The 54557-nt window shown below is 34.5% G+C and overlaps 1 pseudogene across 1 annotated transcript; it reads left to right on the plus strand.

The window, feature by feature from the left end:
* The first annotated feature begins 9798 nt into the window (after positions 1 to 9798).
* Positions 9799 to 47170, plus strand: LOC143236613 (neuropeptide CCHamide-1 receptor pseudogene; annotated as a pseudogene). The gene is made up of 2 exons (XR_013019600.1): positions 9799 to 9963; positions 44802 to 47170. The product of XR_013019600.1 is annotated as a neuropeptide CCHamide-1 receptor pseudogene (transcript).
* Positions 47171 to 54557: the final 7387 nt, after the last annotated feature.

Consider the following 54557-nt stretch of genomic DNA (forward strand, 5'->3'; position numbering starts at 1 on the left):
TGTCATAAAATCTTAGGGTGAATTTTGTTCTAGCGGATGATAAAGAAAAGGATTTTCGATTCACGCTCTTGCTGAAGTCAACATTTTGCTTTTCAACGCACAAAACCTCATGTAAATTTTGACTTTGTTTATTTGGAAGGATATTAGATGCTGCAATAGATGGTGTGCTTTCTGTAGTATATGCATTACTCTGGCCATTATTTTCTAAATTTATAGACAAAAAATATTTTCTCATGCCATATTCCTGCAAAAAAGACATTATATTTTAGTTACCACGCAAAAAATACAAAGAAAAATAATGCCATACAAGAATACCGAAACATGAATACTATACATGATATTTATTTAATATCAAGATTTAATCTTACTCTACCTTTCAGTTATATGCTTCACAGAATTGAAATTCTGTATGTTATACACCATGTAAATTATTACACTAATATACTCTTTTAAATTTCTAATCACTGTGATAATATTTATTCACATATAAGTATCTTCAATTCTTTATAAAACGCAAACATTATTTTTATGTACAATGTTTAATTTAATATCTCTTCATTCAACATACATTCCACAATTTAAGTACAATACGCTGTCAATATGTTAAATTAAAGCCACAATACCTACCACAACACCATCAAAACATTTTGCAAGGACGTAACGCAAGCGAATGTTTTGTTCCAGTAGTTCCGAAATTTAAAATGTTTTCAGCGAGTGCTATGCATAATGAAACGCATGCTGGTATTTAAAAAAACAACAACAAATTTATGTGTCTATAAATAACCACTGAATACACGCAGTTTTTACTACGCTAAGACGTCCAAGATCACTCCGCTATGCCAATATTTCCCTGTCAGTACCCAGTTGAAGCAATTATAAGTCGAATAGAAAATTGTTGATTTTTTCCTGCACGTTCTGTTTTTTTTTTTCCTCCAGCACACAATTCAGTGAACAGATATTTTGCCTTTCGGTGTATGTGTTCCAGTTTAGCAAAAAATTAAAAAAATATTATTGCTTACTAACAGTTTCACAGTCATAAGGTAACAGGCAAGTGGCTGGTTACCCCAACTTGTGAAAAACGATATTACACGAATTTCGCGGTGATGATAATACATTGTTGTATAATGTACTAGTAACTTATCAGCAAATGAAACACGGGTTTACTTTAGCAATTTATCATTATGTATTGTTTGAAATTGAAATTAACCTTGCCGTCAATATTAACTTGCCTCCAGTAGTTTCTGAAAAAGTAGGACAGTCTGAACAACCATTTTATTTATATCGACATTTAATGGCCATCACTTTTACCAAAAGTACGTGAAAAGAAACAACACCTGCAGATAATGCCCTTGTTATCTTGTGAGAATAAACATATAGAACGAAAAAATATCTACAATTTTCACTTGAATTTTGTGTGCGAAAGCTATTGTTAGAAAGCTATGGATATTATTATTTAAAATGATTTGTCCTCAAGAATAACTCTCCAATGGCTTAACGTAAGTCTGAAAGCATATAATGATAAATTATCTGGACACAGCGCAGAAAGCCATTGTGTAGTTTTGAACTTAAAAACAAACGAACAAACAACTTTGAAAATATCACCTTCTAAAGTCTGTCATAACTGATTGAAATTCAGTACTTCCATTTGTTCCAATATTATTCCCTAATTTCCCTCGATGTAGATTACTGTACGTGGTGAGGAAACCCCTCAGAATAGGTTATGCTTTTTCAGTTTACCACCTCTGGGATCTAAACATCCACTCACCTGTTTACCTTGCGTGACGACTCGTAAAAGGGAGGAGAGGGACCTGATGGTTAAGGATCTAACATCAGCACAGCATTCTGGCCTTATATTCTTGTAAATAGAAGGCCTCCTGGGTTATTTGGCTGGTTCTTTGAGGCTAGGGTCAACTGAATGCCAGTATTTGACGTTCTTAACGGGTGTTGTGGAATTGCTAGTGTTTGAATATGGTGCTAATGAAACCTTGTCATTGCTGCATTGGCATAGTAGTGCACCCCCTTGTAGGACTCCATTTTGGGTTGGGTCAGTGGACATTGAATCTTTCTCCTTTTGTTATGGATCCCAACCATCACACTACCTCCCACATGCATCCTTCACTTTTCTTCTGCTGGACGGACAACCTATGCTTGTTCAAACTTGGACTCATCCATCCGTAACAACATTATCCAATTATCAACAATCCAATTTTATACTTGTTAGTAACTTTCAGCCTCTTGACAGTATTTGGAGATAAAAGTAATTTTTGTTTTCAATTGCTACACAACTAAATATTCCATTCTTGTTGAATCTTCTTGATATAGTAGTTCTCGATACTTTTATGTCATTTGTTACATGGTCGTTTATCTCATGCTTGAGATCAGTGGCAGTCTTTCTTCTGTTCTAAAGGTAGCGTTAACGAAGATACATGACACAATATCACTGAGTTTAGGTGTTCTGTCTCTTTCTTTCCTATTTTCAAATTTTTATGTCTCCGTCTCGCGATATAGGGTCTACTTGACAGTGTTTGGGGGACATTTCAATTCTGTATAAATTTTTCGGAGAGTCCAAACAGCATCACGTAAAACTTGAAAGGTCACAGGGTAAAATATGTTATATTATATTTCATTCAAAGTACGAAACCTATTTCTGAATTATTAATATTTCACCTTCCTTTAGGGAGGATCTTCTGATCGCTTTTTTGAAACCGATGTAAAACCGCGCGTCTAATTCGTCTTTCTTTCTTAAATCTAGTTCCTTACTTGTAATCCTGTATTGCATGAAGATATCCGGCTTGCATAATTATCCATTGAAATGTAAGAAAAAGGTTTCTTTGTTTTGAATTTCGCACAAAGCTACACGAGGGCTATCTGATTTAGCCGTCCCTAATTTAGCAGTGTAAGACTAGAGAGAAGGCAGCTAGTCATCACCACCCACCGCCAACTCTTGGGCTACTCTTCTAGCAACGAATAGTAGGATTGACTTTCATATTATAACGACTTTCGGCTAAAAGCGCGAGCATGCGTGGTGTGATGGGGATTTGAGTCCGCGACCCTCAGATTACGAGTCGTGTGCCCTAACAACCCGGGTCTGAAGAAAATGAATAAGGTTAAAAAAATTAACAGAAAGAGAAGTAATAACAAAAACTCATATTACAAGTAAATAATCACGTAGCTCAAATAATTTTATCATTTTAGCGTCCATTTAATGAGTAATTACTTTGAGGTCCGTATAATCCTGCTAGTTTAATATACTGTCGTGATAACTGAAATAACTTCATCGAAGTAAATAAAAAATGAATATTAAAATTCACTTATTTCGACATTAAACAGCATGATACTTATGAATTTAGTAAACTTCAAACACTTACAATAATAACCGTAAGTATCAAACTTGCTTATAGGTACATACACCTATTTTAATTACAGAAGATGTAGAGTATAAGATATATTATCAACCTTATTCTTCCACACTGTGATCAGTAAGCTATACTTCCATTTGTACCCCACTCACTTTCCTTTAATTAGGGAACCCTGGTAACAACATGAATTTTTAGTGACTAAAAAATAATCGTTATGGCTGCTCATATAAAGACGATGCAACAAAAACAATGAGTTTTGAATGCTGTTCTTTAAAAGTAAACTGTCACTAATATAATAAAGTTCCTCAGTGAGTCAGTGGATGTTTACGAACTTACAACAGAAAAAATCAGGGGGTTCGATTCATGGCGGTTCACACAAAGGATAGCTCTCTAAAAATAAACAATCAAACAAAGTTAGATTATTATCAGTTTTCTTTCAAAAGTTTATATAAAACAATGAAGTGGTAATACGTGCTATTGGTATGAGAGATTGAAGTTATAATAAACTCAATAAAGGTTTATAAAAAGAAAACAAACGACAAAGTAATGTATGTTCGTATGTTAACTTGTTAAATATTTTTACATAAGGATTTTTAAAACAATTACACGTTTTACCGAGTTTTTGATTGCAGCAAAATCAATAACGCAAATAATAACGACTCCTCAAGTTGGATTACGTCGATATGCGTAGCTCATGATGACTCTTCAAATCGGAGTATTTCAAGTTGGATCACATTTTTCTGTTATGTGAAGAAAAGTTTTAGAGTGGCTTATAAACACTTAAAATACACTGTATTTGCAGTATTTTGTTGACAAAAAATAGTTATTTTGCTTATCTGTGTTCTAAACATAGTCTCTCCTAAACTTATTTTTATACAATGAAGTGTTACAAATGTGAATGATAGGTTGTGCTTTTATTTGTTTAAAGTAAAGCACAAAGTTACGCAGAGGGCGTATGTTTCTAGTATGTAAGTCTGCAGACATGTCGCTGTAAAACTAGGGGTGTAAGTGATAAGGAGAAAAATGTTTAATTTTGATTTATTCTCCTGTTATTTACTAGGAATTTTTATATGAGGACCGCGATTCAACATATTCTGTTCGCTAAGTATGATCGTGTTGTTCGCTTGAAGTACTTTTATATTTTACTTGAAATATTTCTGCATCTTCAGGTTCAAGCCTGGCATCTAACCAAACTGACCCAACATAATATAAACCCTCCCATATTTACAGCCAATGCAACTCAAAAAATCGCAGTATATCTATAGAAAACACTATAATTTTAAACAAAGAAACAAACATCAACAAACAGAAAATAAAAGCCAACTTAATTAAACAAATTTGTTCTATTCTATACCATAACCCCAGTCTACCAAAATACTTTTATTAAGCTGTTAAACAATTTCTGGTCATGTGATCTCTTTACTCCAGATTTTGTGTGTGTATATATATATATATTCCTGTTTATACTTAAACTATGTCTTCCCAATGATATAATCTTGTCCACACGTTGTCCATCTGTAACAAAGTTTATTTCACTGCCCATTCAAGCCGTCCCCAAGCTTGAAGCTTTTGGTAATAAGAGCTTTTCAACCCATTGTATCGAATCATCACCATGTAATAGTTATACTTAAAATGTCAACTTGATTTCAGAGAACGTTAAAAGCTTATGTTGATAAGCAAAAGTTTGTAGATAGTGTTAAATTATCTATTTTATTAAAATGGCGTGGATAAATTATTAATTCAGATAAAGGGGTTATTGAATATTTATTTTATGTTGACTTTATCAACAGTTTTTTAGTTATATTAATATTTTTTTATTCTGTTGATATCTGATTCTCTTCGAGTGTTTCTAAGTCTAAGATTTATTTCTATTCCGGTTTCTCTGATATAAAAAGGTTTAAATAAATTGCGTTTATTTTGTAGATGACTGCGTTGCTTTTATTTTCAGTGGGATAATTGTTATTAATAAATTTCTTGATTTTCATATCTGGCTTTTGTATGATTATGATCTTTATATCTATGCTGTGTTTCTTCATAAGTCCTTTACTTATATAATCGAGTTAGGCTTTCACTAATGTACTCAACACAGAATTGCAATGGTGATAGAGAGAATAAAATCCTAAGAGAATCCTTAAAAAGAGTTTAGTTTCACAGTTTATCAGAGAAAGATGTTAACTATATTGACAATAAGATTAGAAGAATAGGACAGAAGGCACTATTTGAGACGAGAATATTTTAGAAAACTAAGTTTTTATAATATTGTGGGTTTTGAATGTTATTTGGTTTTGTTATTTTTATCTTTAGGAATTAGAGATGAATAACAAAAATAAATAACCAGATTTAGTAATATTAGGAACTAAAATAGTAGGAATAAGCTTTTAATTTTGATTTTAGTATTATAGAATAACGTGTAATATAACGTTAGATTAGGCTTAGTACGTGTAACTGTTCTGTAAGCTTAATTATAATTCAGCTTGTAGTGATATTGTAAGACAATTTAAATACAGTCTAAAAAACTAGTTAATTTTCAAACTCGGGCTTAAAAGTGTAAGCAACAGGTTATTGGTATTTAATCATAGTATAAGGTATTAATTTTACTTATATAAATAATATAACTGTTATGACTAGTTCGAGGGTTAACCGTTTCCAGTTTGTTAGGTATGATAGACTCAACGAATGGGTTTTATTTCGGGACTCTGGACTACTATACACTTTTAAGGAAGCTATTGGTGAGAATGTTCAGTTTAAATGTAAAGTTTGCACATTGGAGGAAACGTTAGAGGCTATCCTAACTAAACTGAGGAAATATATAAATACAAACTATGGAAAATTACAGCAGAACTTCAAAAGGAGTTTAAGCTTTTACATGCAAAGGAAGCATCAGCTAAGATTAACAATGACATTCAGGAAGTTAGAAAAGGTAGCATTAGGGTTAAAAGTAGTGAACAACAGATTTCAGTTCCGGCATGTGTGAACGAGGAATTATCGGAGAAGCAAAATGAATACAGGAGAATATGGATTATGAACTTAGAGATTATAATTATAGGTGATTCCTTAACAGGACATCTGGATAGAATAGTCTGTGAAATAAATAAGAAGAAAAAGAGTTTATGCCACCCTCGGACGCAAGTGTAAGACAAACTTGACAGAGCAAGAAATATAATGAAGAGGACTGGCAACGATGCAGTCTCTCTTGTGCATGTAAGGACTAAATATAGAAGGAAGAGTAAATCAGAGGAGCTAATTGAACATAAATACAATGGGTTGATAGAAGCATTTAAAAATACAGACCACAAATGAATTATGTTAGGGATACTGCCACGAATTAATTGTAGAGATGATATGTTGAATAGGTCACTAGGGCTAAATGCTGTGCTGAAATTAATATGCAAAGATGAGCATGTTAGATGGTTGGAATTGTAGGATCATTTCAGTGGGATGATCGGTTTACAATTAAGTTGGAAAGGGTCTGGCATATTTACAAAGGCTCTTAACTCAGCTGTAAGAGAAGTTTTAAATTCTAGACAGTGGAAAGGCCAAAGATAAACTAAACGAAACAAAACTGAGATGTAGATGAAAATTTAGCACTATAAATCAAAATAAAACTACTTATAAGAATAGGCTTAATTATTACTATTGCAATGCTAGAAGTATAAAAAATAAAATAAATGACTTTAGGGCCCTTTTAGGAACAAAAGATCCTGATATAATGGAAATAACTGAAACATGGTTAAATGGTTGGTTACAGAAATGTCTTTGAAATATATGGTTACAGGTTATTTAATAGAGATAGAAGTTGCTCTATACATAAAGCGTCAGTTACATCCTGTTGAAGTTGAAATTATTAGGGGTAATAGCAAGGAGATTGAATTTTTTTGGGTTTTTGTTGGTGGATATCAAATGAAAACGCTCTTAGTAGGAACTTATTACAGACCACGAGGTTAAACTGGTGAAATTATGAGTGAAATTAAGATTTCAGTTGTTAATAAAGTCATAATTAGCAGTTATTTTAATTTCAGATATAATTTATCAGAAATACTAGAGTCAAACAACGATGGATAAAGAATTTTAGAAAATGTTCAAGATTGTTGTATTCACCAATTGGTCAAGGGACCAACTAGAAATAATGCTATTTTAGATTTATTTTTAACTTGTAATATAGAAACGGTTGAGAGGATGAAAATTGGGTACAATTAGGTACAAGTAATAATTGATATGTTAGGTTTGATGTTTTACTGCAAATTGAAATAAGAAATAATAATATTTTGATTCCAAATTTCTAAAAAAAGTAAATTTTTAAGGGATGCAACAATAATTATCTGTTGTGAATTGGGTAGCTGCGTTATTTGGAGATACTGAGCAAATGTGGATAATTTTTAAAGAAAAAGTGTTCAATACTTAAAATAAATATATTCCTTAGAGAAAAACAACAAATGTTAAAAACAATTTAGCTTTACGTGTAAAAACAAAATAAATGTTTATTGAACGCTTTGATAAAAATAATTTACTTTCACGTGTAACATTAAAGCAAAGGTTTCTTGGTTTCTTGGGGATTTTGTTAAACATGATTTAGTTTTATCAATAAATACTAAAAATGTTTTATTGAATGCTTTGCTAAACATGATTTAACTACATATGTAAAAATATAAAAAAAATGCTCTTTAATGTTTACTTAAAATCGATTTAGTTTTAAATATCTTAATGCAGAAATTGTTTCCAGTTTCGAGTAAAAGTTACTTTTCTTCATTAAAAACTTCTTTCCAAGTAGACTTTTAAGACAGAAATAGTTCCGATAGAAGTATATAAGTTTTGTCTGTGTTAGGTATATTCTTACATTTTAAAAAATCGTGAATATGTGTGAAAACCAACTGGCAGACATAAGTATTCAATAAGTAATAAAACAAACCAGTATTGGTTTTTCTACGATTCCATTGTAACCATTAGGAGATACTTCAATGTTATTGTTTTTGTTATTCTTAACAATGGTCAGTATTCCAACATCACCACAAAAAGACGAACACAGTAGCCAAGAATTTTTATAGACACTTATAGAAAGAATGATTAAAACTCAGAAATAAAAGAGCGGAAACATTTTCTCAAAGTCTTTGGACTTTATAATATGGTATTCCTCGTCTTTTCTCTTTTGAGTTTTTTTTCAAGTGCAGTAATTAGTATTATACCAATACTGTAGAGCAGAAATAGTTGTTTATATATATATATATCTTATTTTCTTGTCATTTTGTTAGCTGAAGGAGCCACTAGACAATTTCTAAACGGCTTATCAATATTTAGGTTAAACACATCAAAAATATGAAATTAAAAACAGAGGGCAAGACAACTGGAGTCTATCTTAATATTTATATTCATTAAACAATATTCAGAAATAAAACACGTCTATAAAACTTCTCAAACAATGTGTGATATCAAGTTTTTTTCAAATTATTTAATGATATAATTCTACTTGATGTATAAAATCTTCCAATAGTTATCTTCATAACACTATTTGATATATGAAACCTGCCTATGATTATTTTATTTATTGTACAACCTGATGTATAGAACTTACATATAGTTATCTTTATCGTTTATAATACCCCCTGATATAAGTTTGGTTTGAATTTCGCGAAAAGCAATACAAAGGCTATGCTCTCTAACCATCATTAATTTAACACTGAAAGACAAAAGGAACGGCAGCTAGTCGTCACCATCCAGTGTAAAATCTTAATCTACTTTCTTAACAACAAATAATAGGAATAACCATCACATTATAATCCTCCTACGGCTGAACGGACGAGCATGTTTGGAAAGAGGAGTATTCGAACCCTCGGCTCTCAGATTGCGTATCAGGTACTCTAACTATCTGGCCATGTATGCTCTACCTGATATATGAAACTTGCCTGTAGCTAATGTGATTCTTTATAACACCATCTGATACATGAGACCTACCTGTGGATATCTTGATCTGTTATAACACTTCCTGATATATGAGACTTGTCTAATGTTATCTTGATCTTTCATTACATTACTTTATATATGAGATTTGCGTTTGGTTATCTCGGTCGTACATGACAATATCTGATAAGTGTGACATGTCAGTGGTAGTTATGTTTCTTATTCATGCAGAATACAAGCAAATGTATTTATCACATGATCCTTACAACGTATTCGTTCTTCGATGTTTCGCAAAAACGTTAATAAGTGATTGTAGAATGTACAGTATTTTATATTCATCATGCCAGTTTGAAAAGCAGAAAAATAAAGTATAACTACAAATACAATCTTCTAACTGGAGAACGTAAATAACTGATTACTCAAATTTTCAGTACGTCACCGAAAAATACAAACTGTACATTTTAAATGCAAGTATTTCGTCATATTAAATAAACAGAGAGGGCGCTTTGCTCAAAGTTAAAAACCCGTATCGCTAATCGAAAGCTACACACTGGATGGGAGGCACCCAGTAAGAATGAACGAAAAAGCATGTATTTAAAATTTGATTGAAATTAAGTTTTAAATTTCATAGAATACAATCGCAACTTCCTAGAACATTTGTTTTAGCATCATCCAGTAAAAGCTGAATCTTCATAACTGAGAGATCTCATACGTAAGTTTTTAGTATATATATATTAACGAAGTGCTGAGAGCTCAGTTTTTTATATTTTTCTTGTTGTTGTTTGCATGCCCACAAATAAACTCATATTTATACATATAGTAAACGAGAACAAGTCTAAGAGAATCATATCGTTTAAATTAATAGCACATTATTTGAGACTCAGCAGATAGCCCGATGTGGCTTTACTATAAGAAAATACACAGACACACATTATTTGAAATATATTTATTTTGTTATACACATATGTATAACAGCCATTAGTAAACTCAGTAATGTTTGAATTCACACACTTCTCTATAAGTCATTTCACTTTATTAATATGAAGAACAACATTCGGAGAATAAGATGAAATGAAATCTAACACAACAGTGTTGATAATGGAACAATATTTTAGATAGCGGACCTAGAAGAGACGTTTTGGTGCAAAATATTAGATTTATAAATAGAGCTTTCTGTAATTTATAGTCTTGAGGTCAGGCATATTGGTATCAGAACAGTAGTAGACACAGAAACTGGTTTTTTTGTGTTTCTAAGAGTTTAACCAAAATAACCGTCCCAGAAAACACAGTTCTGTATACTAGAACTTTGCACCAAAATGTTGTAATTGAGACAAGTGTGGTAATGCCAGACTTTTATCATAAAGGATAATTCTAGAAAAACAGTTGTTAAAATCGAAACATTGTCCTAAAGACCAATTATAAAATCAGAGATATTGATGCCTAAACACTGTCGTAAACGATAGTTTTAAATTTTATGTCAGAACATTGTGTTAAATTGTAGTCTTACGAACAAATAAATTAATAACATGTGTTTATAAAATGTTATTAAAGCGCTGATTTAACGCTATGTTAAATACTAAAGCTAGAATTTGAAGTGTTGATTTCAAGAATTTGTTCAAGGTAGCAGATGTAGAAACATAAGTGTTCAAGCAGAATGTTATCGTTAATGTAGAAAGTCGTTTTGATTCACTTGTATCTGTGTTGAACTGCAGCTATATAAATAGTTGTTTTGATTCACTTGTATCTGTGTTGAACTGCAGCTATATAAATAGTTGTTTTGATGCACTTGTCACATTTTTGTACGGTATTTTGCTTCTCATATGGTATTGGTCTGAATTATACTTGTACGTGATAAATCTGTTTTCTGGCAAAATATAAAAACTTTCCATGATCAATGACTTTTAAATCTATCCCTAAGATATCACATACAGCTGGGTACCATTTGTCATAATGATACTTTTCCTAAGAGTTTTTGATACATAAAAAAGATTGAGAAAGATCCTGGCAATTCTACAAGAAACATAGCTGTTCGAACCAGTCATCATGGCATGAGATTGGAAATCAGACACAACTCTACCTCCACTACTTTAAACACTATCCACTGAAAACATGGCTGTTCGAACCAGTCATCATGGCATGGGACTAGAAGCCAGACACAACTCTACCTCTACTACTTTATACACCATCCACTGAAAACATGGCTGTTCGAACCAGTTATCATGACATGGGACTAGAGGCCAAACAGAACTCTACCTCTACTACTTTAAACACCATCCACTGAAAACATGGCTGTTCGAACCAGTCATCATGGCATGGGACTAGAAGCCAGACACAACTCTACCTCTACTACTTTAAACACCATCCACTGAAAACATGGCTGTTCGAACCAGTTATCATGACATGGGACTAGAGGCCAAACACAACTCTACCTCTACTACTTTAAAGTAGTCAATGCAGCCGCAGCTGTATTTGTTGTTAACCACCATGCATCTAAGAAACTGGTGAACCTGACACTCATGTTATTCAATAAGATACGGACAAGTAAAAGTTCTCGCCTGAAACAACACATCTAGGATAGGTTCTATAAAAGAGGGTCTTGTGTTTCAACATTGCAGTAATATATTTATCGTTTCTTTCAACAGATATATTATTAAGTTTTGTCTGATACACACAACAAAGTTTCGTGTTGCTCTTCTGGAATATAATAATTGAACTTGAACTAGAAAGTAGTAGTGATGGTTCTGATCTAGCTGCTACTTGACATGCTCGTCTTAGAGATGATGCTATGATATACTAATATCTTCTACTGTAAGGATATTTCATTTTCAACACAGTGCTATACTTAACACTTCAGTCAGGTGTAACAGTTGGATACAGGTACATTGTGCAAACAAAATCTCCACATAAATTCATATGTTCATTCATTTGACCTTACTGTAAAGCTGGAGATCTTAATATTGTTATATTTGTTAATCTTTTTGGAAGCTTACGCGTATCGTTGTGCGAGATTGGTTGACTTTACTATTTAAAATAATTCTATGATACCTGAGCTTTAACTAAGGTTGAGGACTCACTTGTTCCAGTGTAAATTCTTGTCTGAAGTCTAGAATTAGGCATTTTTTCAAATAACATTGTTAAATTACTTAATGCATTATTATACAAAGTTAAAAATGTCAAAACTTTCTGATATCTCAAGAGCTGTTTTACTTTATAGAAAAATAAAAATCAATCATACTGAGTTAACAGACCCTTGTTACGCTCTCGTTTTGTTTATCGTTTTATTAGTCCTTATCGCATTTGATGTAATCTCAACTTCTCATATAGGTTTTCAATTTTCTTATAAATCATCATGAAAAAGATGTTTGCAATAGCATTGCAGCAAAGTATTGGGGTAGAATAACTCAGTTGCATGTTGAATCCATCAAACAGAACAGTTCTAAACCTACTCCACTGATGCCATAGTAGCTATGAACTATGACCTTTAGAAGCGTTTACAGCAATGCAGCTGTTGGTCAAAATTTCGGCTGAGACTTGAATTCGTTACAGTCCTCCAAGGTTGCTTAAGGTCAGGGACAGTAGCTACTGTTGCATCTGATACTAGCTTCTCCTCCTCACATACATAGTTTGATGAAATCTCGAAAACTGTTATCTGTCTCTAGGACTCGTATTTGGAAATTCCTTAAAGAATTTGTTGACTAGCGTCTCCTATCGATAGACAGTGCGCATGCTTAAGAAAATCTTTTCATGCGACTTCATTACATTACCAGCACAATCTTATATATTCTCAGGGTCCCTAAATGATTGAATTTGAGGCAGAACTTACTAAACTTCTCATCATGAAATCCTTCACACCACTAACATTCTGACATGATGTAGAGAAGTAACTACGACTAGCGTTTCTATCGTGAAAAAGAAACTTAATTAATTTTAGAGAGAAGCCTTCTTCTTTTTCCTTGATTATACGCAAGTGTATTAAGACCAGGATTTTATATTTTATGATTTATGATAAACCTAAAAACGAAGGAATTAATAGAAAGACATTATCCTAAATGATAAATCTAACATCAGACGTTCTGATGCCAGAACATTATCCTAAATGATAGATCTAACATCAGACGTTCTGATGCCAGAACATAATCCTAAATGATAGATCTAACATCAGACGTTCTGATGCCAGAACATAATCCTAAATGATAGATCTAACATCAGGTTCTGATGCCAGAACATTATCTTAAATGACAGATCTAACATCAGACGTTCTGATGCCAGAACATTATCCTAAATTATAAACCTAATAATAAAAGTGTTAATGTCAACACCATTTCCTATATACTAAATTATAAGCAAATTTTAAAATGCCAAAGTTTTATCTTAAATGTTAATCATAAAATCGTAGGCCTAGAAAAACATGTTTATTCAATTTTGCGCAAAAATACCCTAGGGCTATTTTTAAAAGCCTTTTCTAACTTTTGAATTGAGATGACAGTTTAGACAAAAGGCAGCCAGTCAACAAAACACCCCCGCTGCCAACTGTTGGGCTAATCTTCTCACACGCTGCCAACTGTTGGGCTAATCTTCTCACACCGAAAAATTTGGTTTTGTCAGCACTCTTTTTACGTATCCGGGATTTTTTTGTTTTATTTGGAGTTAATGGGACTCAAACGTCGGGGTCTCAGATCCCAATTCGACATACTATTGTCCTCCCAAATAGATTCTTAATGTCAGCATTTTATTCTACAATTTAGTCATACAAACCGACAAATAATAAATCTACAAACAAACGTATTGAAACCAACATTTAATATCAAGTAGGAGTCCATTCGAGAAACAGCTGTTTGAATGCTAGAATGTAATCCTGAATGGTAGAAGAACATAAAAGTGTTTATATCAGAATTTTATCCTAAATAGTAGTCTTCAAAATAGTCCTATTGATTCCTGAACTTTTCATGAAAACGATAATAATCATAAAAGCATGAATATATATACATGTGTGTGTATGTGTTTCTTTTTTTTAATAATGTTAAAAAATGTATATTTAAAGCATATGATTATGAACGTGTTTAATGTTATGAAAATAAAATACAGTATTCACTTTTAGACGAGAAAGTATTGATATCAAGTCTTTGTTTTTTATCGCAGGAATGTCGCACAAACATTCTTATATGAACTAATAGAAAAAAAAATCACCAGTTAATCAACAACACTTACCGCCAACTCTTGGGCAGCTCTTTCCTAATAAAATAATAGAATTTGATTGTCACTCTTACAACGCATCCATGAGTCCAATGTTTGAAATACATTTTTTCAACGAGCTGCGACCCGTGATCTTCGGGTTCATGATAACTACTAACTCACGCCTTGTTTTGTTTGTTTGTTTTTTGAATTTCGCACAAAGCTACTCGAGGGCTATCTGTGCTAGCCGAACCTAATTTAGCAGTGTAAGACTAGAGGGAAGGCAGCTAGTCATCACCACCCACTGCCAACTTTTGGGCTACTCTTTTACCAACGAATAATGGGATTGACCGTCACATTATAACGCCCCCACGGCTGAAAGGGCGAGCATGTTTCGGCGCGACGGGGATGCGAACCCGCGACCCTCAGATTACAAGTCGCACGCCTTAACACGCTTGGTCATGCCGGACCTAACTCACGCCTTAACGTAGGCTAGAAAGACTCAAATTGTATTTTTTTTTTTTTTCATATCGTTCACATGTTTGTTGTTGAAAAGTAAATAGTTACACCCACTTCTAAACTAAACTTCATTACTTGTTCATTTTGGGTTTCATTCGTTTTCAAATTTCAGTTAGTAAACAACGAACACAACCTAAATAATGTTCTTTGGAAATAAAAAAAGCAGTAATAATTACCCAACCTTTCTTTAATAAGAAACTGAATTGAAATTTATCCTTTACGTATTAGTGCCAAATGACTTAGAAATTTTAATAGAGACAAAACATGCACATACTGAGAAGTTCTTAAACTGAAGTGAATTGATCAAATAAGCCAGAGGAGATTTTCAAAATCCAGCAGTTTGACGTAACGATTAAAAATATATTTTAAATCCTAGTAGGCTAACACAAAAGTGAGTAGTATAAAAATCTGGTAGGCTGGCAAGTGTGGCTAAGAAAGAGATTTTAAACTCACAGAAGACTTGCACATTATCCATTATGGAGTGCTTTTATGATATAATAGTGTAACATAACGTAACAAATTAAGGGTCTATAAAGTATAGCACAAGGGTTTCGAACATGCTACCCGTGACATAAACCGCTTATGAGATAGTTTTCAAATGACGTCATGATTTTGTACTCTTGTTCTCATCCACCATTTTGTGGGTCAAACAACAAGCCTTAGTTGAACAAAAGTGTCATGAGTAACAACTGTCTAGTTCAAAGTTACGATTGAAATATTAAATCTATAAAAGTGACTCAGGTACAAGGCGGTAGTTTTTCAAAATGTTGTCCTTTCAGATATAGCTCTTGGGCTGTGGATAGGACGATGCTCTGAATGGCTTAGGTTAAAGTTTAGAAACTCGTTGCTGCTCTAAACACTTTTTTGTGCGATTTTTCAGCTTCTATAGAGACGGGCCCGGCATGGCTATATGGTTAAGGCACTCGACTTGCAATTCGAGGGCTGCGGGTTCGAATGCCCGTCACACCAAATATGCTCGCCCTTTCAGCCGTGGGGGCGTTATAATATGACGGTAAATCCCACTATTCCTCGGTAAAAGAGTAGCCCAAGAGTTGGCGATGGGTGGCGATGACTAGTTGCCTTTCCTTTAGTCTTACACTGCTAAATTAGGGACGGCTAGCACAGATAGCCCTCATGTAGCTTTGCGCGAAATCCAAAATAACAAATAGAAGGAAATAAGTACGTGAAAAACATGGCGCCAAAACTCACGTTCCTCTACAACGATAAGCAAATGCATTTTATTATTAACATCTGAAGATCATTCTTAGAGAACGACTTTAACTCACTTCAAATGTTCATGTAATGTATATTTATTTACAACATCTTCTTTAATTACTTCTTTATGATGTAATATTGTAAATGTATATGTGTGTAGAACAACAAAATCATTGTCTGTTTCATTTTGAGGAGGGAAAGATAGCTTGTCAGTGCCGTTATTGTGTGAATAGGTTAAGTAAAACAAACGAAGTGTCACGTAATACTATATTGATACGGTTGGTGTTCTTATGTATGTTAAGAAATGTATAAGTTTTTTATAATTAGATAGTGTTCCTATCTTATATATATAAACTTTGTATATAATTAAAGTTTGCCGGCCAAACAAAAGAATTAGAAAGAGTGAGTAAAGTGAAGAATAACCTAATATAATCGTGTTACAACTGACATGAGCTACTTAAATGAAAGGAATAGAGAAAAAAGGCAATTCGTTAGTTAAATAATAGTCATTCAACAGACGAAATATGAACACAAGTAACCAGAAAGAACATTAATAGAGACAGACTGATAGTTCATGAAAAATATTGAAACTTTAAGGGAAAAAAAAAGGTATACAGATAAAAAATAAATCAGCTAATTAAATTTATGGCCCCCCTGTTAGTACAGTAGTAAGTATACAGATTTACAACGGCAAAATTAGGAGTTCGATTCCCCTCGGTGGTCTCAACAGATAGCCCGATTTGACTTTGCTATAAGAAAAAAACACAAACACACAAATTTATAGAGAAAAAGAGAAAACATGAATAAGACAATGGAGTGAAATAAACAGTAGACGACAGTCAGTAGAGAAATGGAAAAAATAGTGTTTAATGCGAAAAAAGTATTTTATATTTTTAAAAGAGGGAGACAAATAGTAAATATTCATTAATGAAAATAAAGACAGTCAGCTGAAGGAATGAGGACAACTAGTAGACAGATTGTGAAGTCAAAAGGAGAGAAACCCGTCAATACAGACTCGTAGAATCATTGTGTTCCCAGTACTGACAGAGAATCAATAACAAGTTTTAACGGTAAAATCATGGAACCGATTAATGGGAAATTCAAACATTACAAATCAAAATAAATACAGTTAAACACCATTTAACCATACATGTACAACAGTTAAATTGGCAAGCTATTTTCTTCATCAGTAAACGTCATTTAAATATATCATCTCTGAAAAATAATTAATGATTAACTTTAGCAATGTTCCTTGAAACACCATTAACCTCAGGTGATCAGGATGAAGATATTGCTCTTATCTTGTTTTGGCTCTTGCTAACAGCTTTCAGGCGCATTACTACTGATTTCATCATTACGCTAGAGTAAAGTAACGGTTATTAGAACAAAAGGGAATTCCTCAATAGCTGTAGTTTTAATTACATATCAAATCGGTCTGGAGATGGAACTATGAGCTACTAAAGAGTTTGTACGTGAAATGAACAATAATACCTGAGAGCCATTCTGCAAGCCATTTTGCCGCGACTAGGAGTTATGTTTATGACACATTCACATAAAAGCAACAACAACATATTTTGTAAGCATTACGTCGAGAGCGGCTTAAATAGATGAATACACAAAGAAAATAATTTTATCTTAATGACCAACATACAGAGTTAGGACAATAGAATGTTTTCTCATTCATTCCTGTTTGTGGGATTTATTCTTCCATGTCATTACAGAATGTAAATTTGAACACAATGATAACGTTTCAATGATCATTGACAACTGAATAGTCTCAAGTGAGAATACTTACCATTCTTTATAATTTCCATATATTTGTACCAAGGGCATGTCATCAGTGTTTTATCTGAATGAATATACTGATCATATTTATGGTATGAAACAATTGTAATGGCATTTCATGCAATGTTTTAACTATATAAAAAGAAGATAGAGTTTCGTACCAGTATATACTATGATAAATCAATTTGATAGCACTGCACAAAAAAACTTGGATAAAAATATTGTGTTGAATATTATATATGAAGTTTTGTTGCCATACTACGGTCCAAAAAGCATAAAATATTGTCAGTAGAACAGACAGATTGAATAAAATCTTTACTTGATTGCTGCAGACCAGAAACATTCCGAAAGAGTAAAGTACACATTAGACCTTGAGACCGAGACAGGTAAATCTGAAAATAGGAAAGGAAAAGGTAGAACACCTAAACTCAATGATACAGATGTTAAATATCTTCGTTTATGCATCCTCCGGTACAGAAGGAAGACTAACACTGATCTCAAGCACGAGATAAACGTTTATGTAACAAACGACAGAAAAGTGTCCAGTTACACTGTATAAAGAAGACTCAACAAAAATGGAATATTTGGTTGTGTAGCAGTTAAAAAAGAAACAACTTTTACTTCTATCTCCAGATATTGTCAAGAGACTGAAATTTGCCAACAAGTATAAAACTTGACTGTTGATAATTGGATAATGTTGCTATGGACTAATGAGTCCAAGTTTGAAATATTTGATACAAATCGCAAGTTGTTCATCCGGCCGAAGAAATGTGAAAGATACTTATTTATAATGCACAGCACCTGTATAATGAAGCATGGGATAGGTAGTGTGATGGTTTGGAAGTGTCATTTTGCTAAGGCGACAGAAGATACTTGCAAAATAAATGGAATAATGGACCAATACAAATACCAACAGTCACTGATCCGTCATAGTAAATCCAATGGTTTGCGTATTATTGGTAAATGATTCTAATACCACGAAGATAAAGAGCCAAAATACTCATCCAACCTCTGTAGAAATTATTTAACTAAAGAAGAAGATGCTGGAATCATTCAAGTGATGCAATGTTTCCCACAAAGCCCCGATCTCAACACAATTGAGCAAATCTGGAGTTTGATGGATCAAAAACTTGATAAATCAAAAGTTACTTCCAAACAAACTTTACGGGAATGTATTAGAGACATTTGGAGTAAAATCCAAAAGAACGCTTTGATTAAATATGTTGCAACAATGCCTGAAAGACTCTGCAGTTATTAAAGCAAAAGGGGGACGTAAAATATAAATTGTTTGCTGAGCTCAAGCACTTCCATTGAGTTTTTCAAATAAAATTTTGATGTTTCACCTGTGATTTACCTTCCATTGTTTTTTTGAAAGCAGACTGAAATCTAATTTTTGACTTTGTTTTAACACTTTTATACAATAGTATAAATTATTATATTTTGACGTTTCTTCTTGGACGTCGAAAGATGAGTTTAACAAACGTAGATTTTGATTGTTGGTGGTTTTTGAGCGCAAAGCTAAGCAACCTGGTATCTGTATTCTGTTCACTCCGGATATAAAAAACTAATTTTTGATGACGGAGAGGGTTATAATTATCTTTCTACCATCTACAGTTTAAAAAAACGATGATTTATGAAGAATGGCTGTTGTGCACTGTTATATTTGTTGCGTACTGGTGTAGATGTCTCTTTGTTGTTAACTGTTGAAGAAGTTTATTTGCTGTGAACTCTTCTAGAAGTTTATTTGTTGTGTACTATTGTAGAAGTTTACTTGTTGTGTACTGTTGTAGAAATTTATTTGTTGTGAACTGTTCTAGAAGTTTGTTTGTTGTGTATTGTTGTAGAAGTTTATTTTTTGTGAACTTTTGTAGAAGTTAAAATCTAATAGACCTATTAAACGCTAAAAGCTGGTAAAAATGATAAACCAATAGGCCTAACAAACTAATAAATAAACCTAAGTTTGTGTCCGTTTCTTCGTATCTCACAGTTACACATTCCTCATACGTTTCCGCATTTCTTGACTATCAGCACTAAACTTGACACAGTGAGGAAGAGCATAAGGGATGTTGGACCCTCATCTGATTTTACTTTGATATAACTCTTGGAAACAGCATGTCATTTTTTTTCGAGCATTGGCAGCTTTATGTAAACAACACTAAACTCGCATGTAGCTTCCGAAACAAAATTAAACATTACATTAAATAGAATTTATATGGGCTTTCTGACTTATTCAGATCTAAAATACTTTTATACAGCTCGATTAAAACCATATTCTTATCTCTATATGAATACTTTTTGAGACGTTTCTGCATACGATCTTGTAAATTAATTGATACAGAACTGTAGTTGAATAAAATAAGGTATGTTTACATAAACACACCTCTAGAAACAGGGTTTCGATATTCGTGGTGGGCAGAGTATAGATAGCACATTGTGTAGCTTTGTGCGGAGTTCTAAACAATAAATTAATCAACTGCATATCAGATAAGTTTGCCAACTTTACATTTACTTTATATCACAATAAACTGTTATAAACACTATTAGATTACAACTTACAGTTTTAACAGTAAGATTAATTTTGAAAACAGGTAACACGTTTCTATCACTATTACCATAATTATCAAGTACACAAGTTTTTAAATTAACATTGAAAATGCGACAATGTATTTAAATTATAGAATTAATTTTAGTTATTTATTTGGCCCCCTGGTGGCACAGTGGTATGTCTGCGGACTTAAAGAAAAATACCGTAGAACACAGATAGCCCATTGTGTAGCTTTGTGCTTAACTCAAAACCAAACAAACAGTTACTTATTTATATAAATATTAATCAACGTGAATTGTACAATTATATATCCAAGGCTAAACACAAAACAGAACAAATAAAAATAAACTATAAAATACTTTATGTAAGATATTTGCATAAGTTTAGGAATGTGAATTAACGATCAAAGATATATAGAGAGAGATGTGCCTGGGTGTTTGTTAATTGTAAAATGTTTGATTTTATTAATAAAGCTTCTCTGATTATCCTGGCCTGGCATGGCCAAGCGCGTAAGGCGTGCGACTCGTAATCCGAGGGTCGCAGGTTCGCGTCCGCGTCGCGCTAAACATGCTCGCCCTCCCAGCCGTGGGGGCGTATAATGTGACGGTCAATCCCACTATTCGTTGGTAAAAGAGTAGCCCAAGAGTTGGCGGTGGGTGATGATGACTAGCTGCCTTCCCTCTAGTCTTACTGCTAAATTAGGGACGGCTAGCACAGATAGCACTCGAGTAGCTTTGTGCGAAATTCCAAAACAAACAAACAAACAAGCATTAAAAGTGAGCCAGTCTGTTTTAGTGTAGGTGTATGCGGAGGGAGTCACGTACGCCACGGCAGGGTGGCGCGGGTGAATCATACATGACATGGAGAAGTGGTCACTGGTGATTTCATCATGTACTTTAAAGTTAGATATTCTGTTACCATGTCCTTGGGTGCGATGATGAAATCGAGTACATCGTATGAGCCGTTGGCGACTGAGAAGTGTGCGAGCCGTTTTTACATATATACAGTAACAATGTGCTCAAGCAATGGTGTTGACTAACAAACTGATTATCCTTCTGTTAAGGTCAAGCTCATGTTTTAGTTCTTTGACGTTCCGTTCAGAAAAAAAAAACTGTGTTATTTTTTACTCATATGATATGGGCTTGGATTTTGATGTTCTTTAGGAACCATAGGAAAAGTTCAAGTGAAACTTTTAAAATACTTTAAAGAAAAAACGCAGAAAAGTCTCCGTAAGAAAGAATTGAGCATTCACAATAACCTTGCAACTTAACTACACCCGAAGGTTACAACGTACTTTTATCATTCATACATAAAATCAGTTATTAAAAAGGCTTAACTATCAGTTGAAAGCTAGACAGAAAACTATTAAAACTTCGCATGTAAGACAAAAATCAAACACAGACCAGGCACTTCTCCCCATTCCAGTGCTGGATTTAAAAACTAATCTTGAAGACTTCTGCGGGAAAATAATAATAAAATCAAATCTCAAACACAATCAAAAGCAACTAATTCAAATCCAAAAACGACAACAACAAGAATCCACATCTAATTCATCTGAAGACAAAGAACAGCCCTCAGTAACATTCAACATTCCAAAAAACGAGGACAATTTAATGAAGCAATTTTCCTACCAAACCAACTCAGCAGGTAGATAGTCCAATGTGTGTTTGCTATAAGCAAAACACAAAAACACACACCGACCAAACCAAGATGAGATCCATTAAAAAACTTCCAAGATTAATTTGATCAAAAAATTTCAAAAATACTAAACAAAATAAAGCCTATAAAACAAGGTCTGTCATCAGCAGAAAGAAAAGGTATAAACTTCTTAGGAACAACAAAGAAATTTTCATCCAAAAAAGCGATAAAGAAAACTCGATCGAGATTTTAACAACCAAACACTTGACTAATGGTAAATATATTGAATGATACTTCTGACTTTACTGAGACAAATACTGACCTTAACCCAATATACAACAAAAAATTGAGAAAACAACTCAAAATACTATTAGAAGAAAAAACAATGATCTCTGCATTTTATAATTTTTGCATACAAACCAACCTAGAAGACCAAAAATCTACGGTTTACCAGAATTCCATTAAAGTTTAATAACCATAAGTCCAATTACGTCTTCTTATAAATCTCTAAACTACAACCTTGGTAGATACTTTAACTGGAATTTGGAACCTTATTTTTCCTAAATAAGCACTCAATTAAAAAACACTCTACACCGTCTATAACACTTACATAGTTTAGACAGTAATGTCATTATGTCCAGCTTTGATGTCGTAAACCTATTTCCTCAAATTCCTTGTCATGAAACAATATAACGTACTACAGAAACTGTTTCACATGGTCCAAAAATAAAACAGGAACATCTGAATGAATTGTTACACTTAGCCACATTTATTTGTTTTCAATACAAAAATTTGTAATTCTTTCAGTTACACGGATTTGTCATGTAAAATCCTGTTCCAGGTACTTTGGCCGTTCTTTTTTTACATCACATAGAACAACATGCTATAGTCACCTTCATATACAACTAAACGATGGATTTTTCAAACGTTACCATCACACAAAGTTCCCAAAGTTTCACCACTAAAATTCATAGAAAAAAACACATACAACGCAAATTACATAAACTGGTTTTTTAATCATGTAAACCACCACAATCTAGGCACTATAAAATTCTTCCTAGGTTTAACATACATCATATGCAGCACAAAAAACATAGATAAAGAAGTTATACACTTAACTCAATGTTTCATTAACATTAACCAGTTCTTACTAAAGTAAATATAAAAACTGTTAATAAGTTTTAAAAAACCACAGACAAGAGACATTTAACAAACAAACCCAAGCACTCTACGAAACAAATAAAACCTAATTGCTTTCATCATCCCATACATAGCAAATATTAGCGTACATCTATCAGAAATTTCTAAAGACTAGCACATTAATAAAACGCGGCCCAGCATGGCCAGGTGGCAGTCTGAGGGTTGCGGGTTCGAATCCCCTTCACACCAAACATGCCCGCCCTTTCACTAACTAAACTAAACTAAACTAACGTGGCAGGGGTTCAGTTTAGAGAGAGAAATCAGAAGAGTTCTCTCCCCAACCGGGGTGTTCAGGAGCGTTGTGGTTCCTCTTCGTCCCCTTTCGTGGATTGTTATTAAGATTAAGTGGTAGTTTTTTTGTTTTTTTTATTTAATAAATTAATTATTGTTATTATTCTTGACTTTTTGGGTGGAGGATGACTCTCTAAATGTTGTCTTGGGTGGAGGCAAAGGCAGCAGCGGAAAGAAAGGCCGGGACCTGTCTCGAAAGGAAGAAGTTGAGCAGATGTGAACATGAATATAATTCATTCAAATCCAGATCAAATCAAACGGCACGATTCAGGGTCTGGCAAAAGAGTTGCCTGGGCTGGGATCTAGAACTCCAATGCCTAAAGATTTTGATGTGGGGGGAAACGGGAGTGCCCCGAGAAAACCCACTTTCACAGGACAGGCGCCGAAAGTTTTGCCTGTCGTGTGCCCTGTACCTGAAAAAAAAAAGGAATTCATGTTAATAACATGGATTTTATTTATTTAGATTCTTTGTTGAGTGTATTGTGATTCTTAAAATATGTTGTAAGGTGATATGTATTTTGTTGGTGCACTTGATAATTTGTGTAGTGATGCCGTTAGTTTGTTTCTATTTTCTGCTTTTAGATAATATTTGAGAGAAAGTTCTGTTATTCTATCTCTTATAGTTGGTAAATTACTAATTTGGTGTAGATAATTTGTTGGCGTAAATGATGGTAGGCTGAATGCAGATTTTAATATTCTGTTTTGTTGCACTTGGATTTTTTGGAGTGTGTTGTTTGACATGTTGTATGTTACTTGACATCCGTACTCTATTAGTGGACGGATGTAAGCCTTGTATATTTGTATAATGGTGTTCGGTGCGCATTTCGATTGTTTACCAGTTATAGTCTTTAGATATGAAATCCTTTTTATGATTGATGAGTGTATATTGTTTATGTGTTTTTTCCATGTTAGTTTTGTGTCGAAAGTGACGCCAAGGAATGTGATGTTTTTGCTCATGTTAATGGTTGTGTTTCCAAGTGATAGTTTTATTTTTTCTAGATTTTTTCTTTGCTTCTTTAGTTTTCTATAGAAGGTGATTGCTTGTGTTTTAGTTGGATTTAACACGACTCTCCACTTGTTGCTCCATGTTGAGACGTTGTTTAATGATTCTTGTACGCGGGACATGGCCATTACTGGGTTTCTGGAGGTGCTCCAGTTTGCGATGTCGTCTGCGTATTGTGAATTGTGTGTGTATGTTAGATTTGTAAAAGGTATGTCACTGACGAAAATTATGTATAGAAGTGGAGAGAGGACTGATCCTTGGGGCACTCCTGCCGTTATATTAAATAATTTAGATATAGTTTTATTGACTTTTACTTGTGCTGTTCTATTGGTTAAGAAATTTGAAATCCATTTGACTATCGTGGGATTTATTTGTAGGTGATTTAGTTTGTATATGATGGCGTTGTGCCAAACGCTGTCGAATGCTTTTTTGACATCTAGGAATACCCCGATGGTTACTTGATTGTTGTTGTAAGCTTTGTAGATTGATTCGGTGAGTCGTGTGAGGTGATCTGTTGTTTGTCTATTTTTTCTGGAGGCATTTAGAGATTCTGGAAGGATGTTGTATGATTCGCAAAAATGGAGGAGACGGTTGGAGATAATTCTCACTATCAGTTTGCCAAGGCATCTTAACAGACTGATGGCCGCCCTTTCAGCTGAAAGGGGGGGCGTTATAAAGTGACGATCAATCCTATTATTCGTTGATAAAAGAGTAGCCCAAGAGTTGGCGGTGGGTAGTGATGACTAGCTGCCTTTCCTCTCGTCTTACACTGCTAAATTAAGGACGGCTGGCTCAAATAGCTCTCGTGTAGCTTTACGCGAAATTCAAACCAAACCATTTTCACCCGTGGAATAAAAATTAAACACATATTTAAAAAATGTATAATGAATCCATCTCATCAGAAAACGTTTACAAAGTACAGCGTAACAGTTGTCCAGCCTTTTATGTAGGTGAAACACGACATAATTTGAAGATCAGGTTAAAAGAATACCAAAAACCTCAAGTTTTCTGAACAGAACGTAGCAGTACTAAAACACAAAAAAACAATTCCCCAATTAACGAACACCCATACACATCTCTGTATGTATCTTTGATCGTTAATTCCTCACATATTCCTAAGCTTAAGCAAATATTTTGGATACAATATTACATAATTGTTTTCGTATTTAGTCATCTTTGTATTGTGTTTTTTTGTTTAATCATACATAAACAATCTGTAAAATTCACGTGGATTTATAGTTGCATGAATGAATAATTATAATGAATTATAGAGTTTAAATATATTGTTGAATTTTTATTTAAATACGAAAACTTTGTTTACTGAAATATTAACGAACTGAAGTATTGGTGCATTGTTTGGTGTTTTTATTGTTTTGGTAATGCCAAGGAATGAAAGACTGCTATTTGAAAGGGTAACTTAGTTACAACTATCAAAATAGTTCAAAAATATTCTCAAGAAGAAAGGGAACTCTGTCATTGGTCGTAAAAACAAAACAATAATCCTGTGACCAAACCACCCACAAAGTTGATGCTCTCGTTTGGAAACAACAACATCTCTATTTCTAAGAAGGTTTAAGACGATTAGAAAGAAGATCAGGAGCTTTACACGAAATGTGATGATATTCAACTTGAACGTTTAAACAGTTAAAACGTGACTGGCCATAATGAACTTTCTAGAAAGCAGTTGACTTAGTCATGTCATTCACGATAGACGTATATATTTCTTTTAAGTGTTGTCAGATATTCACATATTTAAAATCTCATATCACTAGGCTTCCTACAGTATTAAAAGAAGTATATAGTATTTCAAACAATACTACATTGTGGTGACTACCTTATCTTCGTGACAAACATTTAGAAATTCTATACGGTTATCCCTAACAAGACTTACGTGTTGGTATTAACATTAAAAAAAATGACCATGAAATACAAAATTAACAAGACTAAGCAACTAGACTATTGTTCTCAAGTTAAATGATTTTCATTTATATAATTTGTTTTATCTATAAATTAAATTGGTTGCTGTAAGAACCAGAGTGAGCCCTTCGCACGCCACAGTTTTTAACAGTTGCTTTGATGTAATCGAAAGCTACGTATTTTAAATGTATAAGTCCATTTTCAAATCCCAAAGTAATTTGTCAAACTCAGAATACTTTTTCTCTAACAACATCACATTTAAAACTGTAGTAGATATACATGTTTTCTTGGAAAACAAAGGGCACCTTGAACGCTTGGTATCTGAAGTCAGGACAGATGATCGAAATGTTTCGCGTGAAAGTGTTTTTAAAAATCAAACACGAAACAACACATTTCTGTGTTTTTAAACAACGACGTTCTTACAATAAACATATGTTTTTGTTTTCTTTCAATGAAGTCATATATTTATGATTTATTTGTATATTATTCTTCCTATGATGCTATTTTCGTTCTTTCTTCAAACATATTCTTAGGCGGTTAAGGCGCTCGACTCGTAATCTCTTCATTTCATCAAACATGCTCGACCTTTCAGCCCTGGAGGCGTTATAATGTTACAGTTAATCCCATTATTTGTTTGTAAAAGAATAGCCCAAGAGTTGGCTGTTGGTAGTGAAGACTAGCTGCTTTCCCTGTAAGTTTACACTGCTAAGTTAAGGATGGCTAGTGCAGATAGTCCTCGTGTAGATTTGCGTGAAATTCCAAAAACAAACAAACTAATATAATATATTTCGCATTTTATTCTTTATTTTCCTATTGAACGCCCTCCCCGAGGGGCACAACGGTCTATCTTCGAATTAACAACGCTAGAAACCGGGTTTTAATATCCCTTGTTGGCAGAGAACAGATATTTTGTAGTGTAGTTTTATGTTTAATTGCAAACAAAACTAACTTTTAACGTGAGTTCTTATAACTTTAATATTCAAGGAGCACAAAAATAACCCATTGTGCAACTTCAAGAGTTGGGCATGGTCTTATAGTTAGGGTAATCGATTGTGAACCTTAAGGCTCACGGTTTACGTCTCGTTGCCAGAATGACGTGTATGCGCTTTGAAGCCGATAGTGCGATCAAATAAAAGTAGTCCAAGAGGTGGCACTGGATGGCGTTGATCAGCTGTCGTCCCTCTATTCTGTCAGTTCAGAATGAGGGTAGTTCTTATGTAGCTTTGTCCAAAAACTAACAAATTCCGATATTATACATATACTTCAATAAATTTGTATTATCAGTTACTTCAGTAAATTTTATTTTATAACATGATGTTTTAATCAGTATTTCATTTAACACCAGTGCTTGAGCATATTGTAACTGTATATATGTAAAAACGGCTCGCACACTTCTCAGCCGCCAACGGCTCATACGATGTACTCGCACCCAAGGACATGGTAAACAGAATATCTAACTTTAAAGTACATGATGAAATCACCAGTGACCACTTCCCCATGTCATGATTCACCCGCGCCACCCTGCCGTGGCGTACGTGACTCCCTCCGCATACACCTACACTAAAACAGACTGGCTCACTTTTAATGCTTGTTTGTTTGTTTTGGAATTTCGCACAAAGCTACTCGAGTGCTATCTGTGCTAGCCGTCCCTAATTTAGCAGTGTAAGACTAGAGGGAAGGCAGCTAGTCATCACCACCCACCGCCAACTCTTGGGCTACTCTTTTACCAACGAATAGTGGGATTGACCGTCACATTATAACGCCCCCACAGCTGGGAGGGCGATCATGTTTAGCGAGACGCGGGCGCGAACCCGCGACCCTCGGATTACGAGTCTCACGCCTTACGCGCTAGGCCATGCCGGGCCTTACACTTTTAATGCCTCTCTGGACTCTTACCTACCCCATCCAATTGAACATGCTAACAACAAAACAGAACTAGACAATTATGTTGATCAAATGACAGAAGCCATAAAGAAAGCCATAAAAAACACAATTCCTAAAACAAATAAAAAGCAATCACTTATTCAATGGACTCTAACACCAGAAATTCACACACTAATAATAAAACGCAGACAATTAAGACGAACGCACTACGTTACACGCGATCCACACATTAAAACAGAAATCAATAGAACAAATACAAAAATTAAACAAGAAATTAAAAAAGCAAGAGAAAACAATTGGCAAAACTTCTGTAAAAACTTAGAAAAAACCAAGAACAATCCAAAAGAATTCTGGAAAAAATTCAAGAGTATTGCTTCAGATAAAAACACAAATCACATGCTACAACATATCACACACAACAATAAAATCGCAAGGACAGACGTAGAGAAAGCTGACTTATTAGCTGACTATTACAAATTCTCATTTAGCGACCTAAACTCAGTAGATTTTGACACACAACACCAACACCATGTAAACAACTTCATAAATACAAACCAAGCTTTATTCTCACCACGATTCCCTGGCGAGACACTAGAAGCATACTCAAGTTCAATCAATAGAAAAATAACCATAACCGAACTAAAAATTAATATCAAAAACTTGAAGAACACTTCCCCCGAACATGACCAAATACCAAATATTATTCTGAAAAAAAGCTCCACTCTCCTACTACAACACCTCACAAACATCATGAACATTTCACTAGCGACCGGGTACTACCCTGACACGTGGAAAAAAGCCATCATAACAACGATCCCCAAGAAACAAACTAATAGAACAAATCCAGATAATTTCCGCCCCATCAGTCTGTTAAGCTGCCTTGGCAAACTGATGGAGAGAATTATCTCCAACCGTCTCCTCCATTTTTGCGAATCGAACAACATCCTTCCAGAATCTCAAAATGCCTCCAGGAAAAATAGACAAACAACAGATCACCTCACACGACTCACCGAATCAATCTACAAAGCTTACAACAACAATCAAGTAACCATCGGGGTATTCCTAGATGTCAAAAAAGCATTCGACAGCGTATGGCACAACGCCATCATATACAAACTAAATCACCTGCAAATAAATCCCACGATAGTCAAATGGATTTTAAATTTCTTAACCACTAGAACAGCACAAGTAAAAGTCAATAAAACTATATCCAAATCATTTAATATAACGGCAGGAGTGCCCCAATGATCAGTCCCCTCTCCACTTCTATACATAATTTTTGTCAGTGACATACCTTTTCCAAATCTAACATACACACACAATTCACAATACGCAGACGACATCGCAATCTGGAGCACCTCCAGAAACCCAGTAATGGCCATGTCTCGCGTACAAGAATCACTAAACAACGTCTCAACATGGAGCAACAAGTGGAGAGTCGTGTTAAATCCAACTAAAACACAAGCAATCACCTTCTATAGAAAACTAAAGAAGCAAAGAAAAAATCTAGAAAAAATAAAACTATCACTTGGAAACACAACCATTAACATGAGCAAAAACATCACATTCCTTGGCGTCACTTTCGACACAAAACTAACATGGAAAAAACACATAAACAATATACACTCATCAATCAGAAAAAGGATTTTATATCTAAAGACTATAACTGGTAAACAACCGAAATGCGCACCGAACACCATTATACAAATATACAAGGCTTACATCCGTCCACTAATAGAGTACGGATGTCAAGTAACATACAATATGTCAAACAACACACTCCAAAAAATCCAAGTACAACAAAACAGAATATTAAAATCTGCATTCAGCCTACCATCATTTACGCCAACAAATTATATACATCAAATTATCAATTTACCAACAATAATAGATAGAATAACGGAAATATCACTCAAATATTATCTAAAAGCAGAAAATAGAAACAAACTAACGGCATCACTACACAAATTATCCAGTGCACTAACAAAATACATTTCACCTTACAACATATTTCAAGAATCACAAATTACTCAACAAAGAATGTAAATAAATAAATCCATGTCATTAACATGTATTCCTTTTTTTTCAGATACCGGGCACACGACAGGCAAAACTTTCGGCGCCTGTCCTGTGAAAGTGGGTTTTCTCGGGGCACTCCCGTTTCCTCCCCCCCACAGCAAAAAACTTAGGCATTGGATTTCTAGATCCCAGGCAACTTTATTGCCAGACCCTGAATCGCGCCGTTTGATTTGATTTGAATTCTATTCATGAATTGTATTCATGTTCACATTTGCTTGACTTCTTCCTTTCGGGAGAGGTCTCGGCCTTTCTTTCCGGTGCTGCCTTTGCCTCCACCCAAGACAACATTTAGAGAGACATCCTCCACCCAAAGAGTTAAAAATAATAATAATAATTAATTTAAAAAAAAAACACTTATTCCTAATAACAATTCACGAAAGGGGACGAAGAGGAACCACAACGTTCCTGAACACCCCAGTTGGAGAGAGAACTCTTCTGACTTCTCTCTCTCTAAACTAAACTCCTGCCACGTTAGTTTGAGTTTTGGTTTGAGAAAATATTTTACGTAGAGGAGCGAACAACGTTTCGACCTTCTTCAGTCATCGTCAGGTTCACAAAGTAAAAGGTAACTGACCGGAAGCTGACCACCTGTTTGAAAGGGGTTGTGTAATTGAGTGTCGGCATGTAGAGGGCGGTGTTAGATGTTTGAATATGTAATTTTATATTATTAATTATATTATTTTTAATATAGGTATAAAGGTGTTCCTTTGTATTGGTTTATTTTGGGTTTAAGTCTTTGTATAAGTAAGGCTTCTTTAATTTTGTGTTTGTTTATGTTTGTTTTTTTATTTAGTATTTGAGTGTTTTCTATGGTTATGTTGTGTTTATTTGACTTGCAGTGTTCGAAAACGTGTGAAGGTGACTTTTTATGTTCTTTGAATCTGGTCTCCATTTTTCTATTTGTTTTTCCAATATAGAAGTCGTGGCAGTTATAACATTGTATTTTATAAATAATGTTGGTGTGGTGTTTGTCAGTGTAGTTTTTACATAGTATAGACCTCAGATTTGTGCCTGGTTTTTGAGTAAATTTGATATTAACTGGAATGTCATATTTTGTTACTAGTTTTTGCGAAATGTTGGTTATTTTTCTGCTGATGTCGAGAATATATGGTATGCAGCAGTATATGGTTTCGTGATTTTTTGATTCGTGAGATATATTTACTTTTCTTGGTTGATTTTGCTTTCTGTGTAGGTGTGTGCGTATAATGTTTTCCACGGTTTGTGGAGGAAACTTATTGATGTTGATGAAGAATTGTTTTATTTTGTCTAATTCATCGTTAATTTTATCTGGTGAGCATAGTTTTATAGTTGTGTTTATTTGGTTTCTTAGTATGTTGAGTTTTTGTTTTGTTTCATGTGCTGAGTCCCAAGGAATGTATAGTCCAATGTGGGTGATTTTTCGGTGGATTTCTGTTTTAAATTGTGCATCGGTTCTTGTAATTTTGAGTATAATTTAACTATTTCATCCAACACCATTGCCTGAGCATATTTTAACTGTATTTCCCTTAACAATATTTTAGACCTGTGTCTTTCTTCCAAAATATTCATCCATTTACGTGTGTCTATGTTGTATTCACCAACATTATCCAACCTCTGTTTTTCGTTTAGTGTATTGTGTAAACAAATTATTTCTTATACTTTTTGAGGTTGTTTCATCATAACGTACAATTTTTAAGCTGTTATTACAGTATAAAATATCTAGAAATCATTAAATAGTTGGAATGCAGCTCTTTATGTAAAGTTTAGAGATTGTTTAACCATGTTTATATATCTCTCCTGTAAACTTTCACAATAACCATGATAGGCAAGTCCAGGTAAACAAGTAATGAGTCATTACCTTTTGCATGTCGTGTCATCTTTTATCCTTGATAACTTTTTAATGGTAGTGGAAACGTGGTCTATATGGTTCAGTACTTTTTCGACGAATCAAGCGATGTCTTTTTCCAGGCATGAACATAGTAGTTTTTCAAAATAAGACTGCGAGGTGCAAAGCCTCCACCATAGAGTTTTAAAGCCCCAACAGAAACCTATAAAACCGTATGTCTTCAGTAATCATCAAGGTATGTTTTCCAGCTAAACCCAATTTCAACCAACCCATAGTAGCGGCTTAAAATTGAAAATAAATACAGTTCCCTACATGAAAGGCTAAAAATATCAGGTTTGAACAGCGGCAGATTTTAAGACTATAATTCCTTTCCATTTTATGTGTTGGTGGTTGTGAAGGAAACGTAGATTCACCAGAAAACTCAACTCATCAGTCTAAAGCTAAAAGCAGCTCCCTAGTGTGCGGTTCTGTTAGCTTTCATCCTTACTTATTTAGTTTAGCAACCGGAAGACATTACACTAAAAAGATGATAGTGCAGTTTTAAAGTTACACTGTGTTAAAGACGTTGTGATTTAACATAAGGAAATAAATGTGCTTCCAAAAGTTGTCGCACGGTATTTGAGTGAACATTTCTTTTCCTAATAAGATAAATTTTCTTAATGATTCTTGTAGACACACACAAATATATACATGTACATACATGTGTAGAGAAACATATGCAAGTTCTACATAAAAATAGAATATAGAAAGTTTATAATTATTATTACTCTTCACTAGCTCCCTGTTTCCTTCTCTGTTTTATCCTATAGCTTTTAATCATCATAATCTCCTTTTTTCTCTCTTTTTCAATTTACGTGGAAATTTTATCTCATTCTTGTCACGATTCATGTTTTTTGTTGTTGTTGTTGTATTATTTTGTGTGTATTCTAAGGCCCAAAACGTAGCTTTAGCGTTGGGTGCTCTTTTTTACTTTCGCATATTACATCTACTTTTCCACAGTTCATAGTTTGACAACAGAGCACAGAACCTCATATTTTCAGACTTATCGGTGAAATTTGTTGATTCTTCTATTGCAGTGGTTCCCAACCTTTTTTATGCTCCGCACCCTTAAAAAAATTTAATATGTTGTGGCACCCCTCACAGTAATTATTTATTTAAAAATAAAGGTGAAGATGGCCAAACCAAATGTTATCTCGCACCCCTTGGGAGTGCGAAACCCCTTGTTGGGAACCACTGTTCTATTGGCCAGGTATTTTTTTACATAAAACGATTTCTCAATCCACAGTATTTCCACATTAAGACTACATCCTATTGTCTTAAAGTCTTGGTTACCTTCTGATGTTCCACGTTGAACAAGAGACTGTTGTTATTTTGGTGTCTATAATTACATTATTTAATGTGTCTCAGAAGTTCCAGCTGGGTTCTCTCAAATACAGATAGTTGTGACGTGTCAGTTTTTAGTATATTTGTTAATACGTGGGATCTGTAATTTACCTAGTCCACTCATTCCTAATTAAGTTATGACTTCTTGGCGGTTAATATTTACTGTATGTTCTCTATAAAAAGATGTGATAAACTTGTTGTCAGAAATTTCAGGAATTTGGAATAAACATACTTAAAACTACAAAACATCTTTTGAAAGAATGAAAATAAATAGTAAATTGTGTGTTAAAACTCAATCAAATTCGTCAATATCGAAATCAAAGTAAATCAAATAGTATTACAATCTTTGTCGTTGTAGCATTTGTCTGTTTGTTTTTAAATTCCGTGCAAATCTATACGAAGGCTATCAGCACTAGCCGTCCCTAGGCCCAGCATGGCTAAGTGTGTTAAGGCGTTCGACTCGTAATCTGAAGGTCGCGGGTTCGAATCCCCGTCGCACAAACATCCTCATCCTTTCAGCCGTGGGGACGTTATAATGTAACGGTCAATCCCATTATTCGTTGGTAAAAGAGTAGCCCAAGAGTTGGCGGTGGGCGGTGATGACTAGCCGCCTCCCTCTAGTCTTACACTGCTAAATTAGGGACGGCTACCGCAGATAGCCTTCGAGTAGCTTTACGCGAAATTCCAAAAAACAAAACAAACAAACCAGCCGTCCCTAATTTAACAGCGTAAGACTAAAATGAAGACAGCTAGTCATCACCACATACCACTAACTCTTGGGATACTCCTTTTACCAACGAATACTGGGATTGACGGTCACATTATGACACCCCCACGGTTGAAAGGGCGAGGATTATAACCCATGACTCTCAGATTGCGAATCGAGAATCTCAACCACCTGTCAATGCCGGGCCTTTTTTACTGGCTAAAATGAAATAAAAACATGAAAAATTAGCAGTCTTATCCTGTTTGTTTGTCATAAAGCACAAAATTAAACAATGGACTATTTCTGCTACGCCAACAACGGGAATCAAAACCCAATTTTTAGTGTTTATAAGCCTTCAGACTTTCTGTTGAGGCACTATGAATCAGCCTTATCTTTAAAAAATGAAATTAAATAAACGATTAAGTTAACAACCACGAATATTATATGATCTATGAAGAAAGTTAATACAGTAAGCGCAGAAATTATAGATATACTAATGATCTCATGAACTCTCTATGACCTAGTTAGCTATGAGGAAATAAGGAAATTTAACATCATTGTTTCAGCATGTATATAGAGTTGTCAGACTTGTAGATTTCATGTGACTTAGAAGACGTTTGGCACTCTATGCTTACAAGAATAGAGGTTGTATAGACTCTATTTCATCCGGTGACTTACAGGAAATTAACACACTGTACAACATATATGGAGCTAGTTAGCAAACAAATAAACTCGAACTCTGTATGGTCTATGGAGTTACAACAACTTGCGTCAACATGTATACAACTAAGTAAATCAACAGGTATATAGACCATATGATCCCATTTATTGTACATGACCGTGATAAGTTATGAAGTAGGTTAACACTGTTTCAACAAGTAGCAAAGCTGATGCATCAACAGTATAATAAACAAAATTATCTATTTACTTATAGTGTTAGTAGATTCATAGATTCTATATGACCTAGTGACTGACGAAGTTTATCACCTGTGTTACACGTATAGAACTGGTATAGACTTTATACAATCTTGTAAATTACATAGAAGATTTACATCTTGTGCTGGTAAGTAAATCAAAGAACTCGTGAAGTCTATAATCATAAGTGTTTCAGAAACTTTCATTAAAACAAAGTGTTTAAAGCGTTAATACATGTTATTTTGTTTCACCGTTTTTTAGTATTAATCGCAATGTAACATCTATATAAAGTAATATTTGAATCAGATTGAAGATTTTCACATATTGTACAAGTAGTCCTAACTCAGTTTGGAACTATAGGTATTTCAGAACAGATTTGATACATTTAGAAATTTTAAACAAAGCATCGTTCTTGTTAAATTTTATATCCTATCAAGTGCTTGGGAGACGAGAAAGGTATGTTTAAAACTTCAGACAGCCTAAAATGTTTGAATTTCTAAAACTTAAAAATAAATATTTTTTATTCTTATTTTCTTTTTTGTGAAGCACTAAGCTGCACAGATAATTATCTGAGCTCTTTCAAGCAGGATTACCGAAATGCAACTTTCAGCGATTTATACCAAAATACTCACTGCTGGCTCACAAGGGACTTGTTTTTATCAATATTACAATTTTTCTTTATAATAAAAACATTGAATCAACCATGTTAGTCTTTATTTCTTATGGTCCTTATTATTTTCGTTTATTTTATACAAAGGTAGATGTTACTGTACGCAGATGGTAGTATTATACTTCCATAGGATTGCATACAGGTATCAAATTACTTAAACTTAGATTTATAAAACTCAGCTGTGAGAATTGATATTACTAGTAATTCAATCAATTGTATTCGGCAAGTCTTAATTTAATATAGAAAAAACTGTTTCACAGGTATTATGACAATCATAAAAGAACTGGCAGAAGAATTATCAGTTGTTCCAGATTAGTCGAAACCCTTGTCAAGCGAAAGTGTCTTGCCAGTTAGGAATCAAAGAAGGGACCAATCACTGCTGAACAAAACATTTTTATAACGTCTTAACAAAGCTGGGAACATGTTTCAAAAGCTCCATGATTACACTTTAGTTTCCGAATTCCTGTGTGACGTCAAATAAAAAAAACAAGCAAAAGGATACATGAATTTAGTGATAACCTTCTCCTGTACAAATAGAGACAATTCATATATTGAGAAATTTGATTTAGAAGTTAAACTTCTTCGTCTCCTCGACATCAGTTTTCATTTCTTTTGGTCCGTGTTCACAATACAGTTTCACTTAGCAGTCATGCATACAGAGACATAATCCTATGTTTACATCCAAAACTACCGTTTCACTTAGCAGTCATGCATACAGAGACATAATCTTATGTTTACATCCAAAACTACAGTTTCACTTAGCAGTCATGCATACAGAGACATAATCCTATGTTTACATCCAAAACTACCGTTTCACTTAGCAGTCATGCATACAGAGACATAATCCTATGTTTACATCCAAAACTACCGTTTCACTTAGCAGTCATGCATACAGAGACATAATCTTATGTTTACATCCAAAACTACCGTTTCACTTAGCAGTCATGCATACAGAGACATAATCCTATGTTTACATCCAAAACTCTTTTAAAATTTCACTTAGCAGTCATGCATACAGAGACATAATCCTGTGTTTACATCCAAAACTACCGTTTCACTTAGCAGTTTAGTGTAGCACTGTTTGCAGTCTGTACAGAGACATTTCTTAATCATTATGTTTAGAGGAGTTTAGTGTAGCACTGTTTGATCTGTAAGTTTCTTAATCATTATGTTTAGAGAGAAAAAGTACTAAAGATGATGTTCATCATGTATTATGTAATTCTAGTTTACTCATTGGTTCTTTTCAATCAATATTTTCATTATAATATTGAACTAGTTATCCTGGACGTAGAGTCCAATAGTGTTAGCATGTTTGAATAGTTGTGTAGAAATAATGAATTTGTTGATCGTAGTATTGTACATGCTCTCTTTAAAATATAGTTTTGTATTTGCTGTAGTTTATTGATGTGTGTTTTCGATACATTTATTCATGTTATAAACATTCTTTTGTTGTGTATACCGTCACTAATATTCGGTATTACAAAGTTCTGCGTCGGGGGTTCGAATCCCCCAAACATGCTCGCCTTTCAATCCCACTATTCGTTGGTAAAAGAGTAGCCCATAAATTTGTGGTATGTGGTGATGACTAGCTGCCTTCCCTCTAGTCTCACACTACTAAATTATGGACGGCTAGCGCAGATAGCCCTCGTGTAGCTTTGAGCGAAGTACAAAAACAAACAAGCAAACAAAGTTCTGCACTTAGCGAGGAGTTCGGCATATTCACTCAGCACGCTTTACTGGGTTTATATGTAGCTTAAAAACATATTACAGGTAATATCTTTTTAAATGTCTTCATCTTAGTCCAAAACTGGTGTGAGTTTTGTGGTCTAGCGTTAGGTGACCTTATTAACCACCTATTTTTAAAATATGTATTAACAAGCGATAGATACTTAGGTCGACTTCCATCATGTATGCAATAGCAATCAAATTCACAAAGAAAGTCGTTCTTTTGCCAGATTTTTTCAGAGTAATTTATAGAATTAGGTAAGAGTCTCTAGGCGATGGTTTGCGTACTTGTGCATAAATTTTGATGAGGTGCTACATGGAACTTTAAATACTGTAGTAATTTAAACTTTTAGTTTATTTATGTGTTTCGGTGCAATTACCTATGTTTTATCTATTTTTATGATATTGTCTAGTGAGGTTCAGTGATTTTTGCCGATCACAGTTCTTGCATAATTTATGAGATTGCAAATTTTGAATGCATTATTTGTATGTTTAACCCAAGGTAACATTGAGTCGAAGGTTAAACCTAGAGATTTTGTCTCGGTTGTGGTCTGGAGAAGTGTTCCATTCGTATATAGTTTTGGTGGGTGGTTTGTTTGTTTTTGTTTTGTGAAAGTTAGTGATTGGCTCTCAGAAACATCCATTTTCATGCTATATTTTGGCGGTAGCCCTCTATATTATTTAATCGTGGTTGAAGATCTGTTACTGCTGTAGATGAAGTGAGAATACTTTTCCATACCGCAACATCATTCGCGAATTGTGAAGAAAACCTAAAGTTTGGGTTTTTTTAGAAGCTCACATACATAATGAATAAAATAGGGATAACTACCCCACCTTGTGGAACTCCAACCCCAAGAGTAAAAAACTCCAAGATGGTTTCCTTAACATTTTCCAAAATGTTGGATGACAGCCAGCGAATAATTCCTCACGGTAGTTACACTTCTGTCATACGGAACCTCAGTCCATTGTGCCGTAAAATGTCGAAAGCTTATTTTTGTGTTTTTATTAAGATCGGGATTTAGGTCATTAGCTACCTGGGATGGTCAGGTTCTAAGTCGACCTCTTTTTCCACCCTGTACTGTAGTTATAGAATATTCTGATCTTTAGAATAGATAAGCTAGTCTGATAAGTAGTTATTTGCTTCTATAACTACATTCCTTTTCAGGACTATGCACATTTTATGTCTTTAGATTCACATATTTTATTTTTTTCTGTTTACTATGTATTTGTGGTAATACGAACACTGGTATTATGTGTGATAGTACTAGAGTTTTTTGTTATTTTGTTTATTACTTGTGTGTTCTTCATTTGTTTTGGTGTGTGTGTCTTCAGCTTGAGTGTAGGCTTTTGCTGCCTAAGCGAATGTATGTGTATCAGATTGGTAATTTGTGCTGTGGCTTCTTAGGGTGTTGGAAATAGTGGTGTTTTTCCTTGCGTTCTGTTTGTTTCTTGGTTTTGTGTTTATGTTATTTTGTATGCTTAAGTTACGTTCTTCAATGTTTTTGTGCTTTTCACATATCTTATAGTGTGCCGTGTGTAGCTGTTGCCAGTTACAGCAATGTGGTTGTGTGTTAACTTTGGACAGTCTGTGCTTCTGTGTTTTCCACCACACCCATTACAAGCGGCTGCCACATGTCCATAGCTATAGCAGCTGTAACGCTGTATTCTAACTACCACTGGTGTTTTGAATGTTTCAACCGTGTATTTTCGATACCAAATAGTAATACCATTTGATATCAAGTTCTAGTTATCTTGTGTTTCGTGTACTTATATTTTAACTAAATTGATAAGTTTCTGTGTTCTATTACAGAACGTACGTTCAACTTTAGTGTATATTATGTGGTTCTGCTTCTATATATTCATTTGTGATGCTAGTGGGTAAAACTTTTATCACAAAAGAATTAGAGTTAGGTTTGTCTCCTGGAATGTATATGTTAATATTTCTTGGTTTAGAAGCGTCTTGCAACTATTATTCTAGTAGTTGGTTGAGGTCAGAGGTCTCTAACCAAGGGCGGCTGATAACAACTATGTTAACCTTCGACTTACATCTTTTTATTTCTGCTGCTAGCTGAGGTTCTCTGTACCGAGTTGGGATTCCTTGTATTATGGTTGAGAATTATGGTACATTTTCATGTGATATGTTTGTTTCTGTCGTCGTGTTTGGTTTTCGAAATTGTAGTTTTATTATTTTCAGGGTGTTACCAAGATGAAGTTGTTTGTATATTCTTGAGTGGGTTTTTTATTCTCTTCATTTTCTCCTTTTTTGTTTCTCGATTTTTGTTATTTCGTGCTCTCGCGTGCTTCTTTATATTGTGTTTGAGTTTGTGTATGGTTATGTTCTCTTTATGTGTTCATGTTATTTTGGTGTTTGTATATGTTCTTATTCTGGTTCTGAACGTATTCGTGATTTCCATATTGGCTCTTGTGTGGTTGTGGTTCTTTACGTTTTGATTTTCTTTTTTCAGTGAGTTATTCTTTTTAATGTGGTCAGTCAGATGTTGTAGTTGTATAGTTATGTTGTTTGACTATTCTAACATTCCATCAACAATTATCAAACCAGACTTCGTGCTTTAAAGATTTGTGATATTACTTACACTGATTTGTGATATTACTTACACTAACAAGTTTGGTATTTAGAGGTATTATAAATTAAACCTTGGTATTAAATTTAAGTGTTTGATATTATTAAAAAACATCTAAGTGCAATTTATCATTTAAAAATCTAATTAAATTCATTTTTTCCATTGTCTTTAAAGCACCTTCAGTCTATTACTTATTGGCAACAGGCTCATACTTTCGAAGTCTAAAATTGATATATTTTAAAAAACAACCTAAATATATCATGTCAAAAAACACAATTATGCACACCTTATAAAATGTACAGTAAAATATATTTAAACTTAAACTAGTATAGTTTCGGCTTCAATGGATTATTCTTGCCTCTATTTGGGACAAAGGATTGGCTATTTTCCGAAGCTCAAACATTTTTGCATCCAAGAAACAGGCAAGAGTAGTTCATTATACGAAAATTCTACGATGTCTACATTGCCCAAAATACCATTGAAACAATATTTGCCTGATAAAATTTCAGTAGTGTTTTTAATTACTAATGATATTTATGTATGACGGGGATCAATAAACATCATGACTTTTAACATAATTGACGTTACACATTGTGTGAACTTGAAAATGAAGATTTTCAGTTTATTTTTTAATATTCAGTATATTCAATAGAGTAGTAATTGAATATTTATCTTACGATTTTTATAAATCTTTAAAGCAATTTATAACTAATAGAACAGTTTATAAGGTAAAACAAATATTGAATATTGCAACAGTTTTCAACCTCAAGTAAGTGGAATAGTTCTGAATATAGGTCATTAAATGTAAGTAAAGACGAAGCACAGGCATTGAAAAATCTTAATAAAAATGATAATTCTGTTATACTTAAACACGTTTTGAAAATATTACTATTTATTGGATAAATTATATTATTGAACAAAGCTGATAATCTTGAGCGATATAAGTAAAGTTTGTTAATATATATCAGAAGCTATAAAATACTATATAAATTATGTTACATTGATATTTAGTAAAATTAAAAAGAAAATTAACCTATCCAAACAGAATAATCAAATACTATGCAATTGTGGAACTATTAAATGTTTGTTTTTATTGGCTTCCTAAAGTACATAATCGTTACAGATGTTGGTATTTATAATAATAGTTTAGCAGTGTTTTTAGTTTACTTCTGTGACACATTTACAAAAAAAATATATACATTGGGACGCTCAAGTAAAAATACAAACCAAAAGCCTGATAACTGAGTTTATCCTGCAAGTTTTGATAGATATCTGGTTATCTGCACCTCTTTAGGAAAACTGTACTTGCTGATGCAGTATATATAATGACAGTGGATGAGGATCATGCACTACTAAACACGTGTATGTAAAACTCGTAACTTTTTTTACCACGAAATCCAGCTTTTTATCTCATTAGTTTACATGGATCAAACAAAGACTTTTACTACGAATTTAAGATTATGATGACCTCCCTTAACTGTCCCCTGCTAGTACAGCGGTAAGCCTACGGATTTACAACGCTAAAATCAGGGTTCGATTCCCCTCGGTGGACTCAGCAGATAGCCCAATGTGGCTTTACTATAAGAAAGCCCCCCACACACACTTACACCTCTCTTAACTAGTATATTTCTCTGATGTCATGAAAAATAATAGTTGGAAGCAGTGCCGTTATATTACTGAATATATATTCATAGTAGGTGTCTTTCGCTCCACCTAAGAGGCATATTTTCCCTGGCATTTCTCCACATTTGACAGTCCTGGGTCAAAATAACCCATATTTGTCCCTGATATTCAACCCAGCTGATATCTGCAGTACTGTCTAGACCAACCAATAAGACACACGTCACCACTAATGTACCAGCCATTTTGTTACTCGTCTTATGCTCCTCTCATCCTAGCTTGCTTAATTTCTTTCTTTTTGCTGCTACAATGAAGTCTGGTTACAAATATTACGTATTGTAGACGCACACTACATAGCCAAAGGTATGTGAACACCTCTTCTAACTAGTGGGCTCAGCTATCTCAGCCACACCCATTGCTAGCAGATGCATAAAATCAAACATACAGCCATGCAATCTCCAAAGACAAACACTAGCAGTAGAATGGGTCGTACTGAAGAGATCAGTGACTTTCAACGTGGCACTGTCATAGGATGCCACCTTTCCAACAAGTCAGTTCATCAAATTTCTACTCTGCTCGTACTGACCCGGTCAACTGTAAGTGTTATTATTGTAAAATGAAAACGTCTAGGAGCAAAACAGTTTAGCCACGAAGTGATAGGCCACACAAGCTCACAGAACGGGATCACTGAGAGCTAAAGCGCGTAAAAATCGTCTGTCCACAGTTGCAACACTCACTACCAAGTTTCAAACTGTCTCTGGAAGCAACGTCAGCACAAGAACTCTTCTTCGGGAGCTTAGACACAAGTCTAAGATCACCAGGCACAATGCCAGACGTCGGCTGGAGTGGTGTAAAGCACACTGTCATTGGACTCTGGTGCAGTGGAAACGTGTTCTCTAGAGTGATGAATCACGCTTCACTATATGACAGTCTAATGGACAAATCTGGGTTTGGCGGATGCCAGAAGAACGCTATCTGTCTGAATGCCTAGTGCCAATCGTAAAGTTTTGTGGAGGAGGAAATGGTCTAGGTCTGTTTTCATAGTTTGGGCTAGGTTCTATAGTTCCAGTGAAGCAAAATCTTAATGCTACAGCATACAATGACATTCTAGAGAATTATGTTCTTCCAACTCTTTGGCAACAGTTTGGGAAAGGCCCTTTTTTGTTCCACTCATGACAATGCCCCCGTGCACAAAGCGAGGTCCATAAAGACATGGTTTGCCGAGGTTGATGTGGAAAAACTTGTCTAGCCTGTACAGAGCTTTCACCTCAACCCCATGGAACACCTTTGGGATGAACTGAAACTCCAACTGAGAGCCAGGCCTGTTTGCCCGACATCAGTGCCCGACCTCACTAATGCTCTTGTAGCTGAATAGGAGCGAATCCCCGCAGCCATGTACCAAAATCTAGTGAAAAGCCTTCCCAGAAGAGTGGAGGCTGTTATAGCAGCAGGGGGGGAACCAACTCCATATTAATGCCCATGATTTTGGAATGAGATGTTCAACAAGCACATATGAGTGTGATAATGGGGTGTCCACATAACTTTAGCCATGTAATATATCTGGGAATGTTTATATACAACTGATTCTACTTTTTAATATTCTAATGCTGTCATCAGTAATTCGAACATTAACAAATTAAAAATTTTCTAATAGCTTACAACCATCATGCACAGAGGCCACTAATATTTCTATACCTACTCTTCTGGTTGATTGGAAAAATATTCATTGTCTATTGTTAGGAAAGCAGCTCTAAAACCAGCTTATCCAAATAGCTGATAAAAGTATAGATTAGATTCAATATATATAATCATCCTTGAGAACACCCTGTAGACGACTGAAAAGAAGCTGACTGATCTGTTGTTCTTGACTTCAGTCTTGATTTTTTTTTGGAAAACAGAGTGAAAAAAAAAATCCAAACCATTTGACTTTGTTTCCAAGGCCAGACAACTTACATGGGATATTAACAATAAGCTTCCTGTCTTCCTTCCTTCAGCATGTATATTACGATGTAGTCTTCTCTTGGCAACTTGCCTCTCATCTACCTCTTGATGGCTGAAACTGTTACTTTGGACAATGCTGATAACTATGGAGTTGAAGATACATTTTTGGCATTTTATAATTTTGAAATCTTCCAGACGTCTTGCTCAGCCTTAGAATAAAATAATGGTAAACACAGTATTATTTAGCTTATAACAAATACAAAACCACAGACTTACTCCTTTAGACAAATTGGTTCATAGCTATAAACCTAAATTAGAAACTGAAGTTCACCATTAAACAAAATAAAGACCCGACATTGCCAAGTGGTTAAGGTACTCGACTCGTAATCCAAGGGTCGGGTTTCGAATCACCGTCATACCAAACATGCTGGTTCTTTCCATTATAAACTAAGCCAAGTATAAAGTTCCTGAACCTTCACATCCATCATTTTGACTTATATCATTAAAGATCTTAAAAACTCTATGATCTTGTTTATAAACCTTACTTGCATATACAGTTAAGTACAGTAAATCAAGATGTCTTTTATAGTCTTGTTTCCATATAAAACAACAGAATGTTATCATATAATATAGATAATCTGGTTTATTCATCTATTTTTCCTTGTTGCACAAAATTATTTATCGTTTTTGCCATAAGATAGTAAATGAAGTAGCATGTAGATATCAAAGTTAAAAATCATGACAAACACCAATGTAATAATTGTATAAAAGATAGGCTGATTATCCACAGACTGAGTCTATATATCAAGTGAGTGAATTATGCATGTTATTTTAATCATAAGATGATGTCACCTGGTTTTGGTAATGTCTGTTCTACATTGAAACGTTTTCATTTTAGTATTCAACATAACAATAGATGCACAAATATTTTTCAGGTAAAACCCAGAACTATGGACATCGGTATCTCTGACTCTGAGACTCCAGCACCTAACAACAACCTATCATTCAGAAACAGTGATTATGTTTCTTACGACCAAAGAGCAGAAACGTACCTTGTACCCGCGGTGTTTGGCGTCATCTTCTTGGTTGGTGTAATCGGGAATGGAACTCTAATCTTCACCTTCGTAAAAAACAAAACGATGTGGACCACGCCCAACATCTGTATTATCAGTCTTGCCGTTGGGGACTTTTTAGTCATCACGGGAACTGTTCCTTTTGTAAGTACAATCTACGTTTTCGAAAGCTGGCCCTATGGGGTTATCGTATGTAAACTTAGTGAATTCCTGAAAGACTTGTCTTTGGGAGTTACAGCCCTAAACCTTGCCATCCTCAGCATTGACCGCTATATAGCTATTGTAATGCCTATTAAAAAGCAAACAGGAACATATCCTAAGGCAATGATCTTGGTATCTACAGTGGCCATCTGGATTGTGTCTGCTGCTCTAGCTATCCCAGGTGCTTGTTTCGCTTTCATGCTGAAATTAGATGTTCAAGAAAAGATCATATACATCTGCTACCCATACCCGCAAGATATGTTTCCCTGGTACCCCCAGACCATAGTTTTAATCCAATTTCTGTTACTGTACATGATTCCACTGTTAATTGTTGGAATCTGTTACACCTTAATGGCTCGAAGTTTAATTTACAACTCACAATACATGAGTGGCCAAAATGAAAGACATGCTCGTCTCATTAAAACCAGAATCAAGGTTGCCAAGGTAGTGTTGGCCTTTGTGGTAGTCTTTGCACTCTGCTTTCTCCCCAGTCATGTCTTTATGATGTGGTGGTATTTCAGTCCCAATGCTATGGAAAAATATAACCAATTCTGGCATGTGTGGAAGATTGTGAGTTCTGTCCTTTTCTTTGCTAATAGCTGTCTTAATCCTATAGCTCTCTACTTGTTGAGCGATGTATTTCGCAATTATTTTCGGCAATACTTATTATGTTGTATTTCGTCATCATCTCTCCAGATGAAACGTCATATTCCTGCTAGATCGTTCACCAGCACCACTGTTGCCACACAGTTACCTCACACGTCTAACACAATGTTGTAAAATTGAACGTAGTACTATAAGTATTATATCGTTGTCTGCTTCAAAACGATTATGTACTTCCTTTTTATACTGTATTTTTAGAACGATGCTTGATATTTATACAGGGCAAATAAGTTATCAAAAATTTCTTTACTGCTTGAACTGTACAAAAACAGTAATCAAACCAAAAGAAACGGGTTAAAAATAATGTATTACCAGTCAAGAAGATAAAACCGTTTAGTTGAATGGATACTAGATGCATTAAGTTCCACAAACTGAAATTTATTTACCAATGTAATGACTAAGGAAAAAGAACTGAAACATCAACTTTCCAAATACATTAAAGAAAATTATCTTGATTTGCAGTCTAAAAGAATAGAAAGTTAATTTTGTATGGAAGATTTAATACCATAGTCTTTGTTTGACACTGTAGTATCCGAGTGGTCAAACTATCAAACAAGACAGAAATTCAACTTCTTAAGATTTGATAAAAATAATAGATGTTTGACACTGTAGCAGGATAGAAATTTGACTATTAAAGATACACTGAACAAACTGATCACTGTTTTATGTTCAAGCAAACGACTAACCGACTCAGCAACTGAATACTTACTCTTTAAACTAAAAATAAGAAAACTAATAATTGATCAGTATTGTAGAATGTGAATTATTTTGAAGGACTGAGACTCCACATTTTAATATAGTCAAACATCAAGCGGAACAGAATCTTGGTTCTTCAAGAGACACTGAAGAAATTGGTTTCAATTTGACAATGTAGTAAGCAAACCACCAGGAGAAACAGAAGCTATGCTCCTTAAAATATCTGAAAAATAATAATAGTTCTTTAACGTAGCAGCCTAGTGGCCAAGCCATAGGGCATTACAAAGTCAACCCTTTGAGACAGAATAAGGAAAGTTAAAGTTATTTGATAAAGCATTAAGCTAGTGTAAAAATTATTATATAAAATAGAAACTCTACAGTTTAAGTCAGACTAAAGACAAATATTTGTTTCCCGATGTGTTTAAACTAACAGATAAAATAGGATAAACTGAACAAAGTATTTGTTGTTTTACAATGTATCGACGAACAAACAAGCAAACAAAGAAAACTGATCTATGCTTTTCATTAGGATAAAAAATTAATCGCACTTTAACAAAAAGTAAGTAATCATAAAATAAAACAGGAATTTGACTCTGAAAACAGGCTAAATAAAGCTGTTGTCACTGTTTAACAAAGAAATAAGAGAGTAGCCAAGCAAGAAAGAAGAAAAACCCAACTTTTCAAGACACCTGACAAAGTAGTCATTATGTTGACAACAGATCAAGTGAGTGTCTAATCAATAAGTGAGAATAGAATATAATCTCTTCAATAATGACTGAGAAAGCGCTTAATGTTTGATAATAGAGCAATAGAACAATCGAGGAATTAAGAATATAATTTGGACACTTTAAGGCAAGCTAAAATAAAGTAATCGTTGTTTGAAAATATGGCAGACGAATGATTGAACTAATAAACGAAGCAAAACTATTTTTGAAGAAAGATTTAATAAAATAATTATTACTTGACGGCACAGCGAGCGAGAAATCAAACCACTAAAAGATTAAAACTAGAAATTCTATAACAGGTTGGTTTATGTTAAGCACAAAGCTGCACAATAGGCTACCTGTGCTCTGCCCACTACAGGAATATACAGTCTTGCCGCTTCTAGAACAGAATAAAAACATACAGTCTTGGCCAAAATACGATATTTACAATTATGATTAATTCAAATACACTTAGGTCTGTCAAACTGAGAAATACAAGCTATATTAGACATCTACATATGAACTATGTATAATGAAACATGTTCTATGCGCAATATGAATTGAGTTATTAGACGGTATAACAATTTTGTCAGATACCTGTAGAAAGATGGGTAATTCAGCATTCCATTTATAACAGCAATACCTTACCAAAGTACGTATATACAATGAGAAAATATAACGCAAATTTATTATAAACATGCAAGTTACCCATTCCTTAATTGGGTTATGGACATAAAAAGCGAATTCTCTGTGATATATAAGACGTTTGTGTGCCTCCCCCACTGTGTGTGTGTTATGTTATAAAAAGTTTGATTAAGTGTTTTTTGTTCTTTTTTTGATGTGATTACGTGGCGCCGTCCATAAATGTAGTTAACATTAGCTTATGTCAGAAGTAATAAATCCTAAATAATAGTAATAATGAGGTTGGAGTGAGTTGTAAACATCCATTAATATGCCCCTTGTTTTAAACTATTGTCCACGAAGTTTGATTAAGATTGGCTCAGCGACGTAGGAGTATTAAGATAATGAAAGAACAGACAGACACAGATTTTTGTGTTTTCTATATATGGATGGCGTTTGTAACCTTATATCGGTTAATGTTAAACAATCAGTACCTAATTAGACCTCCTGGTCGAGAGAATACTGTCAATATGAGTACTTTGTGCAGTGACATTATCATCCTATAACACAAAGTTATTACCAAACCTCTCTCTAGCACAGTGGTGCACAAACTTTTTGAGTCAGGGGCCACAAACAGTCTTTGTTTCACACGAGATGGACATCACATTTAAGAACACACAAATAACGATTACATCAAAGAATTTGCACATTATTCTAAGAAAAGTTATGATACGTCAACTGTCAAAGTCAGTGCGATGGATGGTGCTGCATGTCATCTATGAGCTTAGAAATGTCCGGCTTGATGTTTGACGTTGAAAAACGCAAAACTGCTTCCAGATGATCATCAGTCAGCTGATTGCGAGTGTTGTTTTTGTTCAGTTTCATATGCGAGAAAGTCTGTTCACAGCAGTACGTGCTGCCAAACATGCTGGTGTGGACAAGTGCGTTCTCTTTCAGATTATCAAATGTATCAGACAACGTTTTGTAGAAGTCAAGCAAACTGTTTTCTCGGTAAATAGCACGCAGTTGATCAGATGCCTGGAGATCAGTAAGTTCGAGATGATATTCTACTGACAAGTCATCCACTGACACACAGAACGGATCAGCAAAAAGTTTCATCAACAATTTGTATTGGTCAAAGTCATGAAACCGTGAGTTGAAGGATTCAATCAAGGTGTCTAGCTTCCCAACATAAACTTGTGTGTCAATGTCCTGATTCTTCTGTAGCTGTGACTGAAAAATGAGAAAGTGCACGAAGTTGCCTGATGCTGTTTGCTGCCGGAACAACTGTAACTTTGTCCTGACAGCTGAGACGTGATTTGCAAGCTGACAGACAAGCTGATTTTTGCCTTGCAACTTCAAATTCAGATCATTCAAGTGTTGTGTCATGTCGACCAGAAAGGTCAAATCAGCTTGCCTTGCTGGATCAGTCATGGAAATCACTTCTGTGTCTTTGTTCTTGCTTATGAGGAATTCTATCACCTCATCAATCAACTCCCAGAATCTTCTGAGCAATTTCCCTCGACTCAGCCAGCGTACTTCACAGTGATACATAAGGTCACCATAGTCTGAATCAATTTCTTCAAGAAGACTTCGAAACAGACGGTGATTGAGCCCTCGTGATTTGATGAAATTAATCGTTTTCGTCACTAATGCCATCAGTGCCTGAAAACCAAGTTCTTTACTGCACAGGTTCTGTTGGTGAATAATACAGTTCAACTTCACCAACTGTCTGTTCTGCTTTCCTCGATGCTTGTCACACTTACCAGTTTCATGAAATCCAATGAAACACTACTACAAAGTCGTACTGTCTCCTCGAATAAAACAGACCCAGTTGTCTGACCCTTCATGGAACCCATGCCGATTAGTTCCTCTGTGATATCAAACGATGACGACACATCACGAACAAAAACTAGTAACTGTGCTGTTGAACTGATGTCAGTCAACTCGTCTGCTGCCAAAGAAAAGTAGACAAAGTTGGCTGCTTTATTTGTAAGCTGCCTTGTCATGTCTGCCGAGAGGTGTGATATTCTTCGTTGAACTGTCATACGATTCAAAGCCACCGTCTGTAGCTTGCAAACTGCTTCCGAACACAACGTTTCTGATGCAGTAATCATACATTGCTTGACAAAATCACTATCAGTGAACGGTCGGCCAGATTTCGCTATCATCAACGAAATATTTTAACTAACCTCACATGCTGCACCTAAATCTGCTGACTGCTTTGAGAAAACGTTCTACTGGTGAGTTAGCGACCGCCGCAGAGATTCAATTCGAGCTGTTCGTTCATCACCTGCAACGTTGTGGAAATCTTTATGCTTCGACTCATAATGACGCTTTATATTGGATACCTTCGCCACTGCTACTGTCGAATGACACAGCAGATAAATCACGTTCTTCTGTTGTTGAACAAAACAGTATTGCACAGTCCAATCATCATAAAACTGCCGATTTTCGTCGTCAACTTTTGTTTTACGATTAGCTCCATTTTTGTTAAGAAATAATATCAAAATAGGGCTCGTAAGTAAATCTCGAAGAATAATTGGAACGCGTGAGATTTCGTAATTACGGAAATATTATGTCATTGCGCCAATGATTTAATGCCTATGTATTAACGAGCTTTGCTTATTAAATTTTCTTTATTGCTCGACACAAATATGGAACCATCTAGTATCTAATCTAATGCATATTCTTCTATAGCACTTAATCTTCGCGTAGGCGCAAACTCTAAGTGCGTGAGCTCTCTGTGTTTGATTTTCCCGTTCGACATCGCGGGCCACTCGGCGACTCGTCGCGGGCCGGACTTTCTGCACCACTGCTCTAGCATATGTCAGAAATATCGTCTTCACTGAATGTCTGTAGGCGACGCCATTGACTTTTCCATGGAAGATATGAAAAGCAGTTTTCCACCATGATTAATAGCTACCAAAACATATACTGGACCACCTCCTATGTCTTCATTCATCTGTTCTCCAAATAATTCTTGCCACCAGCTCTAACAAGCCGGAAATAGGTTTGTTTGTTTGTTTTGGAATTTCGCACAAAGCTACTCGAGAGCTATCTGTGCTAGCCGTCCCTAATTTAGCAGTGTAAGACTAGAGGGAAGGCAGCTAGTCATCACCACCCACCGCAAACTCTTGGGCTACTCTTTTACCAACGAATAGTGGGATTGACCGTCACATTATACACCCCCACGGCTGGGAGAGCGAGCATGTTTAGCGCGACGCGGGCGCGAACCCGTGACCCTCGGATTACGAGTCGCACGCCTTACGCGCTTGGCCATGCCAGGCCCCGGAAATAGGACTCATCTGAAAAGATGACGTCGCCAGCATCCTAACTATAATTGGCTTACTGTCTCGTCCGAGTAACACCATGACAACGGTAAATTCTGGTTAATAATGATTTGCACACAACCCTTCCTGCAAAATAACTATATTTAGTGAGTCACCTATTCAGTGTTCTTCTGGATACCCTGGAATTAATGTGTCTAAGCTATTACTATTGTAAGGTGTTGCAAGATTTATTTCAACACGGTCATTTCGTGCATTAGTTTTCGGTATCTACCAGTAAACTTTTCTAGAACAACGTTTCCTCTAGTCTAAATACGTGTCAGGATTATTGATACAGTGCACTGGGGTACCCTACTGTTCTAGGTATAACTCTTTGTTTCATACCATTTCTGGAGAGCCGAACAATTTGCCGCCCTATAACTTCTGTTACATGACGAGACATATTTCTACATCAAGTACAAAAAGACATTGTCCGAACAAAGCGCTGATCTGTTTGAAAAATGTTATACCAACAACACATCCTGACAAAACTGCTTTATATGTGTGTTTTGACGAATAACTGGTTAAAGTAACTTATGCAGACTAAAATAACAAGTCGTACATGTTTGTCCGGTCATACGCTATCTTCTGTTATCAATCGGATATTTACTCAATGCCTACTATACGCACGTAGACAATAACATCAATATAGAACACTATGCATACATATTTGGCCAATACTGTATTTATTACTGTTTTATAATTCTTCGAGAAAAATGCCGAACCATCTGGTATAATAAAAACTTGACTCTACAAGAGGTAATTAATTAACGAGTCATTACCGAATTGCTTAACAGCGTCGTAGTTTGCCCAAAGAAATAAGAAAAATAGAAATCAACTCATCGAGACGTACTGTTAGTGATTGTAGCGTCATTAAACACTAAACAAAATAATCAATGTTAAAAAATCCCACAAGTGATCTTAATAGGTAAAACAGAAACTCCACTTTTTTATGACAAAGTTCGTAAAGTAATAGTTATTGGGCATTGAAGCGATAGTGAGAGATAGAAGAACAGAACCTCGATCATGACTCTAACATTGACAAATTGTCTCACAACGTCTAATAAATTGATTTAAATTGGCTGAAACATCCCTTCTTTAACACTTATAGAAATGACAACTGTTAAAAAGCGTTCACTTCCAGAGTGGTCCTTCATTGTGTTCAATAAAATGAACATAAGGCGAAAAAAATTTCCCCGTGCTACTCAGTGAAGTTGGGTGTTCTAATGTGCTGGATGCATCTATCGCATCGAAAACTAAAGATTTGTGTCAATAAAGTATTATATTCTGTCTTCTTTGTTTAAAAACAAATTAAATCCAGTTTTATTTAATGAAATAACGCGCAAAATGACAAAAAACGGTTGTAAACAGCGCATTAAACAAATATTATACGTGGTGATCTGAGGGATTGAAATCATTGTATACTTTGTATTTATTTATCACCACTTTTAGGAAATTTACCGTTGAGTTATTTCAACGAGTATCTGCTAGTATAGCATATTTTACATGTTAAAATTATCGTTTTCATTAAAATAAATATATAATATTTGTTTGATCATCCGTATTGAACTATTTTATTTTTATTTACACGTTAAAAATCGCGCCTTTTTAAGTTCTTAATAATGTTCTTTGAGTATTCTTATTAAAATCACTTTAACATGAAAGTACATTGAATATCCTGTCCTGTATTAGCCTGAATGGACAAATTTTAAGTATATGGTTCGCAATGAGTCTCAAGAGACAGTAAAAAGTAACGTTTCCTACGAGTTGAAGATTAATTATCAATTCAAAACAAAAATATGCAACTGAAGCTATTTGCCTTTAACTGTATCTGACTTTTTAAATTAGGGAATAGGGAATAGTTTCTGATGTAAACCCACATGTGTCTATCTGACATACAAGAAGGTAAGAAAACCCTTCATCCCATCACGGTTCAAACTTGTAAACAAATATGGAAAACTGTTAAATCTACAAATCAATACCCCCAGTGGCACAGCGGCAAGGCTGCTGACTCATACTGTTAAAATCCATGTTTCAACAACCGTTGTGAGCAGAGCACAGATAAACCCATTGTGTAGCTTTGTACTTAATTCCGAATAACCATTCCAACTGTAAATCAAAGTAAAAAATAACATACGTAACAGTAACAACTAGGGAAAGTTCATTCAAACAATGACCAACGCTAGTTCTATTTCAACAAGTTTAAATCAGTAAAACTATGTACCAGATTACTAACTATTCTAAAAACGGAATGTTATTTGAGAATAAATGCATTTCACGTAATGAAGTTTGTACTGTAATACTGAAATTCGACAAAAGTCGAAAATGTTAATTTTCTTTCGCTCAAACACTATTTTGTGTACTATATATTCTTTGTGTACTATATATTCTTTGTGTATTATATATTCTTTGTGTATTATATATTCTTCGTTACATCGTTTCGTATGTGTTTATATATATGTGTGTGTGTGTGTGTATTGTAAAACGCTATAGAAATAGTATAAAATGTTTGTGCTTTTATTATGATTTTTCATTACAGGTCTGTAAGTTAAGCATATTTCTTTGTTTCTGTATTTTGAAAAAAATGAAACAAATAAATTGTTTTTTCATTCGTGGAGCATCAGTTGCATAGTAAACATAAAACTAAATTTAATAAAGCGTGACTGTTCAGATATGACAATAACAAAATAAAAAAGCCGAAAAACGAATCCATGCTTACTAATTTATTTATGTCGAACTTTCAGTAAACGAAAATACACAGAAGATTTACTCAAAGCATAAAGTTCCTAAAAACATGAATTAAGTCATACACACGTTCTAACCTTGGCTGGCAAAATAAAAATGTCGCAATTAACCAATCAAAGGATATAAAGATTGAATTGTAAGCGTTTCTACTTGTACATGATTATAATATATGTCTGTATTGTACCTTTAATTCTCCAATAACAGTAAAAAATTTGCCTCTTTTAAAAAGTTACATTAAAACTGAATATTATACACCTGTATTTCATAATTTAAAAATAAAGCTAATAAAGAAACAGTGTTATATTTGACCTATCCGTAAAAGGTGGCCTATAATGTATGTAATGACACGTTTTAATCTGCACTTGTAGTGCATAATCATAATTTAGCAGTGTAATACTAGAGGGAAGAGAGCTGGTCATCACCACCCACCGCCAACTCTTGAGCTACTCGTTTACTAACCAATAGTGGGATTGACCGACATTATAACGCCCTCACGGCTAAAAGGGCGAGCCAGTTTGGCGCGACGGGCATCGAACCCGCGACCCTCGGATTACGTGTCGAACGCCTTAATACGCTTGTCCATGCCAGGCCTACAAGTTACTTTCTCTCATACTTTACAAAAGTACAGTCTTAAAAAGGACAATAAATGTCCTTATGTC

This window comes from Tachypleus tridentatus, chromosome 13, assembly GCF_004210375.1.
Source record: "Tachypleus tridentatus isolate NWPU-2018 chromosome 13, ASM421037v1, whole genome shotgun sequence".
In the NCBI taxonomy this organism is placed as follows: Eukaryota; Metazoa; Arthropoda; class Merostomata; order Xiphosura; family Limulidae; genus Tachypleus; species Tachypleus tridentatus.